Source organism: Clupea harengus, chromosome 12 (assembly GCF_900700415.2).
Source record: "Clupea harengus chromosome 12, Ch_v2.0.2, whole genome shotgun sequence".
Classification (NCBI taxonomy): Eukaryota; Metazoa; Chordata; class Actinopteri; order Clupeiformes; family Clupeidae; genus Clupea; species Clupea harengus.
This window is the reverse complement of record NC_045163.1, coordinates 14,781,840-14,850,601: the sequence shown is the minus strand read 5'-3', so window position 1 is coordinate 14,850,601 and position 68,762 is coordinate 14,781,840. Positions and strand designations below refer to the sequence as shown.

General features: G+C 43.0%; 5 protein-coding genes across 8 annotated transcripts in view; 2 read left to right on the top strand and 3 right to left on the bottom strand.

Moving 5' to 3' along the window:
* The window catches only part of drg1 (developmentally regulated GTP binding protein 1), a 9,192-nt gene extending 6,912 nt beyond the window's left edge, over positions 1-2,280 (top strand). The window contains exons 7-9 of the mRNA XM_012816851.3: positions 679-846; positions 1,344-1,466; positions 1,878-2,280. Of these exons, the coding sequence (XP_012672305.1) occupies positions 679-846; positions 1,344-1,466; positions 1,878-1,977 (391 nt within the window). The 3' untranslated portion in view covers positions 1,978-2,280. The remainder of the gene's footprint in view (positions 1-678; positions 847-1,343; positions 1,467-1,877) is intronic.
* A 6,157-nt stretch (positions 2,281-8,437) lies between these two features.
* Positions 8,438-17,799, bottom strand: stard7 (StAR-related lipid transfer (START) domain containing 7). Its single transcript, XM_012816493.3, has 8 exons — positions 16,116-17,799; positions 15,777-15,940; positions 15,100-15,149; positions 14,797-14,907; positions 13,386-13,468; positions 13,139-13,238; positions 12,739-12,823; positions 8,438-11,943 (listed from the first exon to the last, which is right to left on the bottom strand). The coding sequence occupies exons 1-8, from the start codon at positions 16,571-16,573 to the stop codon at positions 11,774-11,776; spliced, it is 1,221 nt and encodes a 406-aa protein (XP_012671947.1). The 5' UTR covers positions 16,574-17,799; the 3' UTR covers positions 8,438-11,773.
* A 7,914-nt stretch (positions 17,800-25,713) lies between these two features.
* On the top strand, positions 25,714-47,139 carry slc20a1b (solute carrier family 20 member 1b). Its single transcript, XM_012816885.3, has 11 exons — positions 25,714-26,047; positions 27,419-28,157; positions 28,476-28,616; positions 29,140-29,225; positions 30,142-30,238; positions 35,517-35,636; positions 44,731-44,946; positions 45,219-45,813; positions 46,029-46,214; positions 46,453-46,537; positions 46,733-47,139. The coding sequence occupies exons 2-11, from the start codon at positions 27,809-27,811 to the stop codon at positions 46,892-46,894; spliced, it is 2,037 nt and encodes a 678-aa protein (XP_012672339.2). The 5' UTR covers positions 25,714-26,047; positions 27,419-27,808; the 3' UTR covers positions 46,895-47,139.
* Positions 47,140-51,414: 4,275 nt separating this feature from the next.
* si:dkey-200l5.4 (glutamic acid-rich protein) lies at positions 51,415-57,591 on the bottom strand. 2 transcript variants are annotated; one of them, XM_031577540.2, is made up of 15 exons: positions 57,454-57,589; positions 56,962-57,015; positions 56,629-56,658; positions 56,230-56,289; positions 55,728-55,781; positions 55,502-55,555; positions 55,179-55,229; positions 55,046-55,072; positions 54,923-54,949; positions 53,684-53,716; positions 53,527-53,553; positions 53,165-53,194; positions 53,018-53,053; positions 52,445-52,477; positions 51,415-51,534 (listed from the first exon to the last, which is right to left on the bottom strand). In XM_031577540.2, exons 1-15 carry the CDS (start codon positions 57,506-57,508, stop codon positions 51,521-51,523), a joined length of 585 nt encoding a protein of 194 aa, XP_031433400.1. In that variant the 5' UTR covers positions 57,509-57,589; the 3' UTR covers positions 51,415-51,520. The 2 variants fall into 2 exon arrangements, with proteins under 2 accessions (XP_031433400.1, XP_031433401.1); XM_031577541.2 differs by lacking the exon at positions 55,502-55,555 and having other exon boundaries at positions 57,454-57,591.
* A 6,498-nt stretch (positions 57,592-64,089) lies between these two features.
* Positions 64,090-68,762, bottom strand: part of pcyox1 (prenylcysteine oxidase 1) — a 7,313-nt gene continuing 2,640 nt past the window's right edge. For 2 of the 3 annotated variants that reach the window (XM_031577538.2, XM_012814302.3), the window contains exons 6-7: positions 66,225-66,377; positions 64,090-65,921 (exon numbers count right to left, since the gene is read on the bottom strand). In XM_031577538.2, coding sequence (XP_031433398.1) covers positions 65,251-65,921; positions 66,225-66,377 — 824 coding nt within the window. In that variant the 3' untranslated portion in view covers positions 64,090-65,250. The remainder of the gene's footprint in view (positions 65,922-66,224; positions 66,378-68,762) is intronic. The other variant, XM_031577539.2, reaches the window with a different exon arrangement.

Genomic DNA, 68,762 nt, shown 5'->3' with positions numbered 1-68,762 from the left:
TAATTATGAAAAGTTGACTACTAGGATGGCTATATTAATTCCAGTCGGCTAGCCTTCTGTTGGTAGTGAATTACTGCGGTAGCGTGGTCGGTATGCACATCGTTGTGTTTATTGGTTGTGTTGTGTGATACATTGGCGTGTATGAGTGTGTGATGGGAGTATGAGGCTGTGAGCGAACTATAGTTTGTAACATAACCAAGTCACGCATGGAGCAGGGTTCCAGATGCTTTGCCTAGCGCTTGTCATATCTATAACTAGCCTACCGGTACGTAAAAAAGGAGAGCCCACCCGCGAAAATCATGTGCCGCTAACAATTGTCTGGCGCCAGGTCTGGGTAGGAGGCCTGTTGTTCCGGGGATATACTATTTAGTTAGATGGTCCGCGTGTTTTTTTTTTATTGGCTAAGTGGTCCTTGGTCTGAAAAAGTTTGAGAAACACTGCTGTAAAGGCATGAAGGTGAATACCATTCCTGGGGGCCTGAAAATCTCGCTGGGGGGGCCTCACTGAAAATGTTGTCAGGGTGCCCAGACTTCCTAGCAGTACCCCTGTCACTGATTCTCACACACACACGCTTGACATTCAAAGACATATAGGGCCTTACATATAGTGCAAAACATAAAAGCATTTAAAGCAGTATAATTTTAATCTCCCTGTCCTGTTTTTTTCCGATCTCCTCAGGGTTTACATCCCCTGCATTTACGTGCTCAACAAGATCGACCAGATCTCTGTGGAGGAGCTGGACATCATCTACAAGGTGCCTCACTGCGTGCCCATCTCTGCCCACAGCCGCTGGAACTTTGACGACCTGCTGGAGAAGATCTGGGACTACCTGCATCTAGTGCGCATGTAAGTCAGCCCTCAGCCACACTATCCTCCTTACCAACTGCCTTTAGTTAGCGAATGCTAGATTCTAGACCAGGGGTTTTCAACTGGTTTTGTCCCACTTTGGTCGCGGACCACCAGGGGGCCACGGACCCCCAGTTGAAAACCCCTGTTCTAGACAGTTCTGGGCTAGAACTCTAGACAATGCAAGGTTATGGATGACCTTAAGGCCGTGACGGGACATTTCGTGGAGGACTATTACAAGCGCCATTTTTAAAACCGGCAATCATTTTTTTTTACCAGATATTAGGTGGTGAATAAATCTTACAGAATTAGAGATTACAGGAATTATAGTTTAAGGAATTTATATTTGTGAAAGTGTTAGTGGATATGAATTATTTGGGGTTTAGTGCAGCCGAGTGGTTGAACATGATCAGACATAGTTAGTGAGTTTGGACATTAATGTTGGCGTTGGAAGACATGTCACAATCTCTGCTCATGAGTTTATGATCTCCTTGCAGCTACACCAAACCCAAAGGTCAGCTCCCCGACTACACATCTCCGGTGGTCCTACAGGACAGCACCACCACAGTGGAGGACTTCTGCCTGAAGATTCACAAAACCCTCATCAAAGAGTTCAAACAGTAAGTGACACAATTGACCCCACAATGACCTCTCATTCAGGTCTGTTCATGGTTAAACTGCCCTTTACTATGATCTGTGTCTCAAGGCACTTTACAGAATGAATGAAGAAAGAAGAGTTGCCCTGTGACATCCCCTTTATCAAGCCTTTACTTCATAAATTATCTTAACCATTGTATTCAGTTTGGGAGAAATGGCAGGGATACAACTATGTATATTAGTTACAATAAATAACTAGAACATTGCCCTATAGAATCCTGTGTTACTGGACCCTCAGTGATGGAGTGGAACAGCTTAGGGTGTAGGTTTAGAGTTAATGGGTGTTTATTTATATTTGTATTTTATAAAAAAAATGTATAAGCCAAAGACGTTTGCCCTGAGTGACCTCTGACCTTCAACCCTTTTCCTTTCAGTGCGCTGGTGTGGGGGTCGTCCGTGAAGCATAACCCGCAGAAGGTGGGAAGGGAACATACGATGGACGATGAGGACGTTATCCAGCTGGTGAAGAAGTAGAGAAATGGGAAAAGAACCCAAGGACGCTGATGCTTTGCATGATTTGTTTCGTGTTCTGGGGAGTAAACTCACAGGGGCCAGAAAAAGACATCCACAATGCCGTAGTCATCTGGTGTTTGAAAAGTAGAAAAACCACAGCAGTTGCAAAAAAAAACATTGTAAATAAGTACATTTAAACCCCAATCCCTAGCCTTATCCACACGCCTTGTGTCATGCTAGCAAACCATTGGAGAGGGAGTAAGGTCTTGTATCCCCAAATATGTGTTTTAAAAAGGCTTACAAATAAAGATGCGAAATAGCTCATGTACGTCTATTTTCTTTGATGCTGATTCCTCTCCGTTGTCATCCTATTGCCTATTGTACTTCACCGTGTCAATGGGTTCTAAAGGGTATGTATTGGGTTTGCCATTTTTAGGGTATGCATGCAGCACTACAAATAATACGCTCTCAGTGTCTAGAATGTTCCAGACTGTTATGCAGATTTGATTCATTCACCAAACCAATCCAATTTAAGAAGAGGTGCCATAATAAATTCATTTTACCAGGAGAAAATCCCACTAGGGTTAAATGAAAGTAATTGGATTCATTGTGGCTGTGGTGGGACGGCACGGCTGTGTCGTGATGGCCACAAAGCTCAATTGAAATGCTGCACATGGAGTGCTGTCGTCTCGGCTGTGACGTATGGAATCCATAGACTCCTTTTACCCCACCCTCCCTGCCTTGCGTTCACTTGATGCCAGACAGTCACTCAGGATAATCAGACATCACGCCCAAAGTGGCGGATTGGGAGCCTTTGCTGACAACTAGCGCAAGATAGAGGTTTTCTAACTTTGTGCTGTATTCTCAAAGCTATGGCTACCAAATGCACCTCACGGGGTAACACTGGCAGACTGCTCATGCCCTGAAGGTTCTTTCAGCGATAAATTCATATTTACACATGAAAGCGTTATGGCGCTGATAAAGACATCTGATACAATGTCCTTGAGAGATAGCTCGACCACCAGACTCGGGTCCATTCACGCCACACAGATGCGTACAGAGATGGCTGAAATAACACCACACCATATGTGTGTCTACTCCAGCAAAAATGTATTGCATTTAGTCACATATACAAAATGTACTAGGCACTCAAATGAAATACACAATATATCATACAAATTAAATCTGAGATCTTCAAGCAATGTGTTACAGCAGGAGGAATTACATCAAAAATATTAAGGAAGCAAAAAAGCTGAGAAAATATTTTTCTCGCCCTGTAAAAGTGCATTGATGGTCATATAAATAGCGACCTTTCATTATTTAATGTGAAACATATACACATGATGACAATTTAGTATACATGTAGCATTCTTACAGACATCGCAAGGTGAATAACCTGATGATGCCTTCTGTTACTGGTTTGAGATGTCAGCATATGGGTCCCACTCGGTGTCAACGGGTTCATCTTGGCTGAGAGAGACTTCTTGCCTCCTTTTTACAAGAAGAGATTGCTGAGCTTTCTCATGGCCAACATGATGGCAAACGACATGACCCCCCCCCCCCAAACAAACACACACACACACACTCCCAACTGCACCCTGACACCACCCCTCCCCCCACCACTCTCAGCCTTCTGCTGCACTTTCTCCTGTAAATTATAGCAGCACTTTAGCTAATGAAAGAGTTGAAGTCCGGGCACTAATAAAAGCCATTAAGTGAATAAAGCACTTCCCCCTCTAACAAAATTAAAAGAGTGCACCCCCTATACACACCAGCTCCAGCCTACTCCTCCCTCCCTTTTTACCCAAGTTAGAAGGAGAACTCAGTATTAATATTCATGAAATGCGGAACTGGACGTCCCTCTACCAGCCCCCCCCCCCCCCCATTTTGTACCCCTCCCAATGACATGTACCCCGCCCCACCCTATCCATAGTCCCCTCAGCAGCCCACCTATCCCAGGCCATCGGGATGGGCCCCCCCTCGGTTTGAGGGAGGGGCAGGGGGTTGGCGTTGGTTGGGAGGAGATGAGTTCGGGATGGTCTGCCATCCAGTCGGACTTGCGGGTCCAGTCAGGACGACCAGCTTTGGGCGCGAGACTCTCTGCCTCAAAGCTGGTGGTACTTGGGGCAAACGGAGAGGGGCAAAATCAGCAGAGGTGCGAAGAGGCTCATCCAGTGGGACAACTCGGACAAGATCAACTGGTTCTCTTTGGAACTCCTGAATAAGGTAGGGCAAGGTTAAGATTTGGTTCCATGCCTTTGAGATGACTGACAGTCGCGTTTTCTTTCTTGGCTGGAATCAATGATTGATTACAGTTTTATGAATTTTTGAAAAGTTACATTTTCTTTTCTTTCAGACCTTCAACAGGACTCCTGAACCCTCTTCAACCTAAGTGAAGATACAAAGTAGGGACGGTATTAGAGAAGATCGTGAAGTGAAGAACGGTCACCCTTGAATTGTCCTCTCTTAGTGGGTAAGACATACTTTGCCATGAACGGTGTAACTAACATTGGGCAGAGGTGAAGACGGAAAAAGACGGTTCAGACCAAACCAAAAACCAAAGACAACCAGAAAGGTAAGGCCAGGCAAAGTAAAATCACCACCATTTCATAATTTCATTCTTCTCATCTTTGTCAACCAATCTCCTTCAGCCATCACCAAAGGTCACCCTCCTCTCAATCCCATATTCCCATTTCTATGGGAAAACACATCCCAATTTCCCGCATCATCTCTTTCCTATCCATGATTTCCCATTCAATGCCATAACTCTGCCCTTCTTTAATGTTCCAAATGGGCTGGTTTCATTAAACTAAGTGCTGCAGTTGACAAAACCCATAGAGCTGATTTGGAACCCCAGTCTTCCCATTTCCCTCTTAAAGTCCCTCAGGGGAAAAGAGCAAAAAGAGTTAAATGGATAACAAGATCACCGGCAACACATGGTGGCTCGCATCTCTAGGAGTGTTTCGATTTCTGAGGATAAAAGCTCAGTCTCCCAGTTGTCTGGTTGAACATTTAACCGTAGAGGTCACTGTATGTTTGGCCCAAGATGAGTTCCTATCTGTGGAAATGGTCAGTGGTGGTTTGCTGGATGGGGAAGTTTTATTTTCTTTATCTATCTCTACCTTTTCCCCTGAGAGAGGAGACCACTTCCTGTCCATTAGCGGAGCATGAGTGAAATCTATTTAGCAGCTATTGACATTTTGAGGTTCTTTAACAAGACAACCATCTCTCTCCTAAACCCCATTCTCATTGATTTCTGGAGAAAAGTAAGCCAATTCATTTCCAGTCTGAGGCATTTCACTATCAAACCATTCATTCATTACCATGTGGTTTTTCTTTTTTTTTAGCAGGTTTTCCTTTGGATGGAAACGAAACAAAGAATCTCAGCCGTTTTTGAAATCTTAATTTACTAATAGAAGGGAGGTGCGAGATTTTTTTTGGGGGGGGGGGTTGGGTTAGGGGTGGGGTTTGACGCACTTGATGCGCAAAAAGGGCGGTGCCCAGCATCTTCCGCAGTGAGAGTATGACCTATGACTAATCTCTCTTTTTTTTATTTTGCAGATGTCCTTAGTCGCACTGTATCACTTACACACCCTCACTTCTCACTTTCATTGTGCCAACAGCAGCTCAGGTCCAGCAGCTACAAGATCTTCCAGAACATCTACGGATCTCAAACTCGAAAATCATCTTCGCCACCTTCCATGCTTCATGGCTTGGACATCTCAATATCGAGGAAAGAGCTGTGTTCAGATGCTCTGATGGGATGACTTGGGCGGACCGAGCACCACACCCAAGGTCATCCACATCCATGGAAGTATCACTGCTTTAGATATATTTTCTAAAAGACCAACAGGTGATCTATCTACATCCATCCTCTTTCGTGGTCATCCATCCTCACTCCAGTGAATGACTCCTACTCATCTCACATGTTCATCAAACGTGTCTGTTGCATTGCTGGTGGATTGTATAGGGACTTCTCAACTTCATCAGTGCATCATCTCCGACCTGAGCCTTCTCACTCTCTCCCCCCTCTCTCTCTTTCTATGTTTCTCTGTTTTGTCATTCTCTCTCCCTCTCACTTTCTCTCCCCCTTTCTGTCTGTTTCTCCTCTCCACTCCCACTAGAGAGAGCATGCTCCTCACTGAACCCAATGCTGAAGCTGAGCTCTTCTACCTGCCCGGGATTCCATTGTGCTTGATCTAACCATGCAGTTCCTCTCCTGTCCATGGTTGAGCCAAGCACTTTGGAGACTTGTGAGCGTTTTCTTCATCCTTGCAGACTCCGGTCTCTCTCTGTATTTAATTTAGCACTCTAGTCAAGACTATTTTTGCAAAGCCCCTTTTTTTCTACTCCTGTTTCTAACTCAACTGAAGGGAAAATGCTGTTCACCATTGTCATGTTGACCGGAGCATCAGACGTGTTAAAAGTAACATCAAGGCATATTCCCATATTTGAAACTAAGTGCATAGCATTGAGACTTCAGTTTAATGATGAGAAAAAGAGAAAGAACAAAAGGAGAAATAATGCAGAACCAAGGTCACATCCAGGAATGGGACTGGATATCTAGACCATTTTAGCAATCGCAATAGTTAGGCTTGAGAATTGTGATTTGTATTTCTGGATTATGGTGCGGGTGTATGCCTATTGTATGAATGTTTTCAATAAAGACAGAGAAAAAGCACAAAAATAAACGACTTTAAAGTGTGTGTGACTGAATGACTAACACTGCTGTCTTGACTAAATGAAAAATATAGAGAAAAAAAGGGTGGTACCTTTGTTTAATTTGGCTCCATTGATTTGTAATAAATCACCAGAACACACTCCAGTGTAAGATAATAACAGGCTGCATTAAAAACCTTCAAGGGGAGACTGAAAGTAACTGAGTCCTACCCCTCCCAGTCTGACAGGCTCATCGACTGTAGACTGTATATATATATAGTTATTGGACAGGCTCTTATGGGCCATTCATCTTCACAGCAGCCTGTAGTTTCACTACTTCACCAAAGGAGGGCAGGCATGAGCCCAGAAGAGATACACTGTACCAATGAAGCCTAAATGCTCAACAGCTGGTTAACATTTTTCATATACTTAATTTAAGTACATGCAAAACACACAGATAAAAACTGTTGTAATCTGGAATTTGATAGCAGATAGCATTAACGGTGCCAGACCAAACCTTTGCCAAAGATTTGAGTTGTTGAAAAGATGTCCTTTAAAGAACAATACCATTACAACTCCTTTGGAAATGCAACAGTGTCCAGAATAAAGGCTCACATGCTGTGGAGTGGCTGAGTCGTTCTGTTGTCAGCCAGTTTGATGACAACATTCCCTGGCAACCAACCAAACATAAGCTCTCCAGCAACTAACGGCACTGCAGTAGCAAAGAGGTACAACACAACTCGGCACTAACAGGGCTCTTTGACCAGGATTGTATATCACTGTCTACACACATTTAGAATCAACCTCAATTCTGCAACCAAGAATTTTTCACTAAATCCCAATCATTGCATAATCAATTCTGACTGTATTATATTGAAAATAAATTAACTTGAATCAGAACAGCTTACTTAAACATCCTTATATATATAAATGTATATTATCCCTGGCTGTGTAGTTTGAGATTAATTGTTAAATCACAGAGGGTGTTTTAAAATCCGTCTTATGTCATTCTAGTGGCCTGACCAGTGTTGACTGCTGATCTGTGAGCGCATACTTTGGCCACTTGGCTGGTGCTCAGTCTACAGTCGTGCTCCAGTTTCTGCCTGCCTTTCTGAGCTGCTCCATTCATCACCCCACTGACAACAGGCAGCTTGGATCTCCATGACTCAGATTGCACTATGAAGGGCAATGGGCTGTTCACACTGCCAAGCAGTATAGTATAACAACAACTGTACCTATAATGATATGACCGTCCAGACTGACCAAGTACAGGGAAGACCACTCAGGAATATGATTCATGCTTTTTAATGTGATGCCTTTAAAATTTGATTGATTCTTATTGACTGTCATTTTTTTTTAATCGTTCACACAATCGCTCTGAAAGCGATGCCCAACGATATTGTTCTTCATGACATCATTGTGTGTGGTGTTGACGTTGCCATCGTTATGAGCTAATATTTACAGTTATTGTTGTAGTTATCGTTGGCAGTGTGGACAGGCCTCGACTCTTTACCTTGGAACCGAACTGGCCCTGAGCCAGATCAGTTTCAATGTCAGCGGCTGTCAGTGACCGATCACCCACCAGCTGCTTCCATAGAGCATACTCACGAAAGGCTATGCCGTGAGATTGCGCAAGGGTAGTGTCAGAGACAGATTTGACCTTGGTCGTTGCCCAACCAGCAGGGAAGGGAGGGTGTAGAGAAGAGCAATATGCGTATCCTTTTTAGCGAGCTGACTAGACATCCGCCGGTGTCATGATGTAATATTTTCTCAATACCGATTCAACTCAGACCACCAGGAGAAATAAATCAGTGAAGGCTTCTTACTCCAAAAGATTTATTGTATTTAATTAGAACTCTCCTTTTAACATTGACGCTAAGACTCACATAGCAACAATCCATGTTGGCTGTACCATCCACTCTCCAAGTCTGTTAACCAGTTAGACAGATCATATAGGAATCACAAATATTATAGCAGAAGGACTTTGCACACACCAGTAAAATTGTTGTACCTGTACACAGTAATGCTAATTGAAAAAGCTACCTTGTTAATAGTAAGTAGTTCCTAGTTAGCAGGTGAGGAAATGCGTCTTTCATAATAAAAAAGAACATCTTGAATTCTTGAACCGTTACATTCTTAGGTATGGCTCTAACCAAGCACCAAAGTCCCACCAGAAGTGTTTGACCGATGAATTAAGGAGTATACTTGATCAAACAAATATTCTTCACATGCCTTCATAAATCTTTACACACTCCTGTTCTCCCCATACCCATTGTGAGATGAACACCAATCAGAATTAGAATTCTTGTGGCCAAGTGTTGAGGACAAGGACAACTTGCATTCAATTCAAGCACGACAACATAGTTTTCATCCACAGCAACGACAACATACATTTTTAATCCTTACTGATGGGAGTAATGTTATAATACTGACATACTTCAGTCAGGTGAACACTATATTCAGCTGTGTTTCTTGGAATTTTCAATTGCCAGTTTAAGCAGCAATAATCAGTTTAAGCAGCTCCGTCTGATCTATATCAACTTGTTGTACAAGTAAGAAACACTCATACAACAACGCAACAGAACATCAGTAACCAAAAGTAAATTTTTCAAAAACGAAAGAAAGAAAGAACGCTGCCTTCCTTTTTCTCTCCAAGGGTTGATGGATTGACTGAAAATGGGGTGTGTGTGTGGGGGGGGGGGTGGACAGCTCACAAATCAACAATACAGGTGAAGTGAAAGGGGACAACAAACATCCGAGTATATGACCAAAACAAACAAACAAACAAACAAACTCGCGCTTTTGGCAGACTGAATTTTTTTAAACTACATTTTCAACATGAGTAAATAATGTTAAAAAAAAAACAACAACAAAACCAGGCATCTGCTCACACACATTGTTGGTTAGTCGATATTATGCTATAACAGCAACACGCACACACACAAAAAAAAGATGAATTCTTGAATTCAGTGAGGTTGTACAGGCAATACCTTTCTCTATAGAGCACACAAAACAGTTTTTCCCTACAGGAAAACCGTATTACTATAGTGCATTTGCTTAAAATAGACATGACGCGTGTTAACCTTAATCCCAATATGATAAAACGAACTTCAGATGAAATGAAAACTGATTATTTGACAACGTGCACATGAACAAAACGTTTTCTTGCTATTTTGGTATAACATGAAGAATGGAGTGGCACAGAAAACAAAAGCCTCAAGAACAACGTGTAGAAAGATATTAAACACAAAACAGACACCACAAGAATCAAATCGGTTTTATAAATTTGGAAGGAAATAAAAAATAAATCTGTGACTAAGACCTACCAGCCACGCAGGTAAAAATGTGTACTAAGAGAAAGACAAAATGGGCAAACAATTGGTAGACTGCTGTACATGACTGCATACTTATGGTTTGCTCAAGTGCTTGATGACCAGTGACATGTGGTAGACAGACATTTTTAGTTCAATTCTACCACAGCTTTCCAAGAAAAAGTAATGAAAGGACTATTTTCTAAGTTACAGCCCATGCCAGTGAGTTTATTCCTTATGGTTTGAGGTCAAATAGTGGCAACAGAGCTTATTTCTTTTCCACAAACACCAATGCTGCCTGCAAGGTCATGTTTCCATTTCACCCAACTTGCAATTTGTCTGTAACAACTTCAACCTCGCAAACATGTAGAAAGATCTTTCCAGAATAAACTGTCAACATATTTGTCCCAAGTGTGCTAGCAAGCAATTTTTTTTTTCTTAACCCTTCAATTTCACATTCTGACAGACCCAAAATATGAACGAACGTGTCCATACTCTGAACATATGGACCCACCCCCTCCAGGATAATAATCAGTTTAACACATCACTAAAACACATCACTTCATATTAGTTACACACAGAACTCTGGCAAAAAAGACTGAAAAGATATACCCCCCCAATTCACTTTTCGAGGCAATCCCAGACAACGAGTACGGGAGTCGGAGGTGTACACCTGTTGCAGTCCCTTTGTGAAAGTCATGCTTTGGTGGAAAGGGCAGCTTAGCACGTGTGGCATTTGAAGCAAACAGCCAAGAAAACAGATACAGTACTGTCTGCCACAAGTCCTCCTCTTGAAAGCAGACTGATGCAGAGTTTCAGGTAGACAGGTCTGGAGTACCTGTGTGGACAACGTCTGGACACCATTTACAGTCTGCACTCTAGACATGAGAACAGATTCCTGGTCTCAAACGACGAGAGCGTCACGCAGGGATGCAATGTTTCCCGAACAAAAATGCCCCTAAAACCACAGCGACTTCTCCAACCGATAATGCTAGTGGTTGGCATAAGACACGCCCCCCTTGTTGGCACAAGGAGGATTGGTAATCTTTCTGAAGGCTGTTTGGCTCAAAGTGGTAGCTGTGTTTTTATTTGATGTCTCTTTTTTCCTTTTTAGCAAAAACAAAAGAGACATTCACAGTCTGAGGTGAAGACAGGTGTGAGGGACGAGGGTGTGCAAGAGGCAACCAGAGGTAGCCCTTGCATTCTGCTTGAGGCATGAGAAATGCTCAGTGTTGAACATAAAATGCATATTGTTTCCAGGAGCTGTGTGTTCCATCCTGCCGGACGTTAATTTACAGACAGAGTGATGTGTCATAGACAGCATAGCAGAATAATCATTTAGTGCTTGAAGGTGATTTCATACAAACACAGGACTTTCTGGACACACACACAGGTTAGGAAGATGAGGGGGAGGCAGGGGAACACATTTTTGGCCACAGAAGCTCTTTGACAGTCAAGGGAAGAATATTTAGCTCATGTCTGCTACCAAGTTAAGCTGCACTCGTACAGAGAGGCAAGATATGTCAGGAAATCAATCCCTCCTTTTGTAGAGGTTCCTGTTCCTGCAACTGAGTGATGGCTCTGGCATATCTCTGGCAAACACGGACGTAATACATCTTCCCTTCAGTTGGCTTCATGGAGGCCTCAAACAAGCAACAGAAAATAAAACAAACAACCGAAAAGCAAAAAACATGCAATAGTCTTTTTTCTCCTCTCGTGAGGAAGCTTGGGGTGGGGTGAGGAAAACACACGGATGATGTGACTTCCATGTTCATTGAGGAACCTTTTAGGTTTTTGATGGCAAGGATGGTGAAGGGGTGCCAAGGTTCCCAAACATCTGTACCCCTTCAAGCATAGATCTGGCCCTGGCCCCCAAGGTTGTGCGTCTTGTCTCCACCCAAGCGCTCCGGATTAGGCGGAGGTGCTTTGACAGAGCCCGCGAAATCGTGCACGCCGACCTCCAAGCTCCTGGACCGTAGGGCGGCAGTATGGAGCTTGTCCAAGAAGTCAGGCATGCCTGTGGGGGCAGTAAATGCAGTTTTCAATTTGTTGTTTGGTAAACAAATAGTAAATGCCATTAAAGTATGATGTGAATATGATACCATATGAATCTACATCAAATATGAACCAGTACTCGCAATAAAAGGTGTGAGAATGTCATGGCCGAATAAAAAAAAAAAACCTAAGTCTCATATGTTTGCAAGGTATCAATCACTAAAGGCCGAAATATGCTTCTTCGACTGTGTTCTACGACTGGCCATGCAGTTGCTTCATAGACTCATGAACCTTTATATTTCTCCGTTGGTTGGTGGGTGTCGCAAAGCAAAAAAAAAAAAAAAAAGATGGCGGACCAAACTCCGTAGATGGAGGTATTTGTACATAAAAGTTGTTTGTTTCGACTTTTTTCTGCTTAGATTTTTTTTTAAAGTCACCTTGAATTAGACAATGTGCAATGTAAAAAAAAAACTTTATTGTAACTGAAAAATACATCTGAGGGGATTTGCAAAGTGGCTGAGCCAGCTATGTAATGTAAGCATGCTACTACCCACAAGGTAAACAGCATGGGTTGGACCAATCACAGCCCTGGGGTCTCTGTGGGCTCTCCGTCATTTCGACGGAGACTTACAAAATTTGGGAGGTGCAAGTCAGGTCACGGAGAGGTGCTCGGACAGGGTTTGCAACGACGGAGAGGGCTCTGCCTGTCTGCGTAAACGGACGACCATAAATTGGGCTTAATGCCCCATCTCCAGACTGAGTTCACAGTAGTTGCTACTATGGGAAAAGATAACCAAAAAAAAAAAGAAGAGCTCACCGCTGGAGACCATCCAGCTCACACAGTATCTGGGAAAGACAGTCTGGGGGTCATCACTGTAGGTGAGCAGATAATCAAAGCCATTCTGCAGAAAATACAGAGAAAGTGGAAACATAATAAAGTTAAATACAGGCTCCCACAAATAAACCATTTCCTGTAGTCTACTTGATGTTAAATTATAACTTTAGTAATCATATCTCAAATCAAAAACATCACTGTAGCTCAATTAGTAGAGCAAGGAGCAAGAAGGTCATGGGCTTGATACAAAGGGAACACACAAACTAATATAAAATGTGTAACCTTTACTGAACTGTAAGTGTTGCCAGTTGCCCTGGATATAAGTATCTACTCAGTAAATATAAAGTCTGGACTGCATCTTGAAACAGGAGAGATGTCCCACCTCATCAAAGGACCGATGGGGCCGGATCACCATCCTGGACTGGTAGGAGTGTACTCGAACAAAGTCTTGGGTCTCAGGGATGCTTGGATGCTCCACAGCTCTGGACAGAGCCAAAGCATGAACATGAACACACACAAGTTTAAAAAGAACCAACAAGAAGAGGGTTATATACATTTGTATACAGCATATCTAGTGAATGCAGTAAGGATAAACAGTTTGAGCATTGTACTCAGTCTGCGTTCATTACCTTGAGACTAGGACCATCAGGTTTTTTTCCACATCCACGTTGTAGCGACGTACATACACATAGTCCCTTGAATACATGGGGTACTGTGGGGAGACACAAGCGTCAGTGGCAGAATCCTACAGGTCACCTGACTTGGACCAGATCTGCTTTTCTGAGAATCAACTCATACCAGGGAGAAATAGCTTGAGTGTTGGAGGAGAAACTACTGCTGCATGAAGGCCAACAGACACATCCACCACAGCAGTGGCATATACTCATATAAATAAACAAGCAGTATTTTACTGTTTTTATGTCACTACATACTATGCTCAATCCTATGACAGAGAGCACATTTGGATTTCAGGCTTTAGAGTTTAACCACTCCCCCAGACAGGATAACACAAGGGGCTTAGACAGGCTAGCCTAGTCAAGTCCCTAGATAATTCTATTAGTCTTACAGACAGACAGTCAGTCAGACAGTCAGTCAGTCAGACAGGACAGACACACAGACAGACATCAATGCAAGTGTATTACATAAACTACTGATATGAAAAAACACAAATATACAACACAGTAAATCGGTCTCTTGGTACAGCACCAACTATGTTTACTTTCACTTTTTTGGAAAATTGCAGGAAAATGGTGGTGGAGGAAACCGACAGGAATGGGTATGGCACACACAAGAGCTTTCAAGGAATCAGAGAAAAAAAAATTATCTTATGCCCTGCAATTCCTGAGATATGAACCAAAACTTAAATGTGCTTATTACAGTGCCCCTTGTGGCCAATTTGTTTCATATTTGGTACTTCTGAATTCTGAATGTGCCTATGAAGTCTCATGAAGATCGGCCATTAACACCTGCTGATAATTATTTAGCAGTTGGCACCTTAAAAAATGTGTACAAATGAGGCCAATAATATGTATCTAAAATTTTACTGCTGAAATTGGCAGGAATTGGGTGTGTTAGATCCTGGAGCTTTCAATGAATCAGAGGAAAAAATATGTTTTGTTGTAACCCATACAGCTCCTGAGATATGAGCTCAAATATAAATGCTGTTATTGTAGCGCCAGACATTTTACTTGCGCAAGTCATCTGACCAATTTGACATCTATGGACAACATTTAGTGCGTGTGTAACTTACGTTTTTTGCTCACCATTGCATTTCACAGGAGAAATTTTAAGAATCACAACAAATAGAATAGGGATCCAGCAGCTTCTCTACTTGGACCCCCAAAAATCTCACACGCACCACACATCTTTAGCAACAATACTATTTACAGGAAGAAATGTGTACCATGCGTTGGGTGACTTATCTTGGTCCTAATGATTTTGTTGGGACGGCTTTGTTGGGCATCGTTTCCTTTTTTACCCCAATATATGTGCTAGCTACAAGTGCCTGATAAATGAAGCCATTACATTGCAGAGACTCACAGGAAAGTGTGTTGCCCAATGCACCACCTCGGAGCCGGAGTTGGCATCCCTGTCCACCACCTCCAGTTTGATAACCAAAGCATCCCAATTCTTCCTGTACTCCGTGTCCAACTGGAACAAAAGTGGGAGATAGGGAGAGACAGAGAAGGTCAGGGGCCAAATTTAACACACCTCCCTCTTGGCAGTGCAGGTGGGAGTGTACAATGCATCAATACTAGTCCAATGAAGTGCTACATTCAAACTTGTTTTTGCTTACTGTGTTTATCAACAACATATTAAGATTGTGTGACATTTTTAATTCACCTGTACATTGAAGAACTGCCTAGGGGTGATATCAGTATAGGAGCCAAATACTGTAGAGGGGAGAGAGAGATCACAAGTCAAAACAAAGACAAATTGCAATGCAAGCAGAAAGAGTAGGCAAAATTGAAATACCATATTTTCCCGGAAATAAACTGCATCGTATATAAACCGCATTACATGTAATTGTACAAAACAAACCCACGTACCGACCACACCCTTGTATTAACCGCAGTTTGTTCTTATTATTAATACGTTGCTCGTGTAAAACCACGTAGTTGTGGTGCGAGTGGTACTAGCCATTTAAAAGTTGCACAAAGTAGAGATGGGCATTTCAAGCAAAAATACTACACTCCCTCCCCGCATACTCACACACACACACTTATTTGCTACCTCAATCCCACTCATAGTGAAAAACATTTCTTGGCTTTAATTGCTTTAGTTGTGCGAGAGTGGACACTAAACGCTAAAGTTAAATCAATAAAAAGGGCCTGTATTTGCCTAACAAATGCCTCAGGTGTAATGCTGCACACTAATGCTGTGCACACGTATGATTGTACATGCTGTTAATCACCCAGTAGACATCTTTTCTGTTTTTCACTGCAAGTTGCTGTTTGTGTCCTGAACCTGTTACTAACAGAGAAAAATATGCCCCCGCTCCCCCACCCCATTTTCCTGACCTCTGTACTCAAACAGGTGGCTTCCTTCAATGGGTCGTCTCCACACCATGAAGGACTTCTTTTCAATGACGACCTCCCAGCCAGCATCCTTCTGCCCAGCAAACTTCTCTGGAGCAGCACTCGAAGTCTTAACAGTTTCCAAAGCCTGGAGCTCCCATGCACACCTGTACAAGTGACCAAACATTCAACACAGTAGATTAGCCATTTGCCAGTGCAAGAGAAAATATCTGAATTCTACTAAGTCACCGTTGGCTAAACTGAATTGTCATATCACAGACCCCAATATCTCCAACTACTGACCTTACTTATAGGTCCTGAATCACCTATGGTAGGGCTTACCTGCGAAGCTCCTCATCTTGAATCTTCCCATCATCCCACATGAAGACCCCCGCCAAGGCAGCGAGCAGTTTCCTAGTTGGAGCACCTTTGCTTTGCAAACGGCGCCATATGTTAACTACAAGCGTCGATCTGGTGCGCTCAGAGTACAGGTTGGAGTATAATTCACCGATCTGAAAAGCACGCCGAAGCCTCTGGCCCGTGACAAAACTACAGTGATTGGCAAAAATGGACATCATGCCTTGCTTCTTCCCCGAGGTCGTCTCAGCTGTACCTTCTGCGGCTCTCTTGAGCCATGTGAGCATCAGGCCCACACGTTGGCCTAGCCATGCAGCAGTTCCAGGTTTGGCGTTGCCCTTGCTGTTGCCTGGACAGTCCCTCAAATATCTGGTCGAGTTCTGTAGCCGGATTGCGCGGATACCAATGTCGCAGATAGGGCGGCGTTGCATGGACGGAAACATTTTTGACCACGAATTTGTGCAAGGAGCCACCAGTTACGCAACGTCAATTGTTTATTCGATCTAACTAGGACTAACTACTCGTCAAATGGTCAGAATTGTCTGTCCACCAACTCCTTTATCACTGGTTTCAAAATATCACTGGTTTCAAAAAAAGTTGGCTATTAAAGCAGAAACGCCACATGCATCGCAGTCATGAGGTGAATACCATTCTGCTAACATCAACTAGCTGACTAAATCACCCAAACCAATGGCAGTTAGTATCTCTATAATTTAAATCGATCTTAAATCTTTAACGATATGGGGTATCAGGTTTCCAATGTCACTGTAGGTATGAAGATTAAAACAGTGACGCAAGGTTAGGTCACAACACTAGCTAGCTAGCTGTAGGGTTAGCTCGGATCAATAACTGCATCAAAGGGCCATTGGGTTATTACAAACTAACTTAGGTAGCTAACATTACGTCGTGTTTTAAACACTTGACTGGGCAGCTTTGTCAGTGCATATCAGTGAAACAATCTGAAACACGTAACATTGACATTTCACTGGCTAAACTAAGGTAGCTAACTGGTAACGTTAGGTGCTTCGCTCGTTAACCTAACGTTACATCAGTACAAAACTTCTCAGAGCGCAGTATTCTTTTTTGGATCCGAAAAGACCAACTGTTTTTCTTACATACGCTGAAGACAATTGCTTAAATTTCCTTTTCCTTCCTGTCAAGGTTCGTACAGGGCCCTCTTAGCGACGATTCCTCACTGCATGCTTTTCACGTTAAAGTGTGCTGCACCTGAGCATTATGACACACACCCACCCCACTCTGGCGGGGATATGATTCTCATTGGTTCTAATCTCAATGTACCCGATTCTGATTGGACTTCGTATTTGTCAGTTTGACTATTTTACTCACCAGCAAGTTCATAGGACCCCGTTATCAAAAAGGTGAAAAGGCGTCTACGCTTCTGCCTGGTTAGACTGGTCAATTGTATTAGTTGAGCACAAGACAAGTTTCGTGGATTGATGATTGTGTGTCTGGTATCCTCCTCTCTGCGAGGTTTTATTACGTCTCTGGAGGTACGTCATAGAACGATGGACCGCAAAGCAGACCAAAAACTCGTGACCTTCAACAACGTTACTTTTTCAAGTTTGTCAAGTTAACTTTGAAGTCCATGAGGTCAGTGATTGAAATCAGTGAAAATCCATGAGCCATCCCATTCCCCATCGTCCACACGCACAAAAAGACAACACGTGCAAGTGTAACATTTGCCCACCATTTCCTACACTGTTCTGCGTTGGCCCATGAACGAAAGTTGTTCAGTAATGAAAGTGCTTTCCCACTGAATATTGAAAGATCCCGCTCAGTTTCTACTTGTTCTCTGTTCCTGCCATTGTCTGAGTCCCTCTCTGTGCACAAAGTGCATTCAATGTGATAATGAATAATTCCATGTCCAGCTAGCACATATGGAAATAGGAGTGCCCAATGTACTTGTATACATTTGCTCTAATTCAGACAGGTTGACTAGTTATGTCGAGCCTTGGCTGCATTTGGACTCGGAAAGTTGGAGTCGAGGATTGGGATGTGCATGCTGGCCAGGGAATTTGTTTGGCTACTGTGTCACATACAGTAAATACACTCCTTTTTGAAATGGTAGCAGGTTTAATGTAAACTTTTTGTATTTATATGTCAGCTCTTTGACTGTGCCAGAGTGGAGCACTGGAGCCCATCTTGGAACTTGACTCGGACTCAAGTAATGGGTACTCCACTCAAAGTCTTCTTTGGTAATTCGGACTCGAACACATGGGGACTCGAGGTTTAGTAACTAAACTACAACACTGGTGTCTGCATGCACGTTGCAGCACCTGTCATTATTTGAAGGTGGTGTATATTTTTGACGCAAACTTTTTTAATTGCATAATGACAAGTGGGTAAACTATCATAAAAGGCAAGTAAATGCTGTTTTGTAATGGAAAAGGTGCGTAAAGGTGTTTATCCTCCACTACACCCCTGGATAAAGACAAGAAGGGAGGAAACTCTCCTCATGCCCCAGGCAAATCGCACCCTTAGTTTGCTACAGGTCGTAACCTGTGCATTAAGTAATGTTAACGTATACACTTGCCACATTCAGATGTGCCAATAAAGCTCGAAATATGTGCTATTCAAATAGGATTAGCCAGCCTAAAGTTATTTGAAACTGTGAAAAAGCCAGGCTAACTATAAAATAGATACAGTCAGTTACATAGGCTACCCTGGTGGAAAAAAAATGCTGAAAACCTTTGAGTTTAAGCTGGTCTTCAAAAATGATAGGCCAACAAAAACAAACCTTAAAAACTGCTCAAACTAGCTGGTCAACCAGCTTAAGCTGAAAGCTGCTGAAAAACCATCTTATGCTGCTAGCTGGTAGGCCTGTGAAAAGCTAAACCATCAAAAAACATAGCCTACCTTAAGCCAGACCTGGCCATAGTAAAGTTCAGCCAGACCTGGCCAGTTGATTGTTCTTTCCTTTGAACGTCGCTTTGGATAAAAGTGTCTGCTAAATGACTAAATGTAAATGTCAAGAGTTTTGCCAGTGGACTGGTCTTGCTGGTCTGGTCCGTATTTATTTATTTGATTTTAACAGATTAACAGATTGCGTTTTTTTTATTATGATTAGTTGATCGACAAACATACACATCGATAAACTGGGGCCACTTGACAGCAAATTCCCAGGCTGCATTTTGTTGCCTGCCAACTCTGCCCTTGCCTGACACTGGTCAAACTATCTGGCCAACCAGCTAAACCAGGGGGGTATTCGTCGTAGCTCGCTAAGCGGTTTAGCGAGCTAATTTTCAGGCTAAGATAAAAAACGCCCTTCTTTTTGGTTCGTGGAAGCAACTTTCGATAAATCACGATAGTAACTTATCAATTAGCACTAACCTGTTCCAGCGCAGGCTAACTTAAGTGTAGCTGGAAAAGCTGGCCACACCCCCGGAAAAAGGAGGGATCCCATTGACCAAGGACTGATATTAGATAGTTAGATTAGTGTAGGAAGAGAGTTCTTTGCGATCGCCAAGATCCATTATTCCATCATGATGAGTTCTTGTATGAGCGCTACCGATTCAGCCGACAAGGAATAATTAATTTACAAGACCTTCTCGAGTCATTTATTGCAAACACCACAGTCGAACATTGACTGTCTTGCGCTTTTTTGCGAGTGGTACATTTTTGTAGTGTCGGCGATGCGGAGAACAAAGCACTCATAATTATATGACAGTGTTATTAGTACACCATAGCATATCATTATTGTAGAAAATTATTAAGGTGGACTCCTGATAAGAATAGAGAGAAATACACACAATTTATTTTCACTGCTTCAATTTATTGCATTTGTTATTAATACATGTAGTAATTTAACAGACGCTTTTATTCAAAGCGACGTACAAGGAAATGTAAAACTACACCGAGATAGGAGATGAGGGAATCGAACAAGCAACCTTGCAGTTACTAACCAGTAGCAGTATCCTCTGTACCAGTTCACACTTGCTGGCATGTATTCATACATAGATATCAACCTATAAACATCCCAACACACCGCTTCATGTCTTGCTCTCACAGCGGTGGCGGTGTTGAATTTTGCCATGATTATTGTACTGCTCTGTCTATATCAGTGGTTCTTAACCTTATTGGAGGTACTGAACCCTGCGAGCTTCATCAGTGCATTCACCGAACCCTTCGTAATTGGAAAAATAAAATATGATTTCTTCAAAACATAGGAATATATAAAAACGACCCGACATTGCTAGTGTGAACCGGGCTATACTGTGTGTGTCTTGACCCCTGCCAAACCCCTGAGAGTGACTCAACGAACCCCTGGGGTTCGATCGAACCCAGGTTAAGAACCACTGGTCTATATGTTTATGCTTCCCAGCGTTAATACAGATTAAGCAGCAAGCCAAACTCCTTTTTTAAGAGCCAGGAAAATGAGCCTTCTTGCTCCTTTATTGACCACGTTGAATGGAGTAAAACTAGGAATAAAAACAAAGTGGAAAAAGTGCTGAATTATAAAATACAACATAACATTATAATTAACATTAACATTAATTAGCTAACATGCTAACGTAAACAACAGTAGTGTCGTGCAGTTGCAGCGATTTATTTGACTATTTAATCATATTATATACTATTTATCATCAAAGTTATCAGTCATTGCTTTCTATGAGATTCAAAGTCAAAAATACGTTAAAGTTGAGTTTGCTGTGACAGTTGAGTGTTGCTATGTGAATGATGTTCCAAATTTCCATTGCTTCCCGATCTCGTGGGCGTCAAAATAAAAGTCCTATTCAAAATAAAAGTCCTATACAAACAATTCAACTTCAATCACCAAAACACATAAAACATATTATGGGCAGAACAATTATGGTCTTGTATTCTTCATAAGCGTTCATGTTCATCTCCTTCATTCTCCAGCGGAGAAAAAAGAGCCCTTTTCTTTGAGTTTAGAACCATTATACCGTTAGAAAATCATTGTTTTGGTGATCGACCTTTCCTGCCTTTTGAAGTAGGACGTGTACGCGCAATTGCCCTGATAAGTTTAGCCTGGTTGACATTAACCACATGATTTGGAATCGGATCAGCCGTTGACGACCCGATATTTGCTCTTCTCAATCAGCTCGCTAATGTTAACGGGCTAAAAGGACAATTGACTAACTTAGCTTCAACCCTTACGACGAACGGGGCCCAGTGCAAGCTGATCAACCTGTTTTCAAGCTGAAAAATGTTAAAAAGCCTATACAAAACAAACACCCATGTGGCATGACGTGACTGTTGCGCTTCGGTGCATTGATCACGGTGAGAAGGTGAAATCCCTCCCCCTTCTCACTGTGGCCCTAAGGTGGAAGAAGGACTGGACTCCCCTACCTGAATGGTTGGGTCCGGGTTCCCCCACCTCTGTGGAGAGATCCAATTAACTCTAATTGGACTAATTTAGCCCAATGGGCGGCCTGATAAAAGGTGCACCTCATTGTCTATTGAGGGGAGGACAGACCGAACATGCTGGAAGAAGGTACTAGACCGAACCTGTGAGCACAGAGTTGTACTTAGTCTGCTTTAGGGCTCTAGTTTTGTTCAGTTTGTGTTTATATGTTTGTGGTTTTGAATTACCCTGTTGTAAATAAATAGCAATTTGTTAAGAAAGCCACTGTCTCCTGCGCAGTATGTGTTTCCCACCTGCAACCCCATTACAACCAGCCTACATCCCACATTGTGCATGGGGTGGCCGACTCGGGCCATGTTCACATGATCACACATACGCAAAAACATCACAACTTATAGAGTTTTGGTGAGAGGATAGAGATTTTATCACATGATCCTTTGGTTTACTAGGCACAGGCCTATATCCGCACCTTTATGATGGCAAAAAAAAGGCTATGTATGCCAGCAACAACAGTTCCATGTGAACTTTTTTTTTTACCATGGCTGGGGAGGTAATTACAAATAGAAACCGACTCATCCCAAAAACAGCAGAACAAATATATTTTAATAAAACCTCGACATAGGCCTATGTGATGCTAGTGGTAGGCTGTGGTTGATGCCAATCATGCCAAGTTGTTGCTCCAGGCTCGATAGACCTATCGCTCGGTGTAGCATGCCTTTGTAAGCTGTTGGACAAAGGCATCTGCTAAATAGACTGACTTTTACATATTACAAATGTGAGACATTGTTCCTTAATAATCTTCATTTTCTATAAGCATAATTATCTACATTCACTTGCATATGAAACTGAAATACCAAGCAATTGAAATAGCCTCACATATGTTAATTAACACAACACAACAGAAAAAAGAGCCTATTTATTGAAACACACTTCATTACAGTCCTAATTTGTTGTTGCTCACAATTTGAAAGCTTTTGTTTCTTTGTTTGTTGTATAAGTATCTCTCAAAAAAAGGTGAGTGTTGATCATATGTATTGATAGCATAGTATAACCCACCAGAATAATAAGTATGCTAATTTAGAATTTGTCAACGCTTTTCTGAGTCGTTTCATAGAATTCATAGTAGACGATGGCAAATGTGGGCAGTAGGTGTCGCCGTGGAGACGGATGTGGGATTGTTTCGAGACCTTCGAACGTTTCAATGTTTCACAAAGCCTGGCTTTTCCCTCTATACGTTACTGCAAAATAATTAAAGCAACAATTCATAGTTTTCACGTGACGTCAGAATGACCAGCTGAAGGGCAAAAAACACATTCCACACCTGTCTAACACTGGAGTTTATACAGGAACCGACCACCTTTCATTCAATATCATTTAATATCTCCGCTTTAACATTGTCTGACTTAGGTAGTAAAATGCTAGACAGTTGTTGCTCGGTTGGCTGTTCAAATCGGCGAGGAGACAAGCCCGGATTTTGTTTTTATCGCATTTAAAACCCGCCCAAGTTGCTACCAGTTGATTGTAGACGTTGTCGGTAGGAAAACTGTATGATCAGGGAAAGTGTATTAAAACCGGATGTCGTCACTTTAAGCCGGTCTCTGGTTGGATAAAGCTTTTCAGCAGAAATGGACAAGGACCTTTACTTTTTAGTTGAGAAGTTGTGTTGATCGCCTGGCATGCAAACGATCGGTTTTCTTTAAATTATTATTATTTTTGTGAAGTTATACGGCTTATGTGAATAAAGCTATCTACACAACTTTGTATATGTCTACATTGACTCGTTTAGTTGTTCATGTGGTACACGTAGGTCTTAACTGAAGCTAACGCTTAGACCAACAATCCATTGGAACACATAGTAGCTAGCTAGCCTCGCTGCTAATAAGTCTAACGTTAGCATGCTAATATGAATAGACCGATTATAGTCAGGTGGCTTAATGCTCAATTGACTTGTTAACCGAACTTTTACAAAGTCATACAACTAAACACACAAGTGACTTGTTAACCGAACTTTTACGAAGCTATATGACCAAACACAAAGCTAGCAATGTTAATTCCGCTATAGCTAGCCAGGTCAATTAGCTCGCCTAAGATACTGCAATTTAAGCTAACCAATTACCTCATTTCCCCCAAAACCCATCGATTACATGTGTTTGTGATGTGTAACATATATCCTTAATCAGTCATTCAAGTTATTAGCGTTTATTTACCGCTAGCGATTACACGACACAAGGGTAATTCAATCGCTATTAATGTTGAACTTGAACTTCAACAACGTCACACAATATTAAAAGTCAGGCATCGGCATGGTTCCTACAGAATAAATCAAAGGTCCTTGTCCATTTCTGCTGAAAAGCTTTATCCAACCAGAGACCGGCTTAAAGTGACGACATCCGGTTTTAATACACTTTCCCTGATCATACAGTTTTCCTACCGACAGACGTCTTCTGGGTCAACTTTTCTCGGACACACAGTAAAGCAGCCATACTTTTGGGGCTGGTAATAAAAGCAGTCACCCTGTTCTGGTCGCCTCATTTATCAGAATAACTACCTAAAACGGGAATAGATCAAGTAATGAAGTCAAGAAACAAAGCATCAACACAATTCAAATCGGATTACCCGGTTTCTTCTCTGAGATTGTGACAAGTACCTAAGCAAGTAGGCTAGGCTAGTGTATTTTGTCATCCAACTGGTAATACTACAATGCCAGTAGAAAATATATGGGAAGATAATTTAAGTTGTCATTCGCCAGACGAGGTGTTCGTACTTGTTTAAACCAGAAAATTGTGTCAAATTATAAAGAACAGCGTTGGGTAGGCTAAAGGCTGCTAGCTAACAGCAGGTAGCTCGTAGCTAACAGCAGGTAGTTCGTAGCTAACAGCAGGTAGCTCGTAGCTAACAGCAGGTATCTCGCTAGCTGGTAGCTAGCTATTAAATGGCACTCATCTTTGCTCTGATTATGAAGATGTTTTTTGTTTTCACCTTCCAGACGACAGCGTTGTGAACCCATCCACTTCTGAAAATTAAATAACTATCTGTGCTTTTGTAGGCTTTCAGTTTTTGAGATGTGTAGGGGGATGGATTTTCTATTAGATAGATGTAAATATCTCCACACTGGAGCTCTGGCAGGGACTTCGTCGAGGTTAAAGAAATACAAATGTCAGCGGGTGCAGTACATGGATTAAACATTTTATTTTTTTCTAAATATCTCTGTCTGGCTATAGTGGTATGGTCTGTGGTTGATGGCGATCGTAGTTGAGTAGGCGGCACTGCTCGAAGTTGTCCACTGTTTAACGCTGTTTCGCTGTTCTTTTTTGCCCGTCAGCTACCTATTGTAGTCACGTGACTGAAAACTATGAATTTACCAACATAAAGAACTCAAACCCCTGCTCGAGACATTGCCAGTCAAGGTTGGATATAATTATGGGTTGGGCAGTTGGGCAGTTGTGTTTCCTGTATATAACTTTAAAAATGAGCGTCCAGCTCAAAAGTTCGAATGTGAGGTTTGGTGTTGTTGTTGTATGCGCATGTGTATCAGGTCTAGGTAAGACACAAATAACATGTGAGAACACATGGCAGTGACAGAAATAATGTACGTATGATGACATTATATATAATGATAATTATACATAATGACAATGACAAAACTAGTAGTCTTTTGTAGTAAGTATTCAATCATATTTCCTATGACGTCGTTTTTCAAAGCATGAATGAATAAATTAAACTGTATGCTGTAGAAAGGTGGTGGAAAACATCATGTACTTTCACTTTCAAGGAAGCGTACATCTGCAATATATCAAAAACACCACAAGAGGGAGCGACGGCCTACCACTGAACAGCGGGGAACAAATCGCTCTGTGACGAAACAAGAGCTTGGAGATATTACTGCGGTACGCTGTCTTGCCTTGTCAACACATTTCAAGTTTGGAACTAAACTGACTTAATGATGCTTCATCTAAATATCGATCTGTATGTAACCAAAGTGAAGTAAGTAAAGTGATAAAGGCTATGGTTACGAAATAAAAAGGGAAATGAAAGCATGTTGCCAGTCTTTCTTGACCTCAGATGTTTTTGTTCTCCGTCAGTGCATTTGTTTTATTAACCTAGGTTATATTACACTGACTTAAATCAAATTCGGTTCTATCACGTTCATTCATTCAACTCGCTCCCACAGCCAGCCTCCAAGGCGGAGTTTGTAGTACTGGCGTCACAGCTGCCGCCTCCCTCGACTTACCCATAAAAGCATATCCCTCACCACTCCGATACTACGCACACGGGCTTTTCACTTAGGTAAAATAGACGGTTCTCTTCTGCCTGTGTCAGGCAGCGAACCTCTAGTATTGCGCTGTCAGGGTTAGTTTAAAGAATTCGGCAAAATATTGAATTACTCAATAGCATTATTAAAAGATATAGACGTACTTGATTAATTTAAGAAATTATTTACTGTCAGCGGCTGTTAAGTTCCACATCCCGCGCGCGCCGGAATCTAGCGGTTAGGGCGGGCTGAATCGACTTGAAGAAACCAGCGGTTTAAAACCGATTTTCATCTTTAACGCAATTTTTGCTGTGTGTGGTGAGTATTATATTTTAAGAAACTATGTCAAGTCTGTTTTAAAGTGATGCTACTTCGTTTCTCTGAAGGCTGTCGTACCCACCACCCCTTTGTCAGTGAATGGTAAGCTAGCTATGCTGTGTAGCTTAGCGGTGTGTTTATCAGGCTACGGATAACGTTAACTGGTTACAGAGTCACATTTATTGATGCTGTTGTGCACCATTGATGTTTTGATACTATGTTGGTCTTGTGTGTACAAAATAACTAGTGCCTTTCCTGGGAACCTTAGCTACTGTCCTGTTTATCCAACGCCATTGAAAACTGAATGAATGACGACACGTGTTACTGACCTAGACAGCCGGTTGTTCGCGACATCTTCGTAGGATAAGTACACGATGAAATTGGCCATACTTCTGCATTCATGTGATTCGCATTAGGGGTACTGTAAACTTTATACGAGCGTTAGCGGGGCCTGGCAAAACATAGCGATGTGATAATGACGCTTGTCACCGGTCAATACATATGACATTTGCGTCATTTTAATTAGCTAACCTTAGCTGCCTGGTTAACTGACTTCGGTTAAATACGCTTTTCAAAATGGACAGCAAACCTGACCGTTGCTGTTAAATATACATCGCTGTCCATTTAACCACCACAATGTGATGACCGCTCGTTCGCCTGGTTTGTGATGGGTTGTCATTAGGTATATTCAACCGACTAGCAAAATCCCCAGTGGGGTTAAAATGGCCTCCTTGTCGATGCTTTCCGTAAGGTATCGTAAAGGAATACCAGTGAGGCCAACTTGGCCACCAAAGTTTACTGAATCTTACTCCTGTTCATAGGTCATTACTAGGTGTTGTAGTGTCGGGCTTAACTGGCTGTAGCATTGTATGGAAGTATTTTGAAGCGTTAATGTAATATATCCCTAATTCAAATCTAGCTTGCTGAAAGGAATGACTGGTTACGCTGCAACATTTCTCCGGTCACGATGTTTCACATTTGTCTAAAATCCAAATGCTTTATGCGTGACTACCTTTGGAAAGGTAAATGCGGGTTGGAATAGCTCTGATAAAAAGCCGAAGCCTTCTGAATTGGACTATGAATCAATGTATTGAGACGCTACAGTTACGTAATCTTTATTTATTTCTTTTGTAAGAACTTGCTCTAAATGTGTTCATATTGCATTGTTCGAAATGCATCAACGAATAGTAAATTCATGGTTAGTTTGTTTCTGTTGTCATTATTAAGCATTTATTGAGACTGAGTAAACATTTTGAAGGTTTCAAGGAAGTGTGATAAATTGATAACTTAATGCTGTCTTCACACACCCCTCATGGGAAACCGTTGCGTAACCAGGAAACGAATTTTTCTTTCTCTCCTTTTCTTTTTCAGGATGTTCTTTCATTCACCTACCGTGGCTGTCTCACAATGGGCTGCTTAATTCACCAAAGCCAGACGAATTGTAGCAAAAGTAGTCTTCTGAGAGGATAGCAATAGCTCCACCCACTCTCTACCTCGTTCCCTTAACTTGTTGCTGTTCCTAGCAGAGCAAGTCAGTTCCTACTTGGGGTTTCTGACACTTGTAGCGAAAGAGTGTAGGTTGGTTTGGGGGGATAAAGGAAAAATGAACACTTTAAATCACTAGTACCTCAATTCTAAGTTATTCCAGTTTGCTGCTGAGGAGAAATCGCTTACCAGATTTGGTAGACATTCCCTGTAAGATTGTGAAGTCTAAAGTTCTCATAACTGTATGTTGAAGGAGAAAAAAATAATAATCGCACAATGGATTCATCAACTATCGCCTCAGTCACTCTGGTGAGCATAACGCTGGCCAGTCAGGCAGGCCTGGAGAACTACCTCTGGCTGCTGATACTGGGCTTCGTCATCGCCTTCATCCTTGCATTCTCTGTGGGTGCCAACGATGTGGCCAACTCCTTCGGCACAGCTGTGGGGTCGGGGGTTGTGACCCTAAGGCAGGCCTGCATCCTGGCCACAGTGTTCGAGACGCTCGGCTCGGTGCTGTTAGGAGCGAAGGTCAGCGAGACGATCCGCAAGGGCATCATCGACGTGAACATGTATAATAACGGCTCGGAGCACATGCTCATGGCTGGATCGGTCAGCTCCATGTTTGGTAAGCAAACTGTTTTTCATTAGACAGATGGATTCTTTATTGGTCCCCAAGGACATTTTTTGTTGCGGCTGCTACAGAAAAATGCTATTTTATCACCTGTATAGGTAATCTATGCCTTGTCTCATGCATATGCATTATATATCTATTATGTGTGTTCCAGCTGACTATCAAAGACTATATGGGGGGGGGGGGGGGGGGAGCAGCATTCAATTTAACATAGGTTATATCTTCTGGTACAGAGTGTCAGTATTCATGTGTTTAAACAATATTTTCTCCACATGGTGCTTACTGTTGTCTTCTCTGCACTTGTCCTTGTAGGTTCTGCAGTGTGGCAGCTGTTTGCCTCTTTCCTCAAGCTGCCCATCTCTGGAACTCACTGCATTGTGGGCGCAACCATCGGCTTCACATTGGTGGCCAAAGGGGCTCAGGGGGTCAGATGGATCGAGCTTTTGCGTATCGGTGAGTCAGCTTCACCTTGTGAAATGCTGTTGGCGTTAATTTTCGAAACATGGCCATGCTTGTGCCCGAGTGAGCTATATAGCTGTTGGGGTTTCTATAAGTACCTTGTATATGGCATTTTGAAGGATGAGACTCACCCCGCAAACCATCTCTTCACCCTGCTACCCTCTGGCAGGCGCTACCGGGCCACTACAGCCCGCACCTCCAGACTGCAGAACAGTTTCATCCCCAGGGCCATCACAGAACTAAACAATCACACAACCCTCATACCCTCCACCCAGCACAACTGCACTTTTTTTAGTGGTTGCACAAACAAATTTCGTTGTGTATCCAATGCACAATGACAAATAAAGTCTATTCTATTCTATTCTATATGGTTAGTGTTGAGTGTGCTGTCTGCTTGCAAAAGGTTAATTTAGGGAGAGGAAGCCCTTGTTTCACTTTGAATGCTTGACATGTTTAAATTAATATAGCAGTTCCGTGGTCCGCTAATGGACATTTTCTTGTATTTCTTTGTGTGCAGTTGCCTCCTGGTTTCTCTCTCCACTTCTCTCTGGTTTCATGTCAGCCGTTCTCTTCTACTTTGTCCGCGTTTTCATCCTGCACAAGGTAAGCCCTGGTCTGAAGTTTGTGAGCGGAAGTACAGAGTTGTTTCACTGCATTTAGCTTACCTTCTTGCCAGTTGTACCCCATGCTATTCCTATATAATGCACTTTCACTGAGACAATGGGAGAAATACTGAGGTTTGTGATATATATTAGGGGTGGGGGGAAAAAATCGATTTTTCGATTTCTCTCGATTCTCTTTAGAACGATTCTGTCTCGATTCAGAAAAGTTCATAATCGATTTTTTTGATAAAAAAACACAACATTCATTTTGTGTTGAAATGCAAGCTGCATCGATTATTGCATTGTTCATAGAAAGTCATAATTGTGACAAGGAAACTTTTTCTCTAATAAAAAAATAGATCTGTTGATTTTCTTTAATTATCAAACACAAAGTAGGAAGTGATTTGAGACTCTAAGTAGCAAACTCAAATGTTTTAAAAATTGAGATGCATCGATAATCGTTTTATCGGTTTAGAATTGATAATCGGTTTAGAATCGAGAATCGGTTTAGAATCGAATCGTTGACCTCTGAATCGGAATCGAATCGTGAGGTGCCAAGAGATTCCCACCCCTAATTATATATATATATATTAGTGATTTTGTCAATGTTCTCCCTTCAGCAGCCATGAAAGGCACTGTGTTCCCTGCAGAAGGGTAGCTGCACCTTCATTCTTTCACTGGCACTTACTGCGTGTAACTCACCCACACACCCTCCATCTAGTGCCATTACTGCCAAATGTAACCTGACATGATGATGGGAACATTTCCACCTTTCTTTTTTTCTTATGGTCTGTCTTTGTTACTGTTCCTTTCTTCTAACTTTCAGTTCATCTCTCTCTCTCCCCCTCCAGTCCAACTGCACTGGCGTTTGAATTCATACTGATCATTTTCCCCTCTCTTTGACTCGCTCCTCACAGAAAGACCCAGTGCCCAACGGCCTGAAGGCTCTGCCAGTGTTCTACGCGGTCACCATGGGGATCAACATATTCTCCATCATGTACTCAGGAGCGCCGAGTGAGTATCACCAGCCTTGTGTCTCTGCCCCCACAACCCCCAACCCCTGTTCTTGCATGTCTGTCAGCCTCTCTCTGTGTAAAACAAGCTACCACTTCCCTTGAGAACCCCAACACACCCCACCCTACCCCCAATGTGTTCACAGCATTCAGGGCAGCTCCACTTAAAGCAGTAAGTGCTTGGGAGGACGGGACAGTGACTGGAGCCTAGTGAGATGATGGGTCATGTTGTTGATGACTGTGGATTTTGGATTGTGGTTTTTCTCTCTTCTCCCTATTTGTGTTGAACCTCACTCGGCCCTTGTCTAGCACGGGAGAAAAACAATGAGAAGGGAGGGAAATGAAAGTTTGTCGACTTTGTCAAACAAGTCTTTTACCCTAGTCATGTAAATTTGAAAATTGTGAGCACCTTTTTTTGTGTGTGCTGAAATGGTAATTTTCTTTTTTTTTCTTTTTCTGTCCACATTTTGAATCCCTATTAAATGAGCAACCTTTGCTCCTTTTTTGTTCTTCTACCTACAGGGACCAACAATTCATGGAGTCTCTTGGCCCTGGCCATTAAGTGAAGGCTACAGGCCAGAGTATGACCTGTTGCACACACACACTCAAAGTGTGTGTGCACACACACACACACACACACATTCTATACACTTTCAAGCCTGGCACACTCACACACATGCAAACACACTCGGGCATGGTGGCCCTTTGGAACAAATTAGGATTTGGAGGAGGGATCAGACCGGTTTGTTGAACATGGCCTCAGGCCGTGTGGCATTGTTTTAACTTCTAAATGGCGGTTGAAATGTACTTGCTGGTTAAATTACAGTTCTGTCGAGAGACAAATAGGAACTAGACTAGTCCACGAGGCTTGGTATTTGTTGGATAGACCATTCAGTGAACTGCTGTGCAGAAAACCGACATGTAGGGGATTTGGCCCTCTGAGCCCACATTTAATTATCCCTCTTTTGAACAGACGTTGGCGAACCAGACATCAGACAGGCTGTCTTTGTTGACTTCACCTTTTGTTCTGGAATGTGTTCGAAATTTTATAGAGCCTCAATCCAGAGCAGTTTATCGCAGTGGTGTCGTAACAAAGTTGCTGGTAATTAGGCCATCGTTGGATAAATCCTTATCTCGTGCTGTAGTCAAGTTGATGGGTGGTTTTGGTTGTGATCCACCCAATTGTTGTCTTATCCCATTGTGATCTGACTTCCCCTGACCTATCCTTATGACTCATTTGGGGAAGTAAAAAATTCCTGTAAAAGGCTCCTCATGACTAGTTCAGTGTTTTGTTCCTGAGGGTTAAGGCCTTGAACCATTTAAAAACAAAGAAAAGAAAAACACCCAAACAATAAAGAGAAATGTAAGTACCACTCGCATCAAACTATAACCAGAGCTCACCCAGAAAAAAATTGTCTCCGCTCCTCACATACACATAATGGTTGAGGGGCCGGACTTTTGTAAGAAGCTAAGCCTTAAAGCAACCACACATTGGCTGCACAAACCTACGCACGCATGCACATATTCAGGCGGTTATAGTGGCCACCTCATACATAAACACACACACACAGTCTGAGACCCACATTGCCGCCTGTGGCAGAATGAGATTAAAGGGGAGGATTATCCTGATCTTTGGCCTCTTAAACTGCTGCTTCCCCAAGTCAGGTGCTACCAGATAACTACTTCTAAATCCACAGAGGAGTTCTTTTAGCTCCTCTGCCCTACTAGTTCATTCCGGAACAGAGCAACTCCCACTTCTACTTATATAATTAATATATATATATATATATATATATTCTTTTTGTCTCCCACCCTGCTCTCTCCAATTCAGGACTCCATGTACTAGTTTTACCTTACTGTTTGGAAGAACTTGTAGATCCTGTGGCGCATTCCATTCCATACAGTGAACCCAGTATGGCCCTCAGACACAGCAGGCAGGCGGTTGTGAACACGTCTGCAAGATTGACACGTTAGTCAGCAGCTGAGGGAGGTGGTATTGCCCATAACCAAGCCCCACCACAGCCTCCCCTTTGCCCCTCTTCACCCGCCCATAAGGCCTGTCACACGATCCCCCCCCCCCCCCCCCCCCCCAATTATAGCACAGGTCCTAGCTAACAGTCATTCAGTGTTCACTAGCATGCCTGGAAGCTTCTGCTTCCACCTCCCTCCACCCACCCCACCCAGTCACATTTCCCTTTATTATCACAATCTGATGTCAGCGCTTTGACACACCGGACAAACTACCCCCCTCATCCCACCCCTAAGATGTGTACACTGGGGGTTTTGGTGCAGCAATGGGTATTATTTGTCTATATTCTTATAGCATAGTCTGGTGTCTGCAGTTTTCTGTGTGGTTGCTTCCGTCAAACGAGCTTATGGCATTCAAGTGGCTTACTGCTCAACGTCCCTAACCTCCCACCCCACTGCGTTTCCCCCTTCAACACCCAAAAACTACCCGTCACCCCCACTGTCATTGTCTCTGTGCTGGAATGCTAATTTTCTGGTCTGATTCCTCTTTGGAAAACAGATGGCAGGGGGGCATTGGTTGCCTGGGGATCAAAAACAAACTATTGGGCCGGTCGGTCGGAGAGGGAGTGGAGCAGTAGATTGACCTTATCCTGTGCCGTCTGAATGACTTTATATGTGTGTGTCAAGTCAAATAATTGTATATGGCCTGTTGGAAGAACAGAAAAGCACGATAAGATAAGGAATCCTCTTGCCCTTGTCATTCATTGACAAAATGAATGACCAGACTATAGCTAGCAGTAATGCCACAGGCCTTCCCAAATGAATTAACCAGTTGGTAGGTATATGGTACTTGAAATTGCTAGAACATTGTGACCCTTGTTGCTCATCCCTTTAACAGGGAAGTAAACAAATGTTCTTTAAATATTTTATGGTCTGAATGGTTCTAGGCTTGTCAACCTTTGTCGCTGTCTCAATGATTTTCAAAGCCAGTTATTGCCGGGTGACCCGCAGGTGCAAACAGAGCAGGCAGCCAGCACGGGAAGTCCACAATGGAAAATTTCCAGATGGAAATGACAGATTGGCTCTATGAAAGAGAGAAAAGAATGAAGGGGGAGAAAAAGAGGGGCGGGGGGGCATAACTGGTCACGCCTCGCCAACCCCTCACTGAGTCAGAGCTCGTCATCGCTATGCCATAAGCACGCAGGATGATCCCTTTTGGTGGAAAAAAACCCACACACGCACACACCCCCCTTGTTATTGTGTAATGTGGGCCAATGGGATGGCCACAGTGACGGGAGAGGAAGTGGGTACAGTGCCACGCCCAGCCCAGACGAGTGTCCTCGACACTTCTAGGAGTGGGAGTTCTTTTTTTTTTTTGGCGTGGCGTCGAGCCGCCCAGTGTCTGTGTTATTGTTTTTTCCCCCCTTTCTTTTTTTTTTTTTGGTCAATTTGGGTTCACAGTACACCCACACAGAAACCGGCCAAAACGTCTCCAGTCTCAACCCAGCCACTCAGTCTCTCTGCCTGCTCCCCTCCCATGCCATCAGAACCTCTCTGGACAAATGGACTGGAGGAAGTCAAGTCGGCTTATTTTAGTCACCGGGGTCTTTTAGGACACCAGAGACCAGGCCCACCCTCAGTACCACCTGTCTTGCACTGTCCCGAAGTCTCACACTGATGTTGGTGCAGGAAAGCTCAGCTGCTTTCTCTTGCCAATGCTCTCCCTCCTTCTCTCTGTTCCTGTCCTCTTTTTTTTTTCTTTTTTTTTTTCTGTGTCTCCCTCTCTCTCAGCCGCAGTTGTTCAGCTATGTCCTCTCTCTGTCACACACACATTTCTGTCGGATTCTCTCATTCATTCACCTTGCCTCGCTCTCCCTCCTGTGTCTCCCCTCTGTTCTCCTGACTGATTTGTGTTGCGTAACTCGAGTATACATTTTTTTCCCTGTATGCTTCGTTACCGCAGTCTGCTGCAAGGGCATGTGAGGCCCGGGGGTGAATCAGGGCCGGAGGGAGAGGGAGACACACTCTGCCCTTCAGCAAATATCTGACACACACACAGACACGTCCTTGTTGCTTATTGGTTATTGTCTCTTGTGTGTGTGTGTTTTTTTTTCCCCTCCCGTGTCCCTGTTGAGTTGAAGGATGGATGTATGTGTGTTTTTGTTTGTTTTAAGTAGTCGAAACCTTTTATATCCGCGCACACACACCTGTGTGTGTGTGTGTGTGTGTGTGTGTGTGTGTGTGTGTGTGTGTGTGTGTGTGTGTGTGTGTGTGTGTGTGTGTGTGTGTGTGTGTCTGTCTGTGTCTTGCGTGTGTGTGTGTTGGGAGAGTGGGTGTTATCTGAATGGCTGCCATCTGGCATGCCGGCCTCCTCATCCATTCTCAGCATGCTAGTCACATCTCTCCCTCCACCACCACCGCAGGCTTGGCACACACTCTGCTGCCTCTCTTCAGACAGTGCAGTTCCTCCCACAGCACTTTCTTTCCTTTCCATCCTTTTTTTTTTTTTTTTTCTCCCTGAGATGGTGTTGGAGGTGTCCTGCTGCATCGCCTTTTAAGGTCCTTGGTGGCCATGTGCAGTGGAGAATGTCCAGGCCGCTCGGGTCACTGCGACATTTCTCCCCACGTTGTTTGCACGGTCCCATCTCGTGTCAGCCTGCGCCGTGCTGTTACGCAAGAGCCCAGATGTATACGCTGCATACTGCACACGGCTGGGGCATTCACCACCCTCGTGCTGCCGTACTCGTCCACCCCCCCTGCTGTGCACCCCCTATTGTAGGGCCACTGTGGCCTGGTGAAGACCAGACCTGTCATGTCAGCCCATCCCCCTCCCCTCCCCAGGAACTTTCCTAATAATGTTTCTCACAAGTAAGGAAACCGTTGATGTAACGGTAATTTTTCCTAATACATGATGCTCTCGCCTTCCCGCTTATAAAGTGCTTGAATTTCTGGATCAACAGTTTTGAGAGGCCCAGACTGCTCCCCCTGTAGCAGACAGTTGAATGACACACCCTATTTTTTTCTTTTCCCCACCCTTTTCCCTCCTGTGGTTTAGCCAGTATGATGTCAGGTCCTGAGCCAACCGCGTCTGCTCCACCGTTGGGCCCAGTTTCACTAATTATAGCCATGGCTCCAGATGTCCCTTGTTGCCCTGTTTGCACACTCTTGTTTGTTTGTTTTATTGCGTGGTGTGTGTGTGTGTGTGTGTGTGTCTGTCTGGACTGGGGTGAGGGAATTTTGTTGTCTCAAGCACCTTTTCTCCTCTTCCCCTACCATCCCTCTCTCCTGTCGTCTGACTGCTGGGCCTACAGTGCTGGGCTTTGATAAGGTGCCGTGGTGGGTTATACTGCTCATCTCCATTGGCTGTGCCATCTTGACTGCACTCCTCGTCTGGTTCGTCGTTTGTCCTCGCCTCAAGAAGAAGATTGCCCGTAAGTACACTCTGAATTCCACTCACTCCGATGTGCCCATTTTTAACCTTCTTTTTATGTACTTTCACAATTTGTAAATATGGTTTCTAAAACTCACAGGGGGTTTTCAGAAACTGACATTCTCTGAGAAACTTATTTGACTTGCTCACATCCCACTCTGTTTTAATGACTTATTTGCATGTCCACTGAACTGCACTTGCACCGCCACTGGTGTCTGGAGCCCACAGAGATTTGGGTAAAGAGGCATGCGCCTGAGATCACCACCAGCCAATTGCAGGTCTCTGGTCTAGGCACTGCAGTCCATGCAGCTGGGAAGTGTTACAGCTGCAAGCAGGAGACTTATGGCTGCACTGTGAGTTCACCCCAGCCTGTGAATTTATTCTGTCCAATCACTGGACCTGAACAGGACTGCAGAGCAAGCCCATCCAGGAATCTGTAGCTGTTAACTACATTAGCAGGCCAATGTGAGACTGCAGATGACACAGCCTTGTGGCTTTTTGTTTTATCTTCCCTCTTGTCACATGGCCAGTTATCTCAACTTCACAGCTGTACTCTTCGGAATAAGACTACTCCACTAAATGGCTTTCGCTACAAACTAGTACATTACTGAGCAACGTTGAACCACATTGCGGTTAAAGTAGTAGCCATTGCCAAAACTTAACGATGCCGAGCTGCTGGCTTGTGCTGCTGCTTCTACTGCGGTCACATGGTTCACCTAAGTCCTGGATTTAAAATTTCAGGTCCCTCTGATAAAACATGTGAGGCAGGTGTGGGCTGGGCTGTACACTAGAGGATGGATACCCGACCCGAGCCCGTCGGGACCCGACGGGTCGGGCCGGGTTCGGACAAATATTTAGAAATTATAATCGGGCTCGGGTCAGGCTCGGACACATCAGCGGGATAATGTATTGAACATTCCATATTTTAAAATATCTTAATAAATAGTGAAGTCAACGTGTCTGTTTCACATGATGCAGAAGTTCGTTTTTGAGAATAAAATTAATCACATTTAGGATAACAGCCTTCTTCCAGTGGCGGGAATTTGTTTATGTCCTAGCTTTGACGACGTGATTACAGGTGGCAAAATGGCATCACGAGGAAGTTAAAGAGAAACGGTCATCTGGAGAGTTTAAAACGATACTAAACGAAGGGAAATCTACTGTATGGAAATATTTCTGCTTAGTAGTCGATGCGGATTCTTTTTTTTTTATATAAGTATGTTTATTGAGCATCGACGATACAAAATGAGGACATAAGAGATACTGTACAATGCTCACATTTTTCCCAATTTTACAGTCACCCCCCTCCCACACACCCACCCACACCTCATACCCCTGTAGAGGTCCCAACCCTACCTGTCTCTAGGTGAAGGGAAAAGAAAAAAGAGAGAAGAGAAGAAAAATAAATACAAATAAAAATAAAAAACCAAAAGAGAATAAACTAAAGAAAAACTAACATTTTGGGAATGTAAGTTTTAGTGGTACGTCAGCATAACTCAGATATCTGACTCCTCAGGTGTAATATCTAATGAGTCTATAATTAACAACAAGGGGTTCCAGATTTTGTCAAATTTCCTCAGAGAGCCCTTGAGGGAAAACCTTAATCTCTCTAACTTTAAGTTGTGTAGAACTTTCTTAACCCATCGAGTATAGGATGGTGGCAAGTTGTGCTTCCAGTTCAACAAAATTAAGCGCCTAGCCAACAGAGTGCAAAAGGCCATAGAATGTCGTGCCTCAGCCGTTAAGATGTTGTTGTTTGGGATACCAAAGAGTGCAGAGAGGGGATGGGGGTCAGCCACAAAATGGTAAGCAATTTGAAGGGTATCGAATATTTGGACCAGAAGTCTGTAAGCTTTGGACATGACCAAAACATGTGTATGAGATCGGCAGGGGATTGGTTGCATCTATTACAAGAGTCAGCTACATTGGGATAGAATTTAGACAGTCTATGATTGGTGTAGTAAGTCCTGTGTATTAGTTTACATTGGATCAGCCCATGTCGGGCACAGAGAGAAGAGTTGTGGACCAACTCAAGGATATTGTCCCACTGATCTTCAAAATTGAGCCCTAGATCCTGTTCCCACAAATGTTTTGTATGTTGTGGGAAAACTGAAGTGATGACGTCCATTGCATTAAAAATATGGGAGATATTCCCTTTCTGATTGGGGTTTATCCTGAGAAGGGTGTCTAACAGAGTCTGAGGGGGAGTGTTTGGAAAGTCAGGGTAGTTTTTCTGGGTCTAAAAAATGTCTAATTTGAAAAAAACGGAAAAGGTGAGATGAGGGGAGATTAAATTTAGACGATAGGTCACTGAAAGACATGAATGTACCATTATCATAGAGGTCATTGATAGATGCTACACCTCTCTCTGACCACAACTGAAATGCAGAGTCCATAATGGATGGTTTAAAACTGTGATTATGGGATACTGGGGCATGAATAGAGGAACCTTGCAAGCCAAAATGCTCCCTGAATTGCAACCATATCTTAAATGACTGCTTAACTACTGGATTATCACTGGCTTCAGTGGCTGACACATGAAGTGGAGAACACAGCCATGACCGCAGTGAGACCTGGGATGATGACATTTCAATATGGACCCAGGCAGGCTGGTCGGTGGTATGTTTGTCAGTCCAGTACAAAAGCTTGTGAATATTAGCTGCCCAATAGTAATATAAAAAATTGGGAAGAGCAAGGCCCCCTGTGCTCTTAGGAAGCTGCAATAACTTTTTCTGCATACGCAAAGGTTTACCTGCCCAGAGAAATGTTGATATTGCCTTATCCACTTTAGCAAAAAACTTTTTTGAAATAAGTACAGGAATATGCTGGTAAAGGAATTTGGGCAGAACTGTCATTTTGATGAGGTTCACCCTACCGGCCAATGATAGAGGCAAGGTAGACCATCTATGAAAGTCCTCCTCAACTCTGCCAAGCAAGGGGACAATTTTTATTGAAAGTATCTGATAGACCTTGTTATAAGTATACCCAAATATTTAAAACAGTTATCCACTCTTTTAAAAGGAACTATGTCGTCTGGTAAGTCACCAACTAAGTTATTAATTGCAAATAACTCACTCTTTCCAAAGTTGAGTTTGTAGCCAGAGAGTTGACCAAATTGCTTTAGGATGTCTAAAACTATCGGGAGAGATGTAGATGGATTTGATACATAGAGAAGTAAATCATCTGCGTACAGTGACCAGCTTGTGTACTGACCCTTGGCGGGAAATGCCCTCAAATCCATTCTCAGATCTCAGCCAGATGGCCAGGGGCTCGATGGCTATGGCAAATAATAAAGGGGATAGTGGACACCCTTGCCTTGTGCCGCGGTGGAGCTGGAAGGGGGGTGATACTGTGTTGTTTGTTAGCACAGAAGCTACTGGTGTGGAGTATAGCAATTTCACCCATGAAATAAAACCTGAACCCAGACCAAATTTCTCCATCACCTCAAATAGAAAGTCCCACTCCACCCTATCAAAAGCTTTTTCAGCGTCCAGCGACACCACTACCTCTGGGGTGCTGGAGCTGGGCATGTTCAGTATGTTAAACAGTCTTCTCGTGTTGTGGAATGGAGTGCCTCCCCAACATGAAGCCAGTTTGGTCTGATGAGATGATCTGTGGAAGAACCCCCTGAAGACGGAGGGCTAGAATCTTAGCAAGAATTTTGTAATCTACATTTAACAGAGATATAGGTCTAAAACTACTACAAAGTAAAGGATCTTTATCTTTTTTTAAGAGAAGAGTAATTGTGGCATTAGTCAGGGTTGGAGGAAGCTGGCCAAGAGACAGGGCCTCATTATACACATCACACAAGACTATGGAGACAAGTGGGGCGAATTTCTTATAAAATTCTACACTATATCCATCTGGGCCCGGCGACTTGCCACTCTGTAAAGAACTGATAGCATTTATGACCTCAGCTGTTGAAATTGGATTGGCTAAATTCTCCACCAGCTCCTCGTCCACTCTAGGAAACTCAATAGTGTTTAGTGTACTGGCTGTACTGGTCTGGGGGTGGTCAGAGGCATATAGATCAGAATAAAATTTGGTGAATGTTTCATTTATGGATTTTGGGTCAGTAATAATAACGCCTGGGGTAGACCTAATACTGTGAATAAGCCTGGAGGCGGATGCGGCTCTGGCTTGCTGGGCAAGGAGTTTTCCAGCCCTGTCCCCTGATTCAAAAAATCGCTGTCTAGACTGGAGCAGTTGCAATTCTGCTTCATTTGTGGATAAAAGGTTAAACTCAGTTTGGAGCTGTAAACGCTTTTTATAAAGTAGCGGGTCTGGATTATTAGAGTAGCTATCATCAACCTCCAGGAGCTTCTGTGACAGTTCCTCTTGTCTGGACTTAGTCATCTTTCTGAGGTGTGTTGTATAGGAAATGATGTGGCCTCTTAAGTATGCCTTAAAAGCTTCCCACAAGGTTCCTTTTGATACGTCTGGTGTGTCATTTATTTCAAAAAATAGTTGTATATTGGATCTTAGGAAGTCCACAAGGGGGTCATTAGATAATAAATGTGAATTAAATCGCCATGGTTTTAAGATGCGGCTGTAATTGGGAAACTGTATGTCTAGTGATGTAGGAGCATGGTCTGAGATCACAATACTGTGGTACTCGCATGAGTGTATATTAGAAATTAGTCTGTTGTCTAAGAGAAAAAAATCTATTCGAGAATAGGAATGATGGACATGCGGAAAAAAAGAAAAGGATTTTCTATTGGGGAATTTAGACCTCCATGGGTCTGACAAGCCCAACTCCCTTGCAATGGAGGTTAGTAGTTTGGCAGAATTATTGATAGAATATGGTCTAGAGGAGGATCTGTCTAAAACAGCATCTTGTACGAAATTAAAATCCCCCCCCCAACAATGATGTGGTATGTTTCAATGTTGGGAATAGAGTTGAAAAGCTTGGATATGAATTGTTCATCATCCCAGTTTGGCGCATAGACACTAGCTAAGATAACTTGAGTGCTGCACAGCCTTCCCGTCACAATAACAAATCTACCAGCTGGGCCAGCTACAACTTTTTCTGGTTCAAATGGAATGTTGCTTCGAATCAAAATGGCAGCACCCCTGGCCCTCGCATTAAACTTTGAATGATATAGATGGCTGAACCTACCCCTTTTAATGCGCAAGACCTCGTCACTGCGCAAGTGCGTCTCCTGCAAGAAAACTACATCACCTCTCAAATCTTGAAGATGAGACATGATCTTATTTATTTTGGTAGCCTGATTTGCCCCCTTGACGTTCCATGATATAAAACTAATGTTATTCATAGTTTTTTTTTACTTTCCATACAGGCCTAAGTGATGGATTATCTTGTATAGCATAGTGAAATATCTGGTTATATCTGAGAAGAATGAGAAAGGAGAGGTGAAGAGAAAAAAGAAAAATGAAAGAAACAATAAGAGACAAAGTGCAAAACCCCGCCCCCCTCCCCAGCCCCCACCCACATTCACAGTGCCCCCCACTTCCCCACCCCACACCCACCGACCCCACAAATACCCACAACCCGTGCACGAAAGAATTTGCATAACTGTTTCAACCATAAGGGCCCAACAGGTGTGATAACAACATAGGCTTAAGCAGTACAATGTAACAGTTCCACCCAGAGGGGGTGAAAATAAATAGTGAGCCCAACTTATTTTGTATGCCACTACAAAACACTTGCCATTTTTTAACACTAACACACAAACAGCCATATTTTTTTCTGTTAACAAAACGCAATTGCATACCTGCTCCATTCAATGACATGTGATTAGGATAAGCTATTGACAACTCAACCGTCTTTAACTTGCATCAGTCTTCTAACGCTTCTGGTATGAGGCCAAAAGATGCTGTGCCTCTTTCACTGACGTGAGACGCCGTCTGCTGCCGTCTTCAGCCTTGATAAACAGCCGCGCCGGGTACAACAGTGAAGGCTGGAGTTTGAGAATGTAGAGCTGGCGCATGACCTCTTTATACTCCGAACGCTGGTCCAGCACTTCAGGGCAGTAATCCTAATATATATATATATATATAGACTGGCTTGCCGTCATATTTAAGTTCGCCTCTTTTTTTGCGGGCAGCGCGAATGACAACGTCTTTGGTCTGAAACTTGTGAAAACAGATGATCACAGCTCTAGGTTTTTCCCCCTCTGCTGGTTTGAGTGTGCGATGAGCTCTATCGAGCTCTGGGGGCGAAGGAGGCACATCTTTCCCCAACACATCCACCAGAAAACTAGAGAAAAAAGACGTTGGCCATGAACCCTCGACTGCTTCAGGCACACCAATGAGACGTACGTTGCACCGTCTGCTTCTCCCCTCCAGGTCAGTTAGCTTGGCTTTCAGCTTAGCATTATTTTCAGCCATAGAGGTTACCTTTGCTTCCAAGAACTGCAGATGGTTCAGCCCAGATTCCAAATCAGAGATTTGCTGTTCATGGTTGGTTACCGTGGATTGTATCCCATCTAGCTTTGTGTCAATGGTCGCCAGCTTGTTTTCAAATCGTACAGCGAGTGAGTCAGGTTTGGTTAGCAGGTCTGCTCTTAGCTCCACTAGCATGTTTGCTAACGTAGCATTGTCGATAGCAGTGTCAGCTGGGGCAGCTTGTTCAGACTTTTTCGACGGCTTGCTTGGTCTGGACGACATGTTGTTGGGCAAAAAAACTTGTTTGGGTGCCGTTTGGTGTTTAGTTGTAACTAAGTTGAGAATTTATATTGACTTATGGTCAAAACGGAAACTGTGTGGCAGGAGCCTGACGATACACGACTACTCCATTCTGCTCACCAATCGGAACTCGTCGATGCGGATTCTAATTAGGCTGTTGCATATGTCCAATGTAAGAAGTGTGAAGTTTTAATGAAATATGATTGATGCAATCCTCTTTCTCCACAACAACATGGATTAAACCTCGATGGTTGGACTATGTAGATAGTTTTATAACAAACGTTGGCGTGATCTTCAATGGTAAGACGTGTCTGTTGTGCCTCCTTTGGTGTAGCATATAACGTGAGTTTTATTAAGGCATAGCGTGTGTAATGTGTAGGCTATTTCATTCCGGTTGTTAACCTTTCCTGCTGTCTGTCTCTGACCGTAGTTGGAGATTGCAGGGGAGACTATTACATGTTTTTAACTTCGCGGTTAATTCCCTTTCCTTTCCGTCTGCTGCTGGTTAGTAAATAAATGCCCACTGTATTCTTTCTGAGGATTTATTCTTCACACACTTCTACAGCACATACGTTTTTGGCTCCTGTCTACATCCAAACTATTCTTAAGCATCACCGTTCACTCTCTCTAGCTCTACCACACCCACCCTGTACGTGCTGCTCTTAAAGGAGCCGCACCATTTTACAACACGTTCTTGCAATGTAAATCATTTAATTTCAATATGCTTATTGGCCTTGTGCGTTTAACAGCGCTTGTTTGTGTGAGCGAGCATTTATCTGTTGATGCCCGAGTCTAATAAAGCCAGGCTATTCATAAAAAAACATACGTAAATGTGGCATTAGTATGAACAGTTGAGAAATTGATTCTGTCGGGCTCGGTTCGGGGTTCGAAAAAAAAAAATTGAATGGCTGTCGGACGCGGGTCGGGCTCGGACAGAAAAGGTCGGCCCAATCCATGCTCTAATGTACACCCTGGCAGCCACCCTGTGACGGTCATGGGAATCCAAATCTGCCCCTGGCTCTGAACAGAAACTTTAAATATATTTCTGGCTTCTGTCATGTGTGTTTTTTTTATTTTTTTATGGAATGCTGAGATCTACCGGGGTAATCCTGGGGCTGGCCTCTGGGAACCTGTATGCCGTTGTTTTTGGGTTGATGTGCCCTGGGAACAGTATATGTGACGATACTTAAAATCTTTTCTGTTCTCTTAAGTCATGTTTGGCTCCAAGAATGGTTGGAGAAAAGCTGTGTTTGTTTCATCCTGAAGTCTTGTTTAAGGTGTGTAAAACCGTTTTCGGAGGGCACCCCTGTATTATTAAAGGATAATTCATTTGTAATTGTATAATCCCTGGGAAGTAATTTTATCTTATTTCCCCCCCTGTGGATGTGACGCACCATGTGTAAAGTGAGGTAGGACCGTCTGTGGCGTAGTGTCTGGGTCTACATTATGTTGGCTTTAAATTGGGTCATGGTGATCCAGTAATTGGCCTCGGGCTTCAAGACTGGAATAGCCGGAGTTAACTTAAGGTGCTGACAGGTAGATGGAAGACATGCAGTGATCCAAGAGGAGGGTTAAGGCCACTTAGATGACACTAACGGACCTAAGTGGTCCCTTGACCTTTGATCCTTGACCTCATCTGACCCTTCTGCCTACGCTATGCTCAGTGCCAATCTCAAAACATGGACATTTAGGGAGTCTGCATGAGGCTTTCTGACAAAGTTACTTGGGTTTTGATTTCAGATGACCCAGTTTGTGTGCAGAACAGGAGACGAATGGTGTTCACCGCAGTTTTAACTATCCGTGGCATTCCGTGCTCCGTTCAAATCTGTTCTGCTGAATGTTTTTCATAGGAGGGCATTTTAAGCTTGTCCCAGTGTTTCAGACCTAATGCCTTATATTAACGTACATTATGTTTAGAACGCAGTGTGGACCACAGGCGTGCATGCTTTCACTGACATTCTAGTGGTCTTGGGGTGTTAGCCATTTCTTTTGTGATTGGTAAAAGGTTCCTTGGCTGGGCTTCAGACAGGCTTTGTGACCGGTGTCTATGTCCAGTTACAAATCTGCCTACTCATGTCTCTAATTGGCCATATGAGCAGCTCTTAGCCTTTCAACTGGAATCAGTGGCACTCTCTCCTTTTTTTTTTTTTTTTCTTTTTTTTTTGACTGCCTCTTTTTGTTTGACAAACATGAGCCATCTAATTTGAGCGCCTTATCTTGGTGGAATTCGACCAGGGTGACTTCCATGGTTTGATTAGGAAAAAGCCCCTTTTGTGTGGATGTCTGTCTGTGCCAGTATCAGATTATATACTTACCCCCTCTCTTCTGTTTTCTGTCTCTTTTGTCTTTCTCCTTTCGCTCTTTCCCTGCTCTTGTGTTCTATCTCTACTTTTTTTTCTCTCTCTCTCTGGTGCACGCTCTCCTCCTCCTCTCTCTCTCTCTCTCAGGGGAGAATAAGTCCTCCAGCCCGTCTGAGAGTCCCTTGATGGAGAAGCGGGAGTTGGCCACTTGCCCCATCCTGAAGGCGGTGCCCGAGGAGCCCCCTCCGGCCCCCATTCAGGACCCTGTCCTGTCCGAGGAGCGCCGTGTCACCTTCAACATCGGAGACGCTGACGACGCCGACTGCAGAGAGGCCAAGGAAGCGGAGACCAATGCCAACAACAGTGAGTCCTACTGGAGTTGTGTCTCATCTGTGACCAGCTTTGGTTTTCAAGAAATGCCAAAGCTGATTGAAAGCAAACTTTGCCTCATAAATCACCAAGTATACATAGTTTGATACAAAGGTTCCCCTTGCCCTATTGGAAGATTCACTCAACCAAACTATTATGTTACTAAGATTTATATGGAGACCTAAAGGCGCACTTCAGAAATCCCAAGGTTTTGTCATGATGCAACATTCTAACTCGCCTCTCCTCCCTTCATGTTCACCCCTCAGTGCAAAAGACGGTTCACGTCCAGTTCACCACCAACTCTGGTCCGACTCACATCCCGAGCAACGGCTACAGTCAGTATCACACCGTGCACAAGGACTCTGGCCTGTACAAGGACCTGCTGCACAAGCTGCACCTGGCCAAAGTGGGCGACTGCATGGGCGAGGCCGGCGAGCGGCCCATCCGCCGCAACAACAGCTACACCTCCTACACCATGACCATCATCGGCATGCACGGCGAGTTCCGGGCCCGGGAAGGCGACTATAAATCCGCCATTGGGGATGAGGGCGGCGACAAGCCTTGCGCCGGCCCTGAGCGCAAGCGTGTGCGCATGGACAGTTACACCAGCTACTGCAACGCGGTGGCAGAGCACGGTGTGCCTCCCGAGGGCCTTGTCGAGGGCCTTGGTGAGGGCCTTGGTGAGGGCCTTGGCGACGCTGACGTGGCGCTCACGCTGCCCGAGGAGGAGGACGCCGGCAGCAGCCACAGCTCGTTGGACGAGCCTGAGAAGGACCGGCCCGAGGTGTCCACGCTCTTCCAGTTCCTGCAGATACTCACTGCCTGCTTCGGCTCCTTTGCGCACGGCGGCAACGACGTCAGGTGTGTGTGTGTGTGTGTGTGTGTGTGAGCGAGAGATTCTGCCTCACCATACGAGACCTAGCAACATGAAATACAGACCTCAAATGAGTACCAGCATTATTTTCCTGAATCCTAACCTAATGAGATGAACTTGGTAATACAGACATTTTAGGTGGTGGGATTCAGTAGCAGTCAGTTTGATCATATGAGTAACCTCGCCTCTGTTGCCCCTGCAGCAATGCAATTGGTCCCCTGGTGGCGCTCTGGCTGGTGTACGACAGCGGCTCTGTGCTGACCAACAACCCTACCCCCATCTGGCTGCTGCTCTATGGAGGAGTGGGCATCTGCCTTGGCCTCTGGGTCTGGGGCAGGAGGGTCATCCAGACCATGGGCCGCGACCTTACCCCCATCACCCCCTCCAGGTACACACAAGATGCACACCGTGTTGCCTCAGAATATAGACCATGATCGTGTCTAGTCTCACACACACAACAAATCTAGGTACTCACACATTTATTTTGTGTCTGCCTTCATGTGTATGTGTCAGGCATCTCTTCACTCCTTGGCCATAGACCTCACATCTGTCTAATAATATTCTCCTCTGTCTAGCCGGCCTTTTAAAATCTCGCATACAGTAACTTGACTCTGTTTGCTTCACAGTGGTTTCAGCATTGAGCTCGCTTCAGCAGTCACTGTGGTAGTTGCCTCCAACATCGGTCTGCCTGTTTCCACCACTCACTGCAAGGTAAGATTGAACCTCATTCACACACTTAACTGCGCCTGTGTGTGTACACACACACTCACGCACCACAGTAAGATAAGTGAAATGTTTTCACATCACGTGGGGCAAAATTTACCATTTCAAGATCATGCAAGTTAGAGACTGACTTGGGAGTTGCACCAAAATGGTAATCTGTGTGTATGCATGCCTATCTTTCAGGTGGGCTCTGTGGTGGCAGTGGGCTGGCTTCGCTCCCGCAAAGCAGTGGACTGGCGTCTGTTCCGCAACATCTTCATGGCGTGGTTCGTGACCGTGCCCATCTCTGGTCTCATCAGTGCCGCCATTATGGCCCTCTTCGTCTTTGTCATCCTCCCCTCATGAGCCTCCCCTTGAACACCCACCACACCCCTCCCTTCAACACCCACAGATCCCTAACCCCCAGCCAGAGGAGAAGAGCGGCATCAGGCCTCCCCCCCCCCCGGAAGAGGGTGTGGAGAAGGGGGGGGGAAAGGAAGAGTGGTATGGTGTGGGGTGAAGCAAGCACTGTGCTGCTTCCAGTATCCCCTCCCTATTATATGATTTTGAGAGGGTGATTTGAGGATTGGGGCAGGGAGGGGGGGGGGGGGTTTCCTGGCTGCAGCATTCCCGGCTGGTTCGCAGTTGGCAGTTCTCTGTTTGTGTGCCAGGGCCAGCGTGCCATGGGAACGGTTCCTTTTCAGCTCTGTTTCTTTTCTTTTTCCGTCTTTCTGTAAACTTGGCTGTATCGTTACAATCTCAATGCCCATTCATTGTACATAGCTAATCTCTTTTTCTTTTTTTTCTTTTTTTCTTTTTTTTTCTGGTTCTACAATAGATTCATTTTTATATTGTAATTATGTACATACTTTTTCTTTTTTTTACTGTTGTACAAGTTGACAACCACACGAACAATTCCAATGCAGTATTACAGTGCAGGCCTAGGTGAGCAGTATTTGGGTTTCTGGGAAAAACAAAACGAGGTTAACTGCAGCTGGGCCTTTAGTACAGTGGAACGCGACACAGTGCAGTGTGTTGAGGATTGGGTGTGTTATTGTGGTGGTGGTGGTAGGGGGTCCTATGAGCCAAGTCTAGCACGGGCGAGCGTGTATCATTTTAGGTTGTTGGACAGATTCCTCCTTAAGACAAGCCAACTGTTGCACATCTAGACTGTGTGGGCTGGAAAAACAGTACTGTCGAGGGTCGCACGGGTTCCAGAGAGACGAATTTCTCTGTCTGATCTGACACACCCCCCACCCCCCATTTTACTGATAACACTACAATGCAACAGTTTTGCTGCAGACTTCAATAGCGCAACATTGACATCTTATTTAGCCCCTCTACAGACAGCCGTGAAGTAATTTGATAAAAGTAGACCTCTCTTCACTCATCTCACTCGGTATGTTATCCGTCTTGTGTGTAATTCAGTAATACTCTGCAAGTTTTAAAAAAAAAGGAGAAACAATGCAAATAATACGCTTTAATTACTTGTAAGAGCTTATTACTGTGCAGTATATCTTAAACCATTTAACCAAATTTAATCTGCCATTTTTAAAGGCCTAAGGTAGAAACTTACTAGACTAGTAAGGCTAACCGCACAGTTTGGCTTTGTGCGTTGTGTGTGTTTGAGCGTGAGTGGACATAGGAATTTGGGTGGGCAGGCTTAGGTCCTTTTGTGTTTTCATGTTGCCATAACGCGGTTTTCAATAAGAACAGGGTGTTACTAGGATACCTGACCTCGTATTACCATTCTAATGCTGTGACCTGTCTAGTAGGGTTTCTTCTCATTCTCTCAGCATCTCCGCATTAGTGGAGATAATGTGAGATATATGACGTTTTAGTTCACTTGGCTCTGTTTTTGTTTCTCTGTTGTACAGTGTGAACTTTAAAAACAAGATGAGATGTTATGACACACCAACAGAAACCTCCATAGAGCTGGAGAATGTCACAGTATTGAGGGCTTTATTGCAGCAGCACAGAATGATTGCCGGCTTCTTTGTTTTTTTTCTCTCCCTTCTTTCCCCCACCCATTTCCAAATTCATATCGGTTTACCAAAACATACTTTGAAAACCTTGAAACATACTTACAGAAGTGGAGTGAAGAGATCAATGCTGGAAAACGATATACATATTGTATGATTATTTTAATTCTTTTTAATTTCCTGTAAAACTTGACGGCGTCTGACACGTGAAGACAGTGTAATGTGTATCAGCTCTGCTCGCCTTCTCGTAGCCCTGCTGCATTGCAGCTTCTGCGCTTGGGAGGAATAAACAAAACAAAAAACCTGACCAAGCTCTTTGTGCTATTCTCAGTGCAACACACTCAAAACACAAGCACGCACAAACACGCAGACCCTCACAGAGGTGTTTGCACTCAATCGCATGCCTGCACTCATGCACTCGCGCATGCATGTGCACACGCAGGTTCACTGCTGCCAAACCCCCTCCTGTGTGCTAGCAGAAGAGGGAATTGTACTGGCTATGTCTGGTCTTGTGCGTGTGTGTGTTTGGGTGTGGATCACTGGTGTGAAAGACGGAGGGGGTTGCTGCGCCACAGCCACCTCACAACTGCTTGCAGTGCTGCATTACATAACACGTTAAGACTAGAGAGTTGCTGTAGCTGCCTTAATTTTTCTTTTAGGTACCAAAGAAAAGATTTCCTGTGTGTTGTACCCAGGATATACCTTTTTTTTTATTATTATTTAATTTTTTATTTAAGTCATTTGTGACTAGACTTTGACAAAAACCAATAAAATGTCAAAAATGGTAAAACTACCCTCAATTGCTTGTCTTCTATTCAGTGTACCTTTTCATGAGCAATACCTGTGTTCCACTCAGTAAGTACATATGTCCATAAGTACAGCAACTTTTCATTTTTTTTATAAAAAAAAAACTGAAAACGGTGGCTTGATACTCCATTTCAAGTTCAACTCTTAAGTATGGATTTTCTAGATCGAAATAGGAATATTCAGAATTTACTAACCAAATGTAATATTTTGACTAAGGACCGATGTTCACTGAAATGATAACATTTATCTTTTCAACAAAATCACCTGCTATGTGTAGAGTTGGATGGTACTGCTTTCAAGGCTGCGGTCCTAGAACACACATCTTTCACTTACATATAACCTGTTTTCAGTGCAAATAAGCTGAAAACAGTTCCTGACATGTGGCACCTACAGAATGCTTTTTGTACAGAACTACACATACCGCATAGTGGTGTGTAATATGACCACCACACAGTCAGAATGAGCATGGACAGATTATGAAATCAAGCCCTTCAACTCTGGGTGTACGCAGCTGCACTGCAAGAAGCCATTCACAGTCCAACCACCCTGTGCTTACATGACATTTTTCATGCCTACAGCTATCACACCACATCAACACATGTTATATGCATGTATTTGCGTACCAAATTAAAAACAATTAGTTTAAGCAGTTCTTGAGATTACATGCTCAAAAAGCTATATAATGCACTAAAGAAGAGGGGGGAACTGGAGACACATAATAGGTCCCCTTTAAAGGTACAGTGTGTAGTTTTTAGTGGCGTCTAGTGGTGAGGCTGCTGAATTGCAACCAGCTGAGTATCCTTCCCAGTTTACAAGTGTGTGTGAGTATCTTCGGTGGCGTGGCGGTGGTTACAAACATTAAAAGAGGGGAAACGTAGCTGGAGATTGAATGTCTGAAGGGGTACAGGACTGTAAAAAGTTTTGGAACCACTGTAATAGATGCCACTTAAACTACTCACTGTACCTTGAAGCTGTCAGTTGTGTGCTTCCAAAGAATTTGATAGTGATGCAGGGTAGGAAATGTAGTGTTTAGTGAAGTTTGAACGTTCATCACAATATATTAGTGGGTGAAGTGCTAGGCTTTTGCCTTAAACATGTCACGCCACAAATTAATCGTTGTGAGATAGGGTAATGCGCCTCCTTGAGGCCAACTTGCCATAAAAAGTTCGTCATTTCTGACATTTTTTTTTGTTGTGTCAGATGCAGCGGCCTATGGACAACATTTGGCTTGCCTCCAAAAAATTATTTTTACGCAGTGTCCAATTTTGTGAAGTTTCAACCTTTACGTCACAAGATATTGGCTTGTGAAGTGCTTGATTATTAGAGTACAAGACTGGATTATAGGCCAGATCAGCAAGAAGACCAATGCCCCGTTACTGTTTCTCGAAAGTGTAGTTCATCAATCGCAAACATGGTCGCAGAGTTGGATGGTTGCAACCAATGATCGCGACTAGTATAGTTACATGCGCAGTTCTTGGATAGTTGCCATCAACATTTACATTTGAATTGCGTCATATTGACAAGGGTGTCCTATTGTTCCCAGAGATCGTATACATTTTATGCGATATTCAAGAGGGGTTTTTCCCCCGACGTTCACGTGTTTCCACTACTCGTTTGACATTTCAAATTGAGCATTACACAGGTTCATGGAAAGCTGCCTATACCCTACTTTGGGATCAGCTGAATCAGGCACAGATCGAAATTCAAACCTGTACCAGAGGCTAATGTTCACTAGTTAGGTTGCCCTCAAGGAGCAGTCAATGTTGTAGAAAAAGTGAGATGCTTTTAGGCCTACAAGAATGACATATCTGAAGGATAATAGTTGACCATTGTTCTTGTGTTTCATGTGCATCTTGATCTTTTGATGTGTTTTTTATATAGCTGTTGATCCTTTAGAGGGCTTGTACATGTGAACATAAAGGGCTCGGAGTTAAATCATTTAGTGTCTAGAAGCACTTTCTTTTTTTTTTCTTTTTTTTTTACAAAAAATGACTTACTGCACAGTTAAAACCATCCTTACTTGTTTTGTAGTATCATGATTACATTATACCCAAAGACAAAAGAGGGCCAAGTGTGGAAGGAAGCAAGTGTGTCTTATAGGGAGTAATGATTCTTATTTATTGAACAGAATCAGCTCTGCAGTATCATTTCTCCTCTGAATGGCTTGGACCTCGTCCCCTCTCCCTGTCCCTCATCCAGTGGTTCACTCCTCCAGTGCTGTTGACAGAAACACATTTAATGTTCCAGACTCTTCAACCAACCAGTTAAGTTTTTTTCAAGGCAAACAATCGTGACCTGACATGCAGAAAGGTTGTAAATACCAGAGATGCCCTGAGGTTAACTAAAGCAATTTGAAACATGTTGATGAAGACAATGGCACTCCCGATGACTGGTGGAGGGGGTGGGGTGGGGTGGGGTGGGGGGGTTGGGGTGGGGTGGAGGGTGAAAGGACCAGCTGACTCATACCTCAGAATATCCTATAATGACCTAGGCAGGATCGGTGAAGGGATACAGTTGCTGAGCCATGCACACACACGATGCTAGCATAAAATGGGACAATGCGGAGGACATAAATCACCCAGCAATAGCAGCAATAGGGTACTTGGGGACGTTGCTGTCCCGGATTCTTGTCCTAGTTACTGAGTCTGTGGTAGCTTGTCTCGATGAGGCCACAAAATGACCACATCTTCATAAGGGGGTCGTTTAAAAGGAGTCTGTAAAGGTTTTGGCAAATATAAAGGAGAAATTGCACTCACACACTTGGGGAAAAAAAGATGTTTCCCTGTGGGGACTGAGTTTGTTTCCGTGTCTCATAAAATATGTTTCTGGTGATTGAGGAGGGCTGTAGAATGTGAGGTGTCCGCCTTAAACATGCCTTGGGTTACATAATTTTGTGCTGACTGAGAAGGGACATTTTTAACAGCCAAAGTGATGGTTGTCTATGACCAAGCCCACAACATAATTTCTCTCTGTCTTCCACTTTCTCTCCATCTTTCTCTGTCTTTCACACACACACACACACACACACACACACACACACACACACACACACACACACACACACACACACACACACACACACACACACACAGGCTGGCTGATTATCGTAAAATTCATGGGCTGTTACCTTCCTCCTCAGCCAAGCCCTCAGTGGATACATCTGAGGAATGAGGAGTCAAAGGTCAAGTTAGCCTTCATAAAATAAGCTTATGTATAACCAGCACCTGTATTGACATGACATCTTCATGTTCCATTTAAGTGGTTCATATAGAAACAACTTGTAACTGTATTTAGCCAGTGTTGTGTGTTGGCTACACAAAGAAAAGGATATTTTTAGACAGATGCGTGGAAATGAGGTGACTAAATTATCATCAGCATCAAGATGTTTTAGACTGAGGGGAAAAACAAACCAGTTGAGACCTATAATTACTTCCCTAAATGGAATCACAATTTGGTTAAAGTCAAAATGCTCTAGATTACCCACACATTTACACTACACACTTCATTTTGTAGATTCATTTTCTCAAAAATGCCCACATTTTCTATAATACTGTAGTTAATTTAGAAAGAGGAGAAGTTTTATAACAAGACTGACTTATTTATAAAGTACGATAAGTCACTACCGTATATGTAGTATATGGTTGGCTTAAAAACACCAAACTTGCATAGTGGATGTTAACTTAAAAACATTCATTCCTACCTTGTGTTTGTCTGGTGTCCGTGGCGGTTAAGGCGGCTATAACGATAAACAATGCCAGGTTAGGTTATCTGGTAATGATATAGGCTGTAATATCTGTAATAAGATCCTGATAAACAGAAAGTTGTAAAATATATCTTGTGCACCTACCCTCTGATTTCTCTTCAGAATGTGAATCATCTAAGATGGATGAAGTTATTGTAAGTTATTACTATCAGTTATTGCTCTCATATGTCTCATACTCATATAGACACAATCACAGACACAAAGACAAGGACACACACGCGCTGCATGCATACACACTCATGCATGTGCGCACACATATACATACACACACACACACACACACATATACATACACACACACACACACACACACACACATAGGGAGAAAGAGAGAACAAAGAGCAGGCCAAGCAAGCCAGTGCATTATTACGGTTTGCCAACACTGCACTCTGCTGGCCGACATTGGGTAAGTCAAGCTCCAAAGTAAATATTTTCATTCATTTTACCTTCACTGTCATTGCTTGCATTCTCATCTGCAAGGAAAATATTCATTTACACTGTAACGCTGTCACATTACACATTAACAATTACTAGTTGTAGCAATAGCACTAGTAATTAGCAATTACTAAGTATGTCGTCATATTTAGAGATTTAGATTCTTACCACTGATGACCTCTTGGGCATCTTTTTTCGCATCTGAAAAAAACATTATCAGATATTCATCATTTTATTTCACTATTTAAAGTCTCTTTTACTAAAATTACATTGCAGTGAATAACCAAAACACACTTTTTGCCAAATTCAGCATAGTGGCTCGGACCGAGCCATAAACAATCCCAAATTGATTGGCTGGTGAGTTTTCTAAACATGTTAAACATTATTTAATCATTTCCATAAGAATAGTAGGGAATAGGATCATAACTCTGAAAGGGTGGATTAAGATGTACAAGCCACAATGCAATGTGAAACTACAAAAGTGGACAGAGTCTTCACATTTAGAGAGGAACTTTTGGTAATGTTTGGTTACTTTTGGTTATATTGGTTGACAACTGCTTTTTTACTCTTTTTAGATTTCACTTTTTATCTATACAATGCACATCATGTGTTATGCAAGTTACTTTCACCCCAGTTACTAGTCTTCAGTTCTAGTCATGTCCACAGATCACCTTATAAATATTGAACTCTACTACAGACTAAATCTGTCATGTCCACAGGAGTCTTGACTTGGAATTCAGAGATTATCAGCATAAGAGATTATCACATATAAAATAAATATCATGTACATTTTTTAAATCACTCCAGGACAAACAAAGAAACATTTGCTGCCTTTGCAGATTATGTGTCCTTCTGACCCAGGTTTGAGGTTCACCATCAACTGTAAATCTGTGGTACCCCAAAAATGTTCAAATGTTCAAGATTGTGACCCAAATGTGGTTTTGCCAAGATGTCAAAACCACTGGACCAGTAAATCTTTGAAGAATGTGCCGGCTTCCTCCCCGGGGACCAGATGACGTAAAAAAGACACAGATGAGGGGATTAATCCCAAATCATTTGGTTTTGCTTAAATTCACACAAGGACATTGACACCCATAAGTCACCAAAAGTATCATCAGAATCATTATGTAATATGTTTCTAATGACAGAGTGAATGAGGGTACTTTGAGTGTGTGTGTGTGAGTGTGTTTACACTAATGTACTGTATGTATGTGTATGATTTGTTGTGCTGTGATTTAGTTTCTGTCTGTCAGATGCCTCTCCTGCTTCTGCCGACAAGTGCATCTGTTCCCGGATATTGAAATGAAAGTATCATAAAGACAAGACTGTTTCCCATAACCTCATATGACCTCATTGCTTTAAATGACAGAATCATAATAAAAAATGGCAGCTGTGTCACTGTCTTACCATCTGTGTCCTCCTCTTGGACTACCTCTGCAATAGTGGAAATAGGAAGAAACTGTACTGAACAAGGTGAAGTCAGTATATTCTTTGCAGAGACAGTTTAAGAGGAAGTGCAGCATGACTTACCATGTGAGTCCTCATCCTGACTTGCCTCTGCAGAAAGGCAAGGTTGTAATTACTTAACACGTCATTAAAGATTTATACAGGACATTCATAATAAGACGTTTTTTCTTTAAAAAAAAGGGAAATTGAATCCTACCCATGTAGTGAGTGACTTCCTCAGTCTCATCCTCCTCACTCTCTTCCTCGTCTGAATGAGACACAAAGATGAAAGACAAGTGTTTGGTGCGAGACACCTTCAGACATAAAGAACGTTATGTATTCATCAATTTAGCAGTTCATCGCACTGAGTGAATAAATGCAGATCATCACAAACATTATGCAACGATTTCACAGAGAAAACTAAATATAGCACTGAGTATGGGAAGCTAAAGACACCACTAGAGGGATCAGGACGGTCATGAAGAGCTGTTGTGATCGATAGTCAGGACAGATCATTAGAGTACTGGACTGGTCTTTTACCTCCTGCGGCTTGGATCTCCTCAGCATCCTCCACTTTGGCCGCTTCAAACTGATCTATCACACATCCAGAAGAAGGAACTTCAGGGGAAGCACTGAGTATGAGAAGCTAAAGACACCACTAGAGGGATCAGGACTGTCATGAAGAGCTGTTGTGATCGATAGTCAGGACAGATCATTAGAGTACTGGACTGGACTTTTACAGATCATTAAAGTACTGGACTTTTACCTCCTGCGGCTTGGATCTCCTCAGCCTCCTCCACTTTGGCCGCTTCAAAATGATCTATCACACATCAAGAGGAATGAACTTCAGGGGAAGTAAGAAAAAGCACTATGCTTAATACCCTTAATTAATTTAACTTAATTAGGAAGCAAGAGACCTAAATGGGCTTTTTTTCAGGTCAAAGTCTTTTTTAGGGTTCACAAGTGGGGAGGGACTGGTATATGATTAACTCTGTATGCAAGCTGTAATGGATGTGTATTTAGTATTGGTGACATAATGGCAGAAAGTAAAAGTCGAAAAATGGGCCTGAAACTGGTTGAGGTTGTAAGCAAACAAAAACAAAAAAAACAATGACACAAACAGACAATCAAAACCTTTCATTGGCTTAGAAGGTTGTTATAAATCCCTAGGGGTAGAGTACTGGACTGGGTCTTTAGATTAGATTAGATTCAACTTTATTGTCATTGCACAGAGTACAAGTACTGTGGCAACGAAATGCAGTTTTTACCATGGGCAGCCTGAGTCTCTTCAGCATTCTCCACCTGGGCTGCCTCAAACTCCATCTGATCTAGTGGCCATCAGAGAGAGAGATCATGAGAGAGCACTCCATAGAAAGTTTAGCATCATTAATTACTTCTACGTGGTAGCTAGAAAACAAAGTAATACCTTTAATTACACAACAAAAACCAAAGCACTAACACAAAATAATGGCGATTAATACAGCACATTTCTAGAATGACAACATGGACACAAAAAAGTGTCACTGGCATGTCAGTTTCTAAGAAATCCTTCATCAGGTGGCCTTCAGGGATCATTTTGCAGATCACTCTGTGGTGAGTGTACAGCAACAAAGCAGAACCAACAGAAAAAGTAGACTGTTAATTTACTAAGTTTTTACAACTTTTACCTCTTTTCAGCAGCAAAGTCAGTTTGTCCACTGGTGACACAAAGAGAGAAAAGAAAGAGGGGGGGGGGGGGGAATGAAACAATGACCCCAATGGTTCTAGAGAGGATTTAGCCTAGACCTGGCACAGGCCCAACAGACCAGAACCACTTCATATTCTCCTGCTATTACAGTTAAACCACAGAAGTCTCAGTCACTCACAGTGTGGCAAACAAAACATTTTCTGAATATTCACTTAGCCAGAGAGAGGCTGTAATTATTGACTATTGTAATTATTCACATGTGATCATCTGGAGGCAGGGGGGGACGGGGGTTAGATTTACAACGTTACCGTACCTTCCTCTTCAGACGAATCCTCCATCTCCTCAGATGCCAGTGATGCAGCTGTGGCTGGATATACCACAGAACATCAGTCAGTTTGAAACCATAGACCTTTAATCAGTGTTAACCAACGTCCATGTACACCTTGAATCCCCATAGATCTACACATTCACCCATGCAGAAGAGTATGTCCTCCAATGTTGGCATGTGTGTGAAAATATAGAGTTTTTTCTGTCAGCTTTGCACAAACAGACAAGACCCAGACACAAGAATTTATGACAAACTTCGTAACATTCTTTTGTTTAGTTTAGTTCAGTGTGAGGAGCTGCATTTCTGACTGAACCAGAATATTTGAGGCTTTGCATCATTTTAACAGCTTTGCTTCCCCTCAAAGTATTTAAATGTGCAGTAAAAGTAAACATTACACAAAATAACAAACATTGAAAAGACACTAACATCAGCAAGAAATATGCACCAACATTACAAATGACAACTTAATATTCTCACCATATTGTAAGCCTGCGACGGCTAAGAACACAAAAACGGGCACTCCAACTCTCATGTTGCCGAGGCTTGAAGTGGGTCACTATGTCTCACAAAAGTGCTTGGTGTCTGTCCGCACTTTGAGTTGTGTTTTCATCAGGGATGCCTATTATACGACCCGGGGGCGTCACATGCTTGGCAAACGCAGGCAGACATCATCCTATTGTCCTTGGCTACCTGCAGGCAGCTGGGTGTCACATCGGGGGATCACGCACAGACATGGCATTATTTGGGCAGAGAATGGGTGGCATTGTTGCCCTCGGAGTCAGATGGTCCTTTATTTTGGGTGCCGGGGTGTGCCGGTGATATGTGTACATTTGAAGGGAAGAGGAGGGAGGTCATCTTTACTCATATTGTTGACAGCTAAAGTTGTTTCCTCTTTGTAATACAACAAAATACAACAGAAATGTGAACTGGATGTGTATCATTGACACAATGTGCAGATATTTAGAACCACGCTGAGACCAAACAAAACCGGTAATTGTGTGAGTGGACAAGATGCCATTGAACCATGCTGTCCTCACTTGCATTCATCCAGATCTAGGCTATGCATTCTAATACATTCAGTCTGAACCATAACAATGCACGTGAATGTTTTTGCACTGCATGGTACATGATTATACCTTGGATTATCAGGCAGCACTAACAAAATTACCAGCTGCACTTTGTGAGTTTGACCGAGAAGGAAACTATGTGGGTATGTGAGCAAACCACACAAATGTTCTATTTTTGCCTTTGTCAAACAACTCCAATTTCCCAGCAGTGCCTTGTCAGTTCTTGTGCCATAAGTCCCAGACTAGAACCAATTAGTCCCAACGCTCGCATTTTGATTTTAAAGTTAGGCAAACACATTTCCACGATCATAAAACTAAAAGGATAAAATATTTTGCCTCAAACCAGTCCTTTGTGGTAACATCGGTCAACTCAGCGACCAAGGAACATCTGTGTCAATTGAGAATTGACCGCAAGTTTTCTCCAACACACAAATTATCTGCATTTTTACTCCCTCAAAGCCTCTTGACCTCAAAATCTTTGGAAAGGACATTCTGTACTTATCACTTCTAAAGCGTTTAAAGAGAAGTGATAGAGATTGACCAAACAGCATTTCCCTCCCAAGCTCGCCACAAGTCAAACCCATCGTACAACACACCAGTAAACCATCAACCCTCATAAGATTAACGGTTAACGCTGAGCAAACTCTGGCCCATTATCTAATACAAATGGGTCAGTTAAAGAATTGTTACACTTTAACTCACATTTAATGCAAGTGACAGAGGAGTTGATGATTCCTCTGCAAATATGTACATTGGAAAGCTGATATAAGAAATTCAGAAAACAACAGATATGCACATACTTTTATGAAACAAAAAATTATTTTGGATTTAAATCCATGTTCAATTATTTTGCTTTCAAACTAAGTTTGAAAACATCGTACAATTTAAATTTGGAACAAAATAGATGGTCTGGCGAATGGTCTTTCAACTAATAACATACAATTCTGTTTTAATGTACCTAACATTTTGGTGGGATTAAGAAAAAACACTCAAATACTTTTGTAGAATGTATTTATATGATTTATTTCACATTTAATAATCCATGTTGAACTAAATTGCTAAAATAGTGCACAAAATATTTATATACTCTACGTCTCATAAACAAGATGAGTCCATATGTGTGTGTCTGTGAGCTGTGGGAGTCTGGCATGTTCACAGCTTGACTGTAGTCAGGGGGCAGCGCCCTGCCTCTCAGCTTCGTTTTTCTTTGGTGCCTCTATGTAGAGCTTCCCGCCAGCCATAGAGCAACTCAACCCCTCAGGATCTATCCCCTCTGGCAGTTCAATCTCCAGCCTGAACTCCTGGACTTGGTCAGCATGGCAGCCTCTAACGTAGCTTACCCTCTCACCTGCAGCCTCTAACGCAGCTTACCCTCTCACCTGCAGCCTCTAACGTAGCTTACCCTCTCACCTGCAGCCTCCTGCCCACCTGCTTGCTTGACAGACAGCTCCTCTGGGGAGAAACCTCTGGTGGTGGTGTCAGGATGAAGCAGTCATCTCTCTCTCCTCCAGCCTGGGGGGGTGGGGGGGGGGGCGGGACTGGTGCCCAGCAGGAGTCTCCTCAGCTTCACAGTAAAGGAGGTGCTGCTGCTACTACTGATGAGGATGAGGATGATGGATCTCCAGCAGCTCCAGGCTGTGCTTCATCCCCTGGAGGTATGCGCACAGCAGATCTCTCTGAGGAGCCACAGCACTGATCTCTCTGAGGAGCCACAGCACTGATCTCTCTGAGGAGCCACAGCACTGATCTCTCTGAGGAGCCACAGCACTGATCTCTCTGAGGAGCCACAGCACTGATCTCTCTGAGGAGCCACAGCACTGATCTCTCTGAGGAGCCACAGCACTGATCTCTCTGAGGAGCCACAGCACTGATCTCTCTGAGGAGCCACAGTACTGATCTGAGGAGCCACAGCACTGATCTCTCTGAGGAGCCACAGCACTGATCTCTCTGAGGAGCCACAGCACTGATCTCTCTGAGGAGCCACAGCACTGATCTCTCTGAGGAGCCACAGCACTGATCTCTCTGAGGAGCCACAGCACTGATCTCTCTGAGGAACCACAGCACTGATCTGAGGATAGAGACAGCAGCCAGCAGACCAGGCCAATTAAATAGAAAAAGTAAATAATGTTAACTTACATACTACTCCACAGCTGAATTAATTAGAATTAATAAAAATATGTAAAAAATAAAGAACGAAGCAGGTTCACTTTAATTTGTTTTATTTCTGATCAAATTATGATGCTCAACAGTCCATATGATGGTTAGGTTCTAAAACTAAAAACTATAAAAATATCACTGAGCACAATAACAACAGACATGGTTTTCTATGTTTACTAGTTTATTGGGAATATAAACAAAGACCTCACCGTCAACTTAATCACAACCAGTTCAAGTAACCCTCAATACCCTGAAGTGGTCAATGTACATAAAGTATGACCAAAATCCCTCCCAAATGGCACAGATACTGTCAGTGTAAACAGCACAAAAGCACATGGAACATATATTTTTTCAGATCCAATCTTCCTGCAGTGTAAACACAGACAAAAAAGACCAACTGCAGAATAAAAACGATCCCATCTCACAAAACAAAACACCAAAAACATTTTCATTAGCATTTCAGTGCTCTAGTTTTAAACGGTCATTTAAAAAAAATCAACTATGATTTTATGAATTATTTCCGTTTTTTTTATTAAACCAATTTGTCAAGTTCACAATGTAGATCCTTGAATACTCATCTTAGGCTGAATTATGACCAAACCCTCCGTCAGATTGTTAAATCACTTGAATTAATCACATAACACATTTCTTCATTTATAGATTTTGTCATTAAGCACATAATGCATGTCACTCTGCATTTCTTGTGTAGGTTATTTCTTTTCAATCAAATTCTTTCCATTTTGCACTAGAATATTTCCTCTCACTCACTCAAACAGTGGGTCAGTGTTAAATCAGGATTGGTGATTCTAAATTCAGAATACAATTTGAAAAGTTGCATTAAGGTTCATATTAAAGTTGATAGAGAAGACATAAAGCTTGGTAAGTCAGACATGTGATTAGTTTTTTTAAAACATAGATAGGAACACAAGAAAGAATGGCAACAATATCACACAAACTTCAGCTTCATTCTACAGTTATTGCTTTTCCAACCAGCAGTACAAAGACTTTCAAAAAGCACAGGAGTAACTGTGGAAAGAAATACACCCTACTTAACAGTACTGTCACCTATCATCTTGGGTTAGTTGTTCTCTCATAAATTCTATTCAATTCTGTTTGCCTACATAGCGATACAAACAGCAAACGTCTCCAGGGGCTTTATAGCACACAGAGCCTGAGGAAGCACAGAAGTGACAATGGCAAGGAACTCTTAGCTTTTAACAAGAATCCTTGAGCCGCAGACATCCCCCTAACAAAGACTTTTAACATATATAATAACGCTGGAGTCTTTCGCTGATCGGAACTTTGGGGATACCAGGATCCTGGTTGTCTCGGTCTGCTCTCACCACACTATTGCACTCCTATCTGGTAGGGGGCGCCCTCTGTCTGCTTCAGTCACAGACTGTCACAGGATCAAATGAGAGCCTGGTGCAAAAGGTCACAGCACAGTACTTCTCATGAAAACTCAGTTTGGTCCAGTTCGGCAACACACATCTGTTTACAAACAGTCCTTACTCTTATTCCTAAAAAACTAAAGGCACTTTGGGAATTATAGGTTATTGCAAGGGGCTCACTAAACAAGCATAGGAAATTAAAATTCTAGCAGTACCTGAATTTAAACCAAATGGGTACAAAATCCCACAAATATTAACAAGGCAAATAACAATCCAGGGTGGAAACACTTTTCTGCTGACATGTAAAACACACAGCAACTTTTCACTTATGACAAGCACTGAAGTAAAGAGACAAACTGATTGTACTGTATGAAGACTACATTTGCATTGTTGTTAATGATAATTTGGCATTAGCACACCATCACAACACATGAAGACAGAAAGACCATCTGGAAAAGTCACTCACTACAGGCAACATGCTCCTGTCTATGCGACTAAAAGAGGATGACTTCTTATGAAACATGTCTAAAGAACATAACATAATTAACCAATTCGTTTATTTTTTTTTAAATCCTGCCATTTGGTGTGTTTTAAAACGTTTTTGTGAAAATAATGACCCACTGTTGCTGTGCTTACATCACAAACAAGACAGACTAACCGGAATATATCAAAGACGCCTGATGTACCGTCAGAGACCTGAGAAATTTCTCTTAGTATATACACTGTGGTTTTCAGAATTTCCTCATACGCTGACCATATTGCTATATCAGTGGCTTTGAAAGGCAATGACCAACCATGTCAATGTCTCATCCAGTCACAGAGGTTCATGAAAGGTTAGGAGGATAAGGAGTAACACCCCATGCCTGTCTTCCTCTTATTGCTCAATTTTTCTCTCACAGTGCATGTCAGAATACAGTACAAAATGAGTACACCTCAAGTACTCGAACACTGCAGCATCAGCCAGCACAGTGTCATTTTGTGTGAAAGTTAAAGGCCAACCTCAGAGTACAAACAGCCAAGGAACAATCCACCCTGAAACACATTTAAATGGCTTTAAGACAAAGAATAATACATATTTTTTTTATGAAATTGGATAATTCACTAAGTAATTGCCTTTGTGGTCTGTAACTAGGCCGGTCAAATGTGTCCTCCATTGACAACAACACCTTGTGTCTGTGTCTATTAGGGCTGTCAAAATGGCTCAAAAATGACGTTCGAATATTCGCTTTAAAAAAACACATATATTCGAACATATTCGAATTTCTGGTTGCGCATTAGGCACGTCAATAACAGGACAAATTAATACAACGAGACATAACTACTTGTATAGGTAATTTATTTAAGTTTAAACATATTTAACAACATATTACCTACACAAAAATACGTAAATTAACTCATGGCCAAGACCGCAGAGCTTGCACACACTCGCACTCTTTCTTTCTCCCTCTCTCTGCCTCTCCCGCACCGCCTCGCTCTCTGCGCATAGCGGTTTAAATGAACGACAACAAGGGATACGGTACCTCGGTTCCAGTACTTCACAGAACTCCCTGAAGCCTATCCCATCCACCACACTGGTCGGCTTCATGTCCTTGCATATGAACGAAATCAATTTTTGCGTGCAGGCCTCCTGTCGTGCCGCAGGCAACGAACTTGTGACGGACGGCGCAAAATATGTATCCAAACGTGGCTGTTTCGCTGAAGTTCCACATATTATGCCGTATTCACTTGGATGCACATTTTGGAGATGTAGCCTCACGTTGATAGTTGTTGAATGGTAAGCTAACGCTAGCTTACATAGCTTACACACTACTTTATCTGTAGGCTCAACAAGTTTACAATCAACTGCCCAAAATCCGAAATATTTCCAGACATCACTCTTTAGATTTTTGGGGGTTACAATCACTTTCTCTGCTGCGGTCAAGCAGGGTTCTGCACTTTCTGCCATCTACCACCAAGTCAACTGTCAGCAGTGAGGCAACTTGTTGAGCCTACAGCTAAAGTAGTGTGTAAGCTAGAGTTAGGTTACCATTCAACAACTAGCAACTTGAGGCTACATCTCCAAAATGTGGAGATGTAGCCTCAAGTTGCTAGTTGTTGAATGGTAAGCTAACTTTAGCTTACATAGCTTATACACTACTTAAGCTGTAGGCTCAACAAGTTTACCATCAACTGACCAAAATCCGAAATATTTCCAGACATCACTCTTTAGATGTTTGGGGGTTACAATCACTTTCCCTGCTGCGGTCAAGCTGGATTCTACACTTTCTGCATCTCGCAAGTCAACTGTCAGCAGTGACTCTGTGCCAGACAGTGAGACTCCTGTGACCTGTCCCTGATCTCAGGCGCGCGCCCACCCGCAAAGCAGACAGTGCTGCCGCTGTTTTTTTTGTTTTTTTTTTACATTCGAATATTAATTTTCACATTCGAAATTCTATTTTTAACAACTATTCGAATATATATTCGAATTTAGAATATTCGTTGACAGCCCTAGTGTCTATATAGTCATGACGTTGTATTACATGCTGACCTGTTGAGCCCTAGTATGTTTAGACTTGTTTGTCTTTATGCTTCACTTTCGGTATGATTTCAAAATGGCGAGTCAAGAATAAAGTCTTTCTCTTGATCACTGGAGCTGACAACTAAACTGTTGGAAATTTCACATCTCGAATACACTTGTAAATGTAGTACAAGAAATAGAGTCACACAGCATCAAATATGTGTCTTAAAACAGCTTGGAAGTCTTTCATGGTGGATTTTTGTATTACAAACCTCTTTTTTTATTATGACATCTAAACTATATAAAAGTTGGTGATCATGGAGGACCACTGGTCTGGTAATTAAATTACAAACAATGTTCACTTCTAGCTAGCACTTCTAAGGTTAGTACGTTAGGTCCAGCAACAGCAGGCACCAGCATCTGTTTTGTTTTAGTTTTTTGTCCCTTTGTTGTTTTGAATTTTGATGAATGAACCCTTCCAAAAACATCAAAGCTGCTCTTCCTATTTGAAACTCCAAAAGTTGTGTTTCGTGGACAGAAGGGCTAATATTTAAAGCCACACTATGCAACAATTTTCATGAAACATGGTCATGTGAAGGACAGATAAACTCATCGGTCATTCCCACTAGCCGCCCAGGCTCTGCACGATGTAGCTCTGTGGTGTAGGAAGAAACACCTAGCGAAAATGTGAGAAAAAGCACAACATCACCAACTGTATCACCAAAAGACACCTTGCTTGCCAGCTTTTATCAGTGCCATTTGGGCTCTTGGTGGTGTTTGTGAGGATTTTATATGGCTTTTAGTTTGCTTGATAGGTTTAGATCAAACCTCCTTACTTTAAGTATAAGAATAGTCGCTACTGACACCAACAGATTTATCGGTCTATTCTCTTTAAAATATCCTTTGAAATCAATGCTTTTGCTCTGTTTGCCTGTGGCATATTCGTTTAACTATGGCTGTCTTCTGGTGGATGTGTTCATTCATATCTGATTATGCAGCACTACTTTAGGGATAATCATTGGGGATGGGGGAATAGTTTTAGGTGGCTGTGAGCGTTTGACGAAACTAACAGAGGCAAAGAGAGTCACCTCACAGGCACATCTCCATGTCTCCTCCTCTCCACCCCCTTACCAGCGCCTGCTGTCCCCTTGCCTCCACGCCTCTATAGCTCCCCCCTCAGGCGGGTGTGCAGGTCCTCCTGGTCCACCTTGGGTGCCTGGCCGTGCCAGCGGTGGTGGGCCAGCAGCGCCAGGTTGCGGGCCGAGATGGCGCTCATCTCCATGGCGCTGGCGGCCCACTCCATGGCGTTCAGGTAGTAGAGGTGCTCGTGCAGCTCGAAGGGCGGCGTCCCGCGGTGTGGGGGGCTGTACGCTGGGTACGCCAGCCAGCGTCTCTCCGACACCACGTCCCATGACGCGAAGATGGCGCTCAGCTGCTCTTGCGTAAGCGGGCGCGGCGAGAACACCTTCCACACGCCGGGCTGCGACGCCGGCGATCGCACGTAGCCCGGAGGGATGCTCACCGGGTCCAGGGAACTCAGGCTTTGAATGTCCAGCCACTTGTGGTCAGTGGTGAGGATGTCCGAGTAGAGGAAATGGGCCGGGTCTGCGCCCGAACCCAGGTAGGAGACGTTGAGCAGGCCGTGCACCAGCGTGGCCACCGTCTGGTGGTAGCGACCGGGAAAGTGGGAGGGGACGAGCGGGGAGAAGCCCACAAAGGCGATGTCCGATAGGCCCTGGTGCAGGGGCGTGGCCACGATCACAATGTCGTAGAGTGAGTGAGCTGAGCCTGATTGGCTGGAGTAATTGACCTCATAGAGGTTAACGGAGTTACCTGGCAACAAGGAGAGCAGAAAGGGTGAGTGTGAGAGTAGAACTCTTGTTGAATGAGTGGATAAGATTATATATAGTCAGTCTACATTAGCTTACTACCTATGATCTAAAACAATTATAATTCATTACATTACAGATGATGCAAAAGTCTATGATTACTGGCTAAATTTGATCCAATTTTATCTCCACTCTAACTACAGATTTAAATATTATGTTTCATGATACATCAATTCACTGTAAAAACAACAGGCCTAAAACCTTGACTAAAACTGCAGTAGGAGAGTTGACTGAAGCAACTTCATACCACTCTTGGAGGATCTGTGCTTGATTGCGATGGCGGTCACGCGTGCCTGGATGAGCTCTGCCTTGCTGTGGTACAGGAGGCCGGAGCACACCCTCTTATTGCCTCCGTCCACTGCCCACAGCCCTGAGTCCGCCCCGGCCAGAGACACAGCCCCTGCAGGACCCACAACAGCACCGGCTCACACTTCTCCACAAGCACAGGAGGAGGTCTACAACACTTTATGAGACTATTTCGTGGCCAAAAAGGCTAATATTTAAAGCAACACTATGCAACAATTTTCACATTAATATTGATGATACATGGTCATGTGAAGGACAGATAAACACATCTATCATTCCCAGTAGACCGCCCAGGCTATGCACTATGTAGTTCTGTGGTGTAGCTAGGCACGACATCGCCAACTGGATCACCAAAAGACACCTTGCTTGCAAGCTTTTATCATTGCCATTGGGCTGTCGGTGGTGTTGGCGAGGTTTTTATATGGCTTTTAGGTAGTTTGCTTGATAGTTTTAGACCAAACCTCCTTACTGTTGCTTTAAGTATAAGAAAACTGGCTACTGGCAACACCTACCGATTTATCAGTCTGTTGTCTTTAAACTATCCTTTGAAAGCAAAGCTTTGGCTCGGTTTGACTCTGCTATATTAGTTTAACTGTTGTTGTCTCCAGGGGTGCAAACTCATCAGGGATGAAAAAGGTGACAACGATGCGAACCCCCTAGGAGGGTCCGGGGCATGCTCCCCGGGGAATATATTTTATATATAAGAACATTTTGCACATTTTAAAGTTCAATGCATCAATCTGGTGCACTTTGACAACAAAATTATGAGGCTAGATCTATGAAAAACATTGTGCTGTTGTAAACAATTTTGTGCTCTGGTAACAGTTTCATCATAAACATTCCTGTGTTGAATGTTGCCACCCACCCCAATACCCTCCCGACCACCCACTCCAGTCCACTTCACCAAAGCACATTACGTCACAGATCTCCATCAGGTATTAAGCCAAAAAAAGGGCAAACTATAGGAACAGAAAATCAACAGAGGCTGCATCAGGCATGGCCTAGCTTCTCCGTGTTCTTGAAAAACTGTGACAGTGGGAACACATATTCTTTTCCCTTTACATTACTCTTTGAGTCTAGCTTGTCAGGACAAGGCTCATTTGCACCTGACTCCTAGTTGAGCCACAGTAATGGCATCCTCCTCCTAAAATTCTCTCATTCTGAAACCAAACTGAAGTAGGAGAGTGGTAAGTTTGTTCAGTTGCAGTGAAGCGCCCGGCAGTAGAAAACGAGTCAGTGCTTCAGATTACATACACATAGGGACGTGCGGTCAGGGGAGGCAGAGCCTCATGAAAAGTAAAAGTGATCATGAAAAGTAAAAAACAAATAATGATAAAATAAATATTAATATGTATCTACTGATCTTTGCTTTAAATTTAATTTTTGTATGATTCCGATCATTTTTATAATCAAAATCGCTGAATTTGAACATGTCCTGTTCAAACAGAGGCGACTCGCGAGGTGAGGCAGCGACGAGCTGCGCCTCATCTCAGATTGTGCAATCCCTCACACACTGGCTTGAGCGCATGACTTTTGCTTTCTCATTGTTTGTCATCACTGAAATACTTGTAGACACTTTTATTATATGTCGTTTGTATCCATATAATAGGTAATGTAATGTATTTCACGTATGTGAAGAAGCTATTTAGTCTTGCTGATCTGTCATAAAACCACAGTGAAAAAGCACATAGGGGAGGCAAACCTAACCTCTGCCTCAATGAAGGGGGCGTGCGATAGCCTGGAAAATGGACTTCCAATCCAGTGAAGTGATAGATAAATACATAATGGGAGACCAATGCCAGAGCTAAAAGGTTTGCTTCAAACGACAGGACAGAAGATAACTTTAGCAGGTAAACTCCGGACCAAACTCGGCTGACGGCCATGTCTTTTAAGTAAATGTAAATTTTTCGGCGTTTTCACGCTAAGATTTTTCAAAAGTTACAGAGAAAAAGACACTGTTATTGTAACCAGCAAAAATGGTTGATGTGATTTGCGAGGCGTCTGTCAGCCAACTGTCTGACATTAGCACGTTAGCCTACGTTAGATAGTATAGCGTTCTTGAAGCGTACCAACGTCACACGTTACCGTAAATGCCATCTAAAAAAGCCTGCTCGAAACCAACGCTTTCACGCGAAAGACATGTCTTGTAATACACCTGTCTATTACGGCATCGAGGCAACTACCTTCATAGATATATATAAAGCCTTTATATATATATCTATGGCTACCTTCCATTTCAAACAGACCCGAAATAAAAAGTGTCATGGTGACATGGGGTTGGCCAAACGAACAAGCTTGAAAGAAATATTCATGACAGCTTGCGTTGGCAGATTACTTGGAGCCCCCCCCCCCCCCCTCTAAAAATATTTTTATTGCAGATCTACACGAATCACACAAATGACCTATTTTGGATCAAAAACGGCGAATTTCGCCGAAAGGTGACGAGTTTGCACCCCTGTGTCTCCTAGTGGATGTGTCT

Excerpts from the sequence above, each read along its gene's own strand:
- stard7 (XM_012816493.3), bottom strand. The coding sequence starts at position 16,573 with ATGTTTCCGTCCATGCAACGCCGCCCTATCTGCGACATTGGTATCCGC. Across the intron at positions 14,908-15,099 it reads GGCAGTTCTTCAATGTACAG|TTGGACACGGAGTACAGGAA; the intron begins GTGAATTAAAAA and ends CTTTTGTTCCAG. Across the intron at positions 11,944-12,738 it reads GAGCTGGATGGTCTCCAGCG|GCATGCCTGACTTCTTGGAC; the intron begins GTGAGCTCTTCT and ends CTGCCCCCACAG.
- slc20a1b (XM_012816885.3), top strand. The coding sequence starts at position 27,809 with ATGGATTCATCAACTATCGCCTCAGTCACTCTGGTGAGCATAACGCTG. Across the intron at positions 45,814-46,028 it reads CACGGCGGCAACGACGTCAG|CAATGCAATTGGTCCCCTGG; the intron begins GTGTGTGTGTGT and ends TTGCCCCTGCAG. Across the intron at positions 46,215-46,452 it reads ACCCCCATCACCCCCTCCAG|TGGTTTCAGCATTGAGCTCG; the intron begins GTACACACAAGA and ends TTTGCTTCACAG.
- si:dkey-200l5.4 (XM_031577540.2), bottom strand. The coding sequence starts at position 57,508 with ATGAGAGTTGGAGTGCCCGTTTTTGTGTTCTTAGCCGTCGCAGGCTTA. Across the intron at positions 55,073-55,178 it reads GGAAGTCACTCACTACATGG|AGGCAAGTCAGGATGAGGAC; the intron begins GTAGGATTCAAT and ends GCCTTTCTGCAG. Across the intron at positions 53,717-54,922 it reads CCAAGAGGAGGACACAGATG|ATGCGAAAAAAGATGCCCAA; the intron begins GTAAGACAGTGA and ends TGTTTTTTTCAG.